Genomic DNA, 72,089 nt, shown 5'->3' on the forward strand with positions numbered 1-72,089 from the left:
TCAATGTCTGTACCTGAGTTTTTCCTTCCCACTGTCACCAAGGGCTTGCTTGTAGGAGGTCGTCTGATTGCTGGGGTTTCCTCTGTATTATTGTAGGGTCATATAAAGCACCTTGAGACTAATTATGTTGTGATTAGGTGTTATATTAGAAAAACTATTTGAAATAAGGTCTGGGAAGAGTTCGTTGAGTTCACTGACAAAGAATTTTGGTCAGGTTTAAAGCAATTCTGGCAAACAATCTCAGGAGGAAACAGTACCCACACTGTATAGTGGGATGGAGTGCTGGTGATTTAGCTACGCTGTGGAAAGAATAGTTTGAGGATCTCCTCAAGCCTCGAAGAAGAAGCAGAGTCTGGGGATGATGGGGAACAGCTCCTCAGCAGTGTCTACTCTGGATTAGCAGACTGGGTTGGTGGGTTTCCTCTTTAAGAAAGGGGAGCAATTAAAACTATTAAAAACACAGACGTGTTGTTTAATTGTCTGTCTGTGGGAATAAACTTGAAAGCAATGATTCTCAGGAAGGTGAATAAAAATATGAGTTTTGGATTCTGTAAATGGATTATGGACTAGAATGATAACAGCATATTATGTGGGGGTTAAACTCTAAAGAAAGATTCAAAAACAACATTTTGGTGCATCATTTTATTTTGAAAGGAAAAAATATACATATATATTTATAAATGGCCTTTAGAAAGCAGAGAGGAATGTCATGATAGGAAACAAAAAGAAAACCTTAAAGTACATTTACATTTGTACGCTTTAAAAATTCTTTAAAATATGAAGTTTCAATAAATACTTCAATACATTTAGGCATGCGGATATATTTTTCATGATTTACATTTCATTACAGTATCATTCTTAAAAGCCCCCCCCCCCCAATCTTCGTTATTGCACTTACGTTGTAACTGGTTTGTCATCAAACCAATCACATGCATAAGGTCGTAAAGGTCAAACTGACAAAGAGTTATGGGTGGAATTTGAAATCTAACAGTTAAAATGGTTACAAAAAAAACCCAAAAAAACAAACCCTGTAAAAGTTTAAAAAAAAAAAAAAAGAAAAGAAAAGGAGAAAGTCAGATCATCTGCTGCCAAAGGTTTACACTCATACAGATATATTTAAAAATCTAACTGGGTGAAGAGGAACTGCGTGCAAATTATTCATGATGACTTTAACACTTAGCAGCAGTCTTTTACTCTGACAGTCAACTAATTGTCTTCCTGTTATACAGTATGCAGAAAACATAATGCTACAGTTAGCTTATCTTAGCATGAAGACTAGAACACAACCCCACAGGAATTTTAGGAGCAATACTGTTGAGTCTGTGTTTCCACTTCTGCTAGTTTAGAGACGAAAAAGATTTTTCATTTTAAAAAAATCCAGTATTCAGACACATGAAACATAAACACACTTCCCTAACATTTGCTATGTGTAGTTATTTATTACTTTAAACAAGGCCAAATTCAGGTTTGTCAGAATTTGATGGTCTGTGTTTAAAATCAGCCAAGTAACAGTCCTGCTTTGACATAATTACATCATAAAAAAACAAAACAAAACTAGCGTCTAAAACTCATTAAGTATCGCTTTTAAACAGAGAAGCTAGCTCTGTTTTTAGTCTTTATGCTAAGCTAAGCTGGTAATCATTCAAACACAGCAGCACTGATGTTATCAGTGCAATGTCAGCATATGTGAGAAGAAAAAAGAAGATATATATATATGACATGTTGCTCACTCAGTGCATGGCTTATCAAACAGGAAAATGTGGGATTAGTTTTTCAGTTAACAAGTTTTCTCAACAGATATTAAAAACCAAACCAAACCCCCCCCCCACACACACACACACACACATCAACAACTCCAGTAAATAAGGTAAGGAAGCAAGCTCGGAAAACATCTTTCATAAAAGAAGGCAGTGGAAAGACAGCATCTCTCAGGTGAGGAAACTGACAGTAAAAACAACAAATGAGAACAGCACAATAAATAGAAATGTCACACATACTCCTAAAGCTCATCTATGAATCCCTGCCACACCGTGTAAAGCATCTGAATTATTACAAAATAATATGCTGGTTATTTTCATTGTGTGGAGATAATAGTAAAAAATAAAGACAAGAAGGAAGAACACCCATCACCGTTTCCTAAAGCCAAAAGCAATGTCTTCAAATGTGTCAAATATCTAGGTTACGGTTAGCTAATGTGCAGCTAACTATCACATGCTAAATGAAACAGAAAAAAAGAAACAAAACAAAAAACAAAAACAAATAAAATTCTAAAATTTCAACATATCAGCCAAATATCATTACACTACCAGCTGATATCGGCCCCTCTTGACTGACGCTACACCCCAAAAAAACAATTTTACCGATATTAGTCAATATTTTCTTTTTGCCAGATCAATTTTGCACTGTTGAATTCTTTAAAAAAAAAAAAAAAACACGATAAAGAGATTAAAAGGCAGTTATATTTTAAAATTAAGATGAATTTGTTTCTAGCACAAAAGCAGAAATAAACAAGAAAGAAATGTCAAATTCTTATTTTAGAGGATGTGAAATTCTAGACCGATAACAATCTGTGGATCTGTATCTAAAGAGCCGAGCTCCATTATAGTGATTCATATCTACTTTTTTTTGCTTTTTGGTTCTGCTATTTGTCAATGATGAATCAAGATCAAAGTAATAAATGAAAGGGAATCTGGTCCCAACAATATTTCCATCTGTAAGGTGGACAGTAAACTCTGCCAAACACAGAAAACATCCAAAGCTACATTCAAGAAATCATTTATACTTCAAATGGAGCTAAAATAGAAATGTCATACAGGTATACATCTGTCAAAATACTGACCTGGTGTTAACGGCATCCTTATAAAAGAAGTGGAGGATGCACAACAACAGATAAAGCTTGTTATGTAAAACCACAGCTCTTTGTGTGCTGATGATTACAGTGTTACAGTGTGACTATGACGGGAACACCAGGGGCCAGATGTGCTACTGGTCTACATCGGCACCAAGCTAAAAGACGCCGGCAGGTTTTCTTTGTGGCTGGCTTTATGTTTATGTATTAGACAGATTTTTCAGTTCAGAGTGCAAAGAAGAAAAAAAGCGACAGATTTAAGAGAAAAACTAAAAAAATTGTGGCTTTTGTTTCAGTCAAAAAGCATCGCTTTACTTTTCAAGGTTCAGCTGATCTTCTGGGATCAATAACTCATTAGAACAACAACAACATCTTTTTTCCAGCATGTTCATGTTTTTCCAGTCATGCTCTGACCTGGACTAACAACACAGGGACCGTCTGCAAAGTGTAATGCCGAAACGTATAATACATAGATATCCCGTTAATCAAACCATATGTAAAAACGAGCTTCTATTGTTATCAATAATTGGCAATTTTTACAAGGGAAATTACTAAATGACTTTCAGTTAAGAGAACATTTAATATCATTTCCTTATAAGCTTTTTTATTTTTATTTTTTAACTATTTGCAGCAATGGAGCACCCAGAATCTACATGTTGGTGACATAAATGAGAACAAAGTTATTGCTGATATGAACGTCTTTTTTCAGTGTTGAACTTTATGATCCCAGTGCTGTCTGTACAGGTCAGAGGATGACTTTTAAATGCATGGAGTTGGTTTGGTATGCTTGAAAAAAGGCATACCGAACATATTTGTATGGCTTATTAGTCCCAGGAGTTCACATATCTGAATTTCTTCTAACTTAACCTGGAAACGTGTAACGACAGATTCCCTTTTCCGAGTTTTATTCTCGTAAATTTGTACTTTTTTTTCTCCTCGTACATTTGACACTTTTTTCTAAAAAAAAAGTACAACGTTTGTGTACATATATGAACCACCGTGACCCTAATACGCCTTTTAAGTTCAGGCATTTTTGAGTTGAATTTGTCATTTTATTGAACCTATTTGAGTCTTGTCTTTGTCCTGAATATGAGCAGCCTCACGCAGCATGCAGGAGTGAAACAGAGTCATGAGCACATTTACAGTTACAGTAAATTCGACAGACAGATGGTTTGGGGTTGGCCTTACTCTGGTCCTGCCTGAGACCATTATCCCAAGAACAGCTGTCCCAAACTCCAAGATCCCACGCAGACTTCATCGAGTTCTAACAGAAGAGTTCGTCTTTGTCTCAAAACATATAGATTCTCCTTCAGCTGTTTTAGAGTGAAAACCTACACTTGCTGGATTACTTGCTTCCTCGTCCGCTCTGCATGTTTTTGACCCACTCGTTTACACTGCCCTCAGGAGACTGCAATGGTTGAACTGGTGGTTAGATTTGCACATTATGAGCATTATCAGCACATTCTTGCATTAGTAGCATCACATCGAGTAAATCTGGCCCCAGGTCTGTTATTCTCACACATATTTAGAGCTGAAAAGCAGCAAATCTACAAGTTTGCGTTTGTCTTTGATGACCGGCCGAGTTGTCTCATCCTGTGTGAGGTGCAGGTAAACAGGGATTTTACACATTTGTAAGTTAACTGGATTATTTTCTAACAGCCCTCAGAGTATTTGGGGGCACTTTGTACTGCAATCAGGTGCTTTCACAGTTCTAAAGCCCTAAAACAGATGCTGGACGTTCAAATTGATTCCGACAAACTGCGTGGGTGATTACACAAAACCTCATCTCAAAGTCAAAGTTTGGCGATTTTGTAAATATGAATGTTAATACCACTCTCGTATGCACTCAGTCCAACTATTCCTTTAAAAAGATGTACAGTACAAATGCTTGTTGTGTAGTAAAATGTAAACGCTCAGACTGAAGGTTTACCATCACTGTGAGCAAAATTCGTGTCCTCAAACAAACCCGTCACAGCAAGCTACAGTACGACTCGGACGTGATGAGAGGTCAGAGGTTGTATCCTCGCCCAGAGAGCCACAGCAATGACATAAAAAAAAAAAAAAGATTAGTGGTCCATCTTTACAAACAGCGTACATGAGTAAGAAAAAAATCCTCTAATATATATTAAAAAAAGAAAAATCGAGGGTTTTTGTTCAAATTGCACCAAGAAATCTCCAGGTGACTTAACCCTGGCTTGCCTGCTTAACTTGGTTTCACTTTGTTTAAACTCTTTGTGTTAAAAAAACAAAACAAAAAGGTGGGGGGGTTTAAAAGATTCCTTCGATGAACCGCATTAGTTTTCCCAGTCAGTGCAGGGAAGACCTTCATCCTCTGACTCTGACTCAGGAGAGGCCTCCTTGATTCTCCTCAGAGCCTCGTGAATGCTGCGGGTCAGAGCGTCGGCCGAGTGGGGGAAGCTTTTGGGATGACGCTGCTGCTCCGGTCTGGTCCGTACCTTCCTAAGCCGGACGCCCTGTCGGATTTGAGCCAGGATATTGTTGCTGTCGTCATCCGGATCCGGGCCCAAGACCCGCAGCTCAGCCTTCCTCAGGTGGAAACTGCCCCGCTTGAGTGATGCCAGCACCTCATCCATGGGAGAGCTCGCTGAGAACACAGGGCAGAGACAATTAGCCTCACAGTGTTTAGAGGCTTGGTTCGCCGTTTAGCACACAGCCAAACAACCTACTGCTGACACACAATTTAGCTCCAACCTCTGTTTAAATACACCATTTCCTGTGACTGATAAAATGCTTAAATTACCTCATTTAAAAGTAGGTACCGAATGAGTGTTATGTGCCTTACATTAAACATTTGTAGTATTAACCAACCATGAAGGTCTCTACTGCAATGAAAAGTTCCCTGCCCACCTCTCCTCCACTGCGACGAGTCCAGAGAAGCCGTCTTCCGCAGCTTTTTCCTCGCCGTTAACAGCTGGCTGCTGTCAAAGAATCGAGGGGAAAATGGAGCCAGCGGGAGCGAGGTGGAGTCAGACTCGCCTTTCTGGTGTTGAAGCGTGACGGCTGTGAGGTTCTTCTGCTGGTCGTCCTCTGAGGTGGGAAGTGGTGGAGGAGGCGGAGGAGGAGGCGGTGGAGGCGGGGGAGGGGGACCCAGTGAAAAGTTTGACGGCGTGGCTGAGAGTGGGGGCAGCGATAGGAAGGGAGGCGAGGGATCGAGGCCTTGGAGGTCGACCGCAGGTAAAGAGACGCTGTCGCAGCCGTACGCGTCCGGCGGGAGAGGAGCAGAGAGTTCTGGGAGATCTGAGATGCAGTCGGTCTGAACGCCGGCAGCCTGGGTGCTGGGCTGCTGCCCAGCACGCCTCCGACTGTGAGTCTGACTCAGGCGCAGGCGGCCTGACTTTAGAGTCACCTGGCCTGGATACCTCTGTGTGGGGAAGCAGCAAGAAAGAAAGTAAAGCTGAAGGACTGAGTGCAGTTTACGCAACATTACACACATGATTTTGCTTTAACCTCCTAGGACCTGGCGTACACATATGTGGACATCACAATTTGGGTTATTTAGACCAAAATACTACATTTTGCTCTACAAGTGCCTGATATCCACTTACGAGGACATTATACTGCCACTGTTTTATTGAAATTTTAAACAAATATCCTCATATGTGGCTCTCACTTTTCTTAGAAACAAAAATCAGGTTCTTTGTTTTTACATCCATCGGGTCCCAATCAGCCCAAATATCAAAGAGAAATTAAAAATGCATGCTGTGGAAGAGTTCGGGTCTTAGGAGGTTAATGTATCAAGACTATGTAGATGTCACTACAAGAACATAAAACACTGTGGACAAACACAAAATCATCTTTTAACTAAAAAAACGAAAAGTTACTAATCATTGGTGTTTGAGGAGGATTCAGTGAAGGTTCCTCCTCAGATGACGTGTGTGTTTATGTTAAGTCCTCACCTGCTTGAGGCTGCGAAGCCTGTCAAGTGTCCTCTGCCTCTCCTGACTCACTCTGGCGTTTCGCTTAGCTTCATCATCTTCATCTCCCTTTTCACAGAAACAGCAAATGAGATGAATGTGTTGTAGCAGGGTGAGGAACAATTGCTGCTTTCACTGCTTTGGTATCGATATTTGAAATTTGTCTCGCAGCAAGCTCTAAATCAAAAAAGTTCGATCATTGCCACAGAATATTTGCCATGTCTGTGAGCATCAAAGTGGACTCCCTGTTTTCTTTCTGGTGCTATAAAAATAAAACTGCATTGAATTAACTGGTAATATCATCTCTTCATTTACTGACAGAGTAGAACAGTGAATATATAAATCCTATCCCTTGCAGCCACAGATAGAAGTTTCTTACCTGCTGCAGCTCCTGCAGGGATTTGCTGTCAGTATGGCTACCTTGGCGCTGTTGTATCTTCTGCTTGTGATTGATGATACAGATTTCCTATTTGAGGAAGAACAGAACACAAACATAATGTTATTATAGACAGACCTGTCAAACTGATCCTTAACCCACAGGAGATAAAGCACACGACCGTATCTTTATCCATCGGTAATTCACCTTCTTATTTTTGAGGTAGACTTTCTTGGCAGTGATGCGGCCCCTGCGGGCCTCGAGCTGCCGGGTCCTCTGCTGCAGGGTGCAGAGTTCTTCTTCTCTGAGGGGTGACGGTGGGGTCGTGGGGTCTTCTACACCCTTCATGGCATCAGGACTCTCAAAGGTATCGTAGTACACCACCTCATCCTGTCGCTCTGGCAGAAAATCAGAAGACATTGAAGATTCAAATGCTGCTTGTGCAGCTTATACAGCTCGTAACAATGGCTCGAGGATTTGATCTCTGACTGACTATGAGTAGAAGAAAAAGTGGTACTGGTGATAAAGTCAAAGCAGGACAGCTGTGGTGCCACGGGATAAGCAAAGGACTTAACTGGAGGATGAGGTTGGAAACCAATGAGAAGCCAAAACATTTTGTTTTATACTTGAAAACCACATTTTTCAGCACATGTAAGCATCAGTCATGAGTCTGACACACTGAGCTATAACAGAAAAAGAGAAAGAAAAATAACAACCTGAACCAACCCATCTAAAGAGATGCTCACCTGTCATCTGCCTGCGCAGACTCTGCAGCTGGGCAGTGAGCAGCAGCTCCTCGCAGCGCAGCACCTCGGCCTGAATGTCATACAGCTGCAGCTGTAACTCATAGTACAGCGCCTCCAGCTGGTCCAGGCGAAGCATGGCATCCTCCCCACCCTGTAGACTCTGCATCTACAACAACAACCACAGAGACTATTTCAAAGGCCAAAGGGCACCGTCCACAGGATTTTCCAAAAGCTCTACCTGAGTGACTGTGCATTTATATTTCACATTAACAGATCCGGTGGAAGCTGAGCCAGTGTTTGTGTCTTCTCTAAGTGCTATGCTACAACACACTGACCAGGTACATTTTTAGTTTTAGTGTATTTTCAAATGCACAGCAAACATTTGACCTGACAGTCATTCCCAGTGAGTCATTTCCACTCCTGCAGACCAGGAAGTTGTTCCCTCCATTACAGGATGCCACAGCCATGAGCTCATTTTTCCAACACGGCTATTATCTCGAGTTCTTCTCTTCTGTTAACTTCACTATATCCATGTCCTCTTATTGTGGCTTCTTAAAAACAAACCTGACTGGACTGAGCACCACCTTTTCAGAACATACCCAGATACACTTCAGAATTTTGACACCGATCTTGGTCCACATGTGTGATTTGTTTTTGGGGGGTTTTTCAGCAGCATCAGCATGTTATGTTTTACCTCCTCCTTCAAGCCATGTTTCCTCTGTTCCAGGCAGATCTCTTTGGCCCTCATGAGCTGCAGAGTTTCTTTGGAAACGGCAAACTGCAGCCGCTCCATGCGTTCAACCGCCGCTGTCCACGCTGACTTCCCAAACTTTCTCTGGTCAGCTCGCATCCTCTCGTATAGAGCTATAACGCATACAGTAAAGAAGTAAGTGAAAAGGGCTAGAGCTGCAGAGATTAGTCAGCTAGTTATCTGGCAAATGATTAGACATTTAAACAGCAGTTTAATGACCATAATTGTGGTTAATAGTTTTGAATCATTTGGAGCAAAAAGAACATGTGAGAGAATGGTTTGGCCTAAACGCTATAGTTTATTTCTGGAGCGTTAAATGCCTAAAATGGACAAACCAGCAGTGCTTTGACTTGAAATCCGAAGTAAATAAAGCCCATTTGAGGAAAAACACATTTTTATTCCAATTCATAGCAGAGAAGGTTTGAGGATTAAAATGTGTCACGAGTCAGGGTGGAGTGTATGTTAATGACTTTGGTATGCCAGAGGTTGGAGATGAGAACAGAGCCAGAATGTTTTATTCTCACATGATCTCTAAGCGCTCTCTTATGAAGTAAACATACTTTTATAAAGGTTCAAAGGTCACCACAAAAACAACGCCACACATTGTTTTCTGAAGAGAGAAACTAGCCTCCTGTGTGTGTTTACCTTTCTGAGACCGAGTTGTGGTTTCAAAGAACTTGACAGTCAGGTCTTGAATGGAAAGCACTGCGGCGTGAGCCTTCTTCTGCCACTCCTCGTCCTCTTTTCTCAGGCTCTCCACACGACGAGGGCCGAGTCGCTCAGTCTCCAGAGAAATCTGGCAGGAGTTAAGCTTGTTAGAACAGCTTAAATGTACAGTACTTAGATCAGGTATCATCAGTGAGGTAACAAGAGTTTGTATAGGAAGATTTTGCAACACATGTTGGTATTTATGTCTTGGTCTTACTGTTCTTTAATAATGTTTTTTTTAGTCTATCTTTGTTTACATTTTGGCAAACAGGCTCCAATTAAATGATGCCAAACTAGCAGCTGTCGGTTCCTGTTTATGTATGTTTATGTATACTGGATTACTTTGAAACTGTAGAAAACTAAAAATATGTGTAAAGCACATTTCAGAGTTAGATGGAGATTCCCAGGCAGTTTTATGACCATCGTAGACTGTATATAAAAGATGGACGCAGCTTCCTGGTCTGAAACTTAAAGCAGACGAGGAAGCTCCTATTAGGCCACAGTTTTTTTTCCTGATGAGTTTATGGACTTGATAATTGAATTTCAAGCAAGAAGCAACATTCTTGTGCCAAAAACTTCAGCTCTAACCGCGATTTGAGCCAATCCCTCTAGACTCACACGTCACAAAACCCAACTTCAGAGCATCAGAGCATTAGAAGGCATGCACGCACGCACGCACGCACACACACACACACACACACACACACACACACACACACACACACACACACACACACACACACGTTTGTGTATATATAAATATAAAAGAGATCAATTTTTCAATCCCAGCTGGGCTAACTTGGCCCAAAGAGAAATCCATTGCCTTAACTGCTCTTTGAGCTCCCTTTTGTTTGAAGAACACTGGCATGCACCTGTTCTGATCATTGTATGCCCCGCCTTCCTTTCTCCAAATGCCACTTCACCTCTGCCAGTTTGAAAACCACCACCAAAGACCATCTATAGCATTCTGAAATACCAGGAAGTCACAGCAGATGGTGATAACAAAAAGGAAATGGCTTAGGCGCGTCTGTGCACGCTTATACAGTGACACTGACCCAGTATACTTGTGAACAATAAATAAAACGATACATGCACAGAGGTCCTTTTTTTTTTCCTCCTGCCATGTGAAAAAAAGAGTAAGAAAAAGAAAAGCGGTGTCACGTGGAGTTGTGTTCTGGGTGTTGAGGGAGAAATACAAGCCCCTCTAAGAGAGGGCAGGGAACAAAATGTACACACAATATAAGCTAAACTCCTTGCGAGGGCCTCCTGTGCATGCAGTCGTATTTCAATATCTTGATGCAAAACAGATGTGCGTAGGTGCTCAAAAATAAACAAGACTATAATAATCCCAATCAAAGCCCAAAGGCTTTGATTTATGTTAACCAGCATACTCTGTGCTTTTATTCTTGTACAAGTGAGGCACAAGAACAGGGAGTGGTTCGGGGGTGAAACCGGGAGCAAGCGGGGGAGGAGAGTCTACATCAAAAGAAAAGAAAAAGTCTGGCAGGAACAAATCTTAGAAAGTATATTATTTATTCACCTAAAAATTACAACAACATGAGGAAACAAGAGCAAGGTTGCCTTTTAGCAGGTCGATCCCACCTGGTGAGGATGGACAGACATTCACCAGCCTCCTTTCCTTTACCTCTTTGCATGCCATCACTGACTTTGTCCCTGCTGACCTCGGCAGCAAATCAAACTGAAGAAAACATCTCTGCATAAAGTTGGCTCTTGATCATCAGTCTGTTAGACTGGTTTTATGCAAAGCTGAAACGCATCCAGACAACTGACAAAATGCATCACCTGCTCTACAAGTAAAGCAGGCCAAAGCCCGTTGAAATGTAACACAAACACTAGCATTTGGGGAATTTCCTGAAATGTGCATTGTTTGAATATACTTTGTGTCTGATCAAAGTCTCAGTAAGTTATGGAAATAAAAGAAGTGCGGTGCAAACAAGTGATGATTCACACCTGTAAAGTTGCTCGGAAAAGGTGACACATTCCTATGACTAATATACATTTGGACTGTGAGCCAAACGTAGTAAAGGAGTTTTACATTTTAGTTACATGTCAGCTTTGAAATGCTTTCTGCATGTTTGGCTGTCTGAAAAACAGGCCAAGTAGCCACACAAATAAAATTAGCATCCTTTTTCCCCCAGCCTGCTCCCTTCTAGCATGCCATCACTCACTTCCTGCATACAGTTTAAAAATACAAAAAACAATGGTGGTGGGGGTTGGGGGGGGAGTTACGTCTGTTAACACCTCTGGTCATGGTGTCATACAGTGATATGTCAGCCCTACTTAAAACAGAGGTGTGACGCCATTTCCCACGCTAAAGTGCTGGGATTACAGGACGGATGCTGTCATGGTCGCCCTTATCTCATTTGATTAAAATAGCATGACTGTGGTAGATACGAGGCAGTCTTCATCAAACAATTATTTATAATTATTTGAAAAACCTGCAGTTCCTTCAAAGAACCAATTTTAAACCGTATCGTGAGGCATTTTGTTACTAGCATCCTGTCGCAAAAACACAGGAGTGTGTGTATTAAAAAAAAAAAAAGACAACACAGTTAACCAGGGATAAAATATAATTTTTTGGACCAGGAAGGTGATTCTCAATCAGATATTAGCTGAAAACTTGACATGTGCAGCATGTCTTTCACATCTACAGGAAATGAACAGTATCTGAAAGTCACGTCCTGCAAAGAACTGACACAGGCCTGGGACGTGCATCTGGCCTAACAGTTGATCAAGCAACTGTTTCCCGAAGCCTTATCAGAGATACTCTCAGTGGGAGGGTGGCCGCCAGGAATCAATCTTAAGGATGGGAAACAGGCCAAACTGCACAAGAACTGGATTGAAAATCAGTGCCAACATGTTTTATGAATTACTGGATCAAAATTTTACATCTTTAGTCATCAGTATGTATTGAGGAGGTAAAAACAGAAGTACAACAGTGAGTGTCTACAGTCATCTGTAAAACATGGTGGTGTCTTGGTCATGGTTTGGAGCTGCTGAGAAAGAAGTCCTTCAATATATGATTTATTTAATTAACTTTGAACTTAAACATTTAGACCACAAAGAAAAAATGAGGACTTCTATAACTAGTAAAAAAAACAATTAGATTAATTGCCTAATCAGCTAATTTATGTGCATAGAAATGTTTTCTCTTAGCCCCTTTCCACTATTACCTACTCGGCTTGGCTCGGCTCAGTGTATAGGGTTTTCCATTAGATGGTATCAACAGACAGGCTTCCACACATTGGCCAGTCACTGACTTCACTCCATGAGTCATGAGAGCGACTACGTCACAAAACCCGCCATTTTTGAAAATGGCTACACAAAAAAAAAAAAAAACAACAACACCGCGGTCCCCAAGTTTGACGAAAAGCTGTACACCGAGCAGCAGGTATACCATCGCGTCGACGTCCTCCATTGTAGGGTTGTGTGTGTCGCATGCAAATGGCATCACAGGACTTTCAAGAGCATTGGTGTAATGACCCCAGGCACATTAGGTGACATTCATATGTAATGAAAGCCACCAAAACCGAGCCAAGTCGAGTCCCTTCGAGTCGAGTTGAGTAGGTACTAGTGGAAAATGGCTTTTTGAGTCACAGGAAATTAAAACAAAGCTGCCTCGGTGACACACTGAAGTAATGACAAAAGAAGTCGAGGAAATAAATGTTTTTCAGTGATGCAGGGCGGTGGAGAGGTGGAGCATAGATAAAAGAGCAGAAGAACTTAGCAGAGGTGAATCTAGTGTAGCATGTTGACAACTGTTGCCATGTTAGAATGAATACAATGTGAAACTGTAACTGGAGCTCACCATGGCACAAAACCATCTCTGCCATGCCACAGTGAAACCACATTTTTAATTCATGGCTGCCCTCTGACCTCCTGAGCAACAGGACACCCACGCTGGACTGCTCCGACATGCTACGGACAATGCACCGTTCACCAAAATGCCTGATGAGAGAACATTCATTCAATTTTCCATCAGCTTTTCGCTGTTTCTGGTAAGCTCAGATGTCTCCAGTTGAGAGCGTGAAACCCTTTAGCTGAAAATTCACAGCTGAGCAGTAACAATGGTCAAATTAATGATTAAACACATATATTCATACATCTCAGCTCCTAGTTTGTCAGCAATATTCACTGCTTTCTGACATTTTACAGGCTAAACCATTTTAAAGTTAATTTAGGAAAAATAATGATCTCCAAGAAGATTAACCTAACTTTTAAGTACCAAAAAATATATCATGCGAGTATTAAATAATTTTTTTCCAATTCTCTCTAATGTGTAATACCTCTACCTGACAAGATTACACCTTACTTAGATTACTTTCAGACAGTCATTTCCGCTTATGTGATTCCATCTGATTATGTTAGCTTCATATATGAATGGCAGTCTGGTCACTTTTCAGTAAAGGTCAAACATGCATCACTTTAAACTTTCAATACATCCTGAGTCTGAATGCACGTAGTCACATTAACAGCATGCACAGAGCTCTCCTCTATCTTCAGTTGATTAGCTCACAAGGGGACAATTTTTTTTTAGAGAAATCATCATCATGTCAGGGGCAAAAAAGAAAGGAAAATAAACTGTTAGACTGTTTATTAAATATCCGGCTACTTCAACATTTGCAAACATATAAACAGAGTGAAAAAGATGGTTTGCTTGCTTTTAGTTGCCACATCCACTCACAGGCCTCTATTCTAACTATCACAGATTTAAGACGTTATCAAATAAAGCTTTACAATTTCAATAAGGAGAACAGAGTCTGGCTAATGAAACTCTTTCTGTTCTTTGGAATCTCATGTACAGAACATTATATACTGCAAGTACTATGCATGGTTACATTACTGTTGCAGGAACGCTTACATGAAGCCATAAAAGTGACATGTCTGAATAACAGGACGTCACCATTTAACAGACTGATGAAACCAGCATTGTTGTTTATTTAAAAGGGCTCCGCTGTAACATTGCAGCATGTAGGTCCTTGAAGCACTTTGGTCTTTTCACAATAACCTCATACATGCCATGTGTATTACTGCATTCACACTTGCAGATGAGGTCAGAACAGGTTATAATACTAGCACCCGTCTGCCTTTTTCCTCCTCATCTTTACGACAACAAGCAGGATGCAAACTGCATGTAAGTGACAATCTCCTATGTGCTGATTCCCTCTTACACCTCTTCCCCTTTCTTCACAAAGGAGAGAATCTCCACAAACCCCTGACTCATCAGTTTGAAAAAAGCCCGCTCCCTTTAGTCTGTGTCAAGGTATCATTTGCATACAGCTTTGTTTTCAGCCGTTGGATCGCCCTGAAGGGAGCAGGTGGTACAGCTGGAAAAACTTGGGCACATGAAGCACATGGAGAAAATAAAAAAGGTTTGAGGTAAAAGTTGAAATAGTTGCATTCATTAGACACTACATTAAAGTTCAGGTTTAACATCATACCACACACAGACTACCAAACAAATGCTGAAGGATTTGTTTTCAGCAATGTAGCAGATCTATAAAACCTGAGGAATTAAAAGAAAGTAACAGAAAGTCCGACTCTCAGACTCTCGCTGATTGTAAAACACCTGAAAAATCTTGGGGTAAAAAAAAAAAAAAAAAAGGAAGAAGAAGAACAAGAACAAGAAGAAGAACAAGAAGAACAAGAAGAGAGAAATGTAATCTTAGGAAAACATTTTGATGTTTACCTGTTTTTATTTATCTATTTTATTCACAATCACAAATTCTCTATTTCATATTTCAACAGTTAAAGCAATATTATAAACATTACTATGTAGTATATAAAAATGCTGTCATGGGCTAAGCTTGCCACATGCTGGACTACATTTCCCATAATGCAATTCATAAGCTCTTTAATTCAACAAAACGCCATGCTTTTACAGCCCCACCTACCCACCCACAGCACAACAGTTTGTATTGCAGCATTGTAGTAATCTACACAAAAATGTACAAAATGTCAGTGAAGGCTTCACACTTTGCACAGTTCATCAGAAACACATTGCTTATTTCTACTGATTTTTTTTTCCACAGCATAAACAAGACTGCTAATCTTAAAACATAAGACTGCCAACACAGCTTAAAGGATTAGTTAATCTGCATTAATGGGTTACACAACTTATAAGCAAAAAATATTCACTGGTCATGGCCGGTTGTGTCAAATGTAAAATATTCACAATTTTTACTATTTTCTACCTTTTTTTCCTTGGTGCTTTGCACTCTCTTGCTCAAAAGCAAGATACAAAAAATATAAATAACTAATTGGCTATAGCAAAATACCAGAAGCTTTGAAAGATAAAATACTTCTCTTAAATTTGAAAAAAGAAATCTGTAGATTTACTGATTCAGAAATATTTTTCTTATTGTCAATAAATAAAAAAGACCAACAATCAATGACGTGTTAGCCCTCCTCTAAAAACAGGTTGCGAAAAGAAAGATTTTTAGTAACACTAACTTTACACTTTATTTACAGGAAACTATTTTAGGTTATAGATAAATCCATAAAGCCTTTGGTAGCTGGACATTTATAACAACAAACTACAGTTTATATTTGACTCAGTTCCACTAAGTGCAACACTGATGTGTTTTTAATATATCTGACAACAGTGGAGCTTTGCGTACAGCGAGTAGAAAAATGTACTAACACTTAAAATTTAGATTTCTTTTTTCCTTTTTTCCTAACTATTGCAAATATTTAGACTTCTCCTTAAAAAAAAGTGCAAAGGGGAAAACAGTGAAATATCTCACTTAACATCAGCATCTGCCCAAGAACCATCATAACACACACACAGAAATCCCACCCAAGACACACACACACACACACACACACACAGGCACTTGTGTTGTTAGTGACAAGATGCCGAATAAGCATGCTGTGAAAGGCATGTTGACAATGTAAAATACTCACAGCCCAACTGTGGGTGAAAGACTGAGACAGTCTATGAAAGAGAACAAAAGACAGGTAGAGAGATAGTAATAGGGACTGTATGGGACATTATTTCTATTGTCCATTAAATTAATGTCCATGAAACGAAATGTGCTTATCAGTGTAGACTGACTCTGTTTAGAAATTAATGGCAATTATTTACAAACATTCACCAATCTGTCTGACAGTGTTTGCAATCAGTCTGAGCTAGACCACAACTATTTGGATACAGGATGACTCCCAAGAGACAACCCAGGCAGTCGCCTTGTGATCAAAAGTCAGGGATGCTGCATGACCAGTCTGTGGGCAATCAGGTGATCACCCTGACCACTTGCAATTTGTGGCTGAATGTAAAGAAATTCAATTACAGCAACCTGACCTAGTTGCAAGACAGTTGTTGTCCTATTTTTACTCTAGCTAACTTCTAGTCTGATTGTCTTGGTTGAAAATATGAACTATCATATTAGTGAGAAATCAGCTGACTTATCCAATTTTCTATTGAATTTCAATGTTATGTATATCACTTCTTATCCGCTGAGCTTTTGGACAAGTGTACGAGAAGCAGCTAGAACTCTGACCTACTGACTGAGCAGGCATGTGCCTCCTCCTCTCCATGAAGTCTGTGAGACAGTAGGGATTAGTCTGTGGATTTACTTCCCTTTCCAAGCCTAATGAAGAAAAGCAACAAAGACAGAGCAGAGAAAGAGAGTGGGAAACAGAAGGCTGTGCTGAGGCTGCAGAATTACTGAGTGGTTTAGTGACTGCTGCAATAATACTTATGCTGGTTAAGCTGCTCTGCGCTGGGGGAAAGCCTCTCTGCTGATCCTCTGACCTCCACAGCCCCCAGTAGCAAATGCATAGCGCAGAGCGGCTACTACCCAACCATCAATACCACTGCACCCAGCCTAAACACCTAACACTGCTGGTCAATGCACTTGGCTTAGAAGTGTAGGCTCATCATGCAGCGGTTCAGGGATCGTTTTCCAGCACTAATCAAACCATAGCAACAGCACTTTAACTGCTAACATGCACCACTGTAGAGCACGCCGACCAGTTAGTCGGCAATAGCTAGTGCTAAACCTACTTAAATCAAGCCCCTCAAACAGATGGTATTTGTATCAGTGTGCCTGTGTGTATTACCTTAATCTGCTGTCGGCGCAACATTGCCAGTTCCCTCATGTCCCTGAAGGGCTGAAGCAGGTAGTGATAGAGCTGAGTTGTGGCTTCCAGCAGCTCTCCATACGCTTCGTCCTCCTCCGGGTACACCTGCAGCAGCTCCACCATGCTGTCCATCGCTTTGTGTTTATCCAGCACCTGGAGGTAAAATGTGCATTGAACAGTATAGTCAGACAAACAGTCCACACAGTGAAAAATACTGCACTGGAGTAAAAGGTTGCTGATGCGAGAAATCTCTTTAATAAATTCCACAATAATAACCCAAAAGACTAAACATTTCAGGCTTTACAAAGCCCTAGTGGTTGCCAGTAAAGACCAAAATCTAGACTAAAAGTGCCACAAATAATAGTTTTATAGTTTTTACAGGCTTGTTAACCACTAATTACTGTACTCTGTAGCTTTTAGCTGGGTGTAAATACAGGGAGTGCAGAATTATTAGGCAAATGAGTATTTTGTCCACATCATCCTCTTCATGCATGTTGTCCTACTCCAAGCTGTATAGGCTCGAAAGCCTACTACCAATTAAGCATATTAGGTGATGTACATCTCTGTAATGAGAAGGGGTGTGGTCTAATGACATCAACACCCTATATCAGGTGTGCATAATTATTAGGCAACGTCCTTTCCTTTGGCAAAATGGGTCAAAAGAAGGACTTGACAGGCTCAGAAAAGTCAAAAATAGTGAGATATCTTGCAGAGGGATGCAGCAGTCTCAAAATTGCAAAGCTTCTGAAGCGTGATCATCGAACAATCAAGCGTTTCATTCAAAATAGTCAACAGGGTCGCAAGAAGCGTGTGGAAAAACCAAGGCGCAAAATAACTGCCCATGAACTGAGAAAAGTCAAGCGTGCAGCTGCCAAGATGCCACTTGCCACCAGTTTGGCCATATTTCAGAGCTGCAACATCACTGGAGTGCCCAAAAGCACAAGGTGTGCAATACTCAGAGACATGGCCAAGGTAAGAAAGGCTGAAAGACGACCACCACTGAACAAGACACACAAGCTGAAACGTCAAGACTGGGCCAAGAAATATCTCAAGACTGGTTTTTCTAAGGTTTTATGGACTGATGAAATGAGAGTGAATCTTGATGGGCCAGATGGATGGGCCCGTGGCTGGATTGGTAAAGGGCAGAGAGCTCCAGTCCGACTCAGATGCCAGCAAGGTGGAGGTGGAGTACTGGTTTGGGCTGGTATCATCAAAGATGAGCTTGTGGGGCCTTTTCGGGTTGAGGATGGAGTCAAGCTCAACTCCCAGTCCTACTGCCAGTTTCTGGAAGACACCTTCTTCAAGCAGTGGTACAGGAAGAAGTCTGCATCCTTCAAGAAAAACATGATTTTCATGCAGGACAATGCTCCATCACACGCGTCCAAGTACTCCACAGCGTGGCTGGCAAGAAAGGGTATAAAAGAAGAAAAACTAATGACATGGCCACCTTGTTCACCTGATCTGAACCCCATTGAGAACCTGTGGTTCATCATCAAATGTGAGATTTACAAGGAGGGAAAACAGTACACCTCTCTGAACAGTGTCTGGGAGGCTGTGGTTGCTGCTGCACGCAATGTTGATGGTGAACAGATCAAAACACTGACAGAATCCATGGATGGCAGGCTTTTGAGTGTCCTTGCAAAGAAAGGTGGCTATATTGGTCGCTGATTTGTTTTTGTTTTGTTTTTGAATGTCAGAAATGTATATTTGTGAATGTGGAGATGTTATATTGGTGTCACTGGTAAAAATAAATAATTGAAATGGGTATATATTTGTTTTTTGTTAAGTTGCCTAATAATTATGCACAGTAATAGTCACCTGCACACACAGATATCCCCCTAAAATAGCTAAAACTAAAAACAAACTAAAAACTACTTCCAAAAACATTCAGCTTTGATATTAATGAGTTTTTTGGGTTCATTGAGAACATGGTTGTTGTTCATTAATAATATTATTCCTCAAAAATACAACTTGCCTAATAATTCTGCACTCCCTGTATAGTTAAATCAATAGTTAGTCAATCAGCAACAGATTTAATGATTAAATAGTGACTTAAATCTTTTTTTTTCCTTTTTTTTTTTAAGTAAAATTCTCTAAGTTGACTGGTTTCAGTTAAGGTGAATATTTGCTGGTTTCCTGATAGTAAAGTGAGTCTTTGGGGCCTTTAGCTCTATTACAGATCACCCAAAATACCTGAGAAAGTATCGGGCAGATATATTAGTAATGACACTGTTAGTCGTCCCTAATTTTCAGCAAGCATCACTCAAACCTGAGTGCATGGTGTATTTGTATTTGTTAAAGCTCTTAAGCTGTTTATCAGGTGCATGTTAGTGGGTGAAAAGAGCACCAGGACAGTGTATGAAAAATATCACCAGTGGGTTTTTTTTTTTTAATGACTGGATATGTGACCTATAAAATCAGCATGTGTATTAAATGGAGCAGGAGAAACCTGGTTATTCACATATCTATTTACATAGTAGATTTCTGATATTCTGTGTGCACCCATGTGTTGACTTCTCACCATCACAACCACTATCTTATTCACCCACAGAGACAGATCGGAACCAAGGATAAGAAGTTAATTATCCACTGTGTCCTGGTCCCGATTAGTACTACAAGTAACACAGGCACGTTTCTGAAAAGCAGAATGTGTACGTGTCTGCATGTTAGTCTGCTCAATAAAATACACAAAGATACCATGATTTCATATAACTAACATACTTGGAAAATATACCAACACACCTATTTGTCAGTCTACTTGTCCTGCAACTGGTGCATTGAGGACATTGGAAAGTTGTGTGAGCTCAGAAATATGTGCATGTTAGAAAAATTTGAACATTATCATTAAAAGCTTTAAATTGATTGTAATTTAATGCCAATGACATGCATCTTTTCATAATTAGGCATGTCATTTTGACTCTTTATAGATATTTTGGTCTAAGTAGTTTGAGTACTGAATTATTACTCAACTACAGTCCTGTGACAAAGTCTCAAATGACCCTAATTTCTGTATATTTTGCTAGGAGAATGGGAAATTGTTGCAAACATACATGGAAATACACTACAGAAGCAAATCGGAAAATCAAGATTGTATGACCATCTTTATTCAACATAGACTGAACTCGCTTATGCAAGCCTTCAGGTAATGTCTTCAAGAAATAGTTCTCTAGGCTTCTTGAAGGACATCCAAATCTCTTCTTTGGACCTTGACTGCCTTTTGTTGTGTTCAGAGCTGTGCAGCCAGTCAGACACTTTCCAGATAGTACTGCATGGTTTGATCAAAATATGGCACTTTACAATACTGATAAAAACCTGCTGCCACTGATTTTCAGTTCTTATGCAATTTCGCTTATCTCAGCCTTTCCTTCTAATTTACCTTAAGAAGGGCTTCTTGACAGTCACAACTGAGACCATTTCTGATATTCCGTTTCTGATATTCCGTTCACCAAGTTTCCAGCTAATAGCTCTTTGGGAATCATTGTTTTCTATATTCTATACTGGGAACAAATTCTGTGTTTTTGTGATAGTGTACTTGTAACAACAGTTTAAAATTGGCTCTTTGCTAGGTTATCTGTCATTTGTAGATAGGCTTTTTTGTCTGAAGGACAAGGATAAAATGTAAAGTGGCTTAATAAACCAACACAAAAGAAAAACACTTCTCTGAAGTGGTCAAGTGCAAGGGCTGGACTGGAAAGAAGTGACAAAGCAGACAATGTCCAAGGAAAAACTTTGAAAGACCTTCAAAAAACTGGTAAAACTTTGTTCCAAAATACTTAACCTTCCTCTTGCATTAGGGTCGGCAGTGGCCCGTTTTTAGGTTTTAAATGCATAAAAGTGGATATTAAATTTGTTTATTTCAACAAGACATTAGACTTTGTCAGGAATCTCCATTTAAACAAAACAAAACAAAAAACTGAATTTAACTAAATTATAAAAAGTTCTGGTGAAAATGATGACCTTTGTGTGTTGGGGTTGGTTTCGACACAGTTATAATATAAGACTATAAAACTAAAAAGTTTTATGATTTCGGTTTTAGTGCTAAAACTGAAATCATAAACACACTCTGAGCTCTCCCACACTATCAGAGAGAGAGAGAGAGAGTACACATCTCCAGTTTGTAGCATACAAAAATAAGAAGATTTACAATAAGCCAAACTCTTGATCGTATCTTTGCTAAAGATGAGAGGACACAAAAAGCATAGCAATATAATTGACCATCTTTCTGAGGACAATAGATTATCAACCAGAGGACAAAGATACATCCATCCATCCATCTTCATCCGCTTTATCGGGGGCCGGGTCGCAGGGGCAGCAGCCTAAGCAGAGAAGCCCAGAACTCCCTCTCCCCAGCCACCTCCTCCAGCTTATCCGGGGGAACACCAAGGCGTTCCCAGGCCAGCCGAGAGATATAATCTCTCCAGCGTGTCCTGGGTCTGCCCCGGGGCCTCCTCCCGGTGGGACATGCCCGGAACACCAACCCCAGGAGGCATCCTTGTCAGATGCCCAAACCACCTCAGCTGGCTCCTTTCGATGTGGAGCAGCAGCGGCTCTACTCTGAGCCCCTCCCGGATGGCCAAACTTCTAACCCTATCTCTAAGGGAGAGGCCAGCCACCCTTCGGAGGAAGCTCATTTCCGCCTCTTGTATCCGCGAGTTCGTTCTTTCGGTCACTACCCACAGCTCGTGGCCATAGGTGAGGGTAGGGACGTAGATCGACCGGTAAATTGAGAGCTTTGCTTTTACACTCAGCTCCCTCTTCACCACGATGGACCGGTGTAGCGTCCGCATCACTGCAGCCGCCGCACCAATCCGTCTGTCGATCTCCGGCTCCCTTCTCCCATCACTCGCGAACAAGACCCCGAGATACTTGAACTCCTCCACTTGGGGCAGGAACTTGTCCTGACCTGGAGTGGGCACTCCACCCTTTTCCGGCTGAGAACCATGGCCTCAGATTTGGAGGTGCTGATCCTCATTCCCGCTGCTTCACACTCGGCTGTGAACCGTTCCAGTGCGAGCTGGAGGCCATCACCCGATGAAGCCAACAGAACCACATCATCCGCGAAAAGCAGTTGTTGTTGACAAAAGCAGTTGTTGACATATCTTTTTAGTCCAATAACTCCTGGCTTACATGGTAGGGTAATTGCTACACATGTCATCAAAGTGACGCCTGGGATTACCTGGTTTGCTGTGACAAGAATAAGTGACATCAAGACACGTTTTGATCCGTTTATGCCATTGTCATTTTTTGAAGGAAAAAAAAGTCCATGGCAACATTTGGAATGGCATTGATGAGAATACCTGGATGCCTATAATGGTGTTCTTCTTGCTGGTGTGTACAGATCCAGTAATGAGAACACTGATAGTCTTAGGGACACATCAACAGGCAGAACTATTTTCCAGACTACAATGTCACTTCAGACCTTCGGAATAATATCAAGAGTCCTCAGACTTTACAACACCGATACTAGAGCAACATCTGACAAGCTTGTTCCCATTAGGAACGGATGCAGGTCTTTCCACTGACTGATGTTCAACCCTGAGGTGACAGTAGATGAACATTTTGCCCCTTCCCATGACAAATGCACCTTCTGGCAATACATGCCCAGTAAGTCAGGTAATATGACATTTTGTGATGTGATGCAAAAACTAGCTATGCATAGAACTGTGGAAGATGCGGAAAAGGAAAACCAGTGAGTGGCATCCCTGAGAAAATTCAGGGAAAACATCTAATCTTTGATACGATAACTGGACTGCAGGGGTCACAATGTGACAAATTCTTTACCATCTATGATACTGGACAAGAACTATCTGCCACAGATAAAAACAATACAGGTATAAAAGCTACTTTTGGCTGCTCCTTTATTCACCAGGGGTTGCCATAGTAGGTAGCTCCCATGTTTGATTTGGCAGATGTTTATACCAAATGCCCTTTCTGACACAACCCCCAAGAGGTTTGTGTTTCCCTTTGAAACAAAAAAATGGTATAGGTATGATTACAACTAAGAGAGCCATTGAAAAGAAAAAAGAAATCCCTCTATAACATGTAATGTCAGTCATAAATTACACTACTTCATCACTGTAGTCACTAAAATAGTGTTCTCAGTTAAGGTTTATTGATTCTGGAGCTGCACAATTACACTGCAAGTTAGAAGAAAACAAAAAGAAACAAAAAAAACAAAAAACAAAACAAAACAAAAAAAAAAACATTGTTGGTTTTAATTTGTTGACTTAAAATTTAAACACATCCTAAGAAGCTTTTGCACAGCTGACATTCAGACTTCAAAACACATGGCGGGGGATCCTATTACTATGCGTGCTGGTTCACCGTCAGGGCATACTGGGACACTCGGTGGAACTGGGTCATTATTAACATTAGTCACTCCACCCTTGTTTCCCTTCTGTCCGGCATATGTGATGTGAAAAAGGTCTATACTGTGGCTTATTCCATGACAACGTTAACCTTTGATTTTTTTTTTTTTTTTTACTAGAAACTATTGCCAAGTTAATTCTGTTATCTGTAGAAAAGGGCTAATGTTGTGACACTGGAGTCACTTGCTGCACCAAATGTGGGTCTAATTCTGATTCATGATTACAGTCAGGTCCAAACAAAAGCCCTTTCAAAGCGCAAAGAAAAAAAATCCTAGTAATCATGTGTAAGTGCAGGCACACTAGTCTGCGTGGTCAGGAATGATGCCATAAAATACATTGTTTAAGTGTAGTACAAGATAAATTGGCCTCTACTGTTGCTGATTCATACCATATGTCCAAGCGTCCACAGACACTTCATTGTTCCAGAGAAAATAACCATTAAAGCAACTATTGTTCACAGGAAATACAATTCACCTCCCAGCTCTCAGAAGCCAGCAGCTTCAGTTCACACAGCATAATACTTCTCCTTCACGTCTGCCTCAGATAATATTGAAATGTACCACCACACCAATCGTCATCCAAAGTAGTGAATAAAGTGATCTCGCTCTGCAGAAACAGATAGATATGAATAGAGACTCCTATATTAACTGTGGGCTGAGTTTCCACAGCCCTCCACAGTGGGTACTGGGGTAGACACTACACGATTCAGCTCCAACACTGCTCCTACTGTTTACTTTAGCTCTGCGTAGCCCTGGAAACCAGTGCCCAGCCGTACACCCCCTGCAGCCACTGCTAGCCAGGAAAGCCCCTGAGCTAAATGAGCCGACTCTAATTCAGACTGGAGAATTTTAGAATAAATCGCTAAAGCTGGACTTGCACATTTTTCTTTTACAATTCCCATTTTTATAATGCAACAATTTCACTTCCTGCAGTGATGTCATTTTAATGGTCTGATATATTTGTTGGGAACAGTATAAGGCAAAGAGCTGCTGCTCTTGCCCTCCAAAGCCAACTGTATTACTTGTCTTAATTAGTTTTTGGGCAATTACCAATTAATCAATAAGTTAATGAACAGAAAAATACATGGGCTGCTGTTTTAATAACTGATTTTTCATCATTCATCATCACATTACAATCCTAGAATTAGGATTACAATACATTACAATCCTAGTATTGTAATGCTTATTTTTACCACAAGTGACATTATATTGATGATGAACTGAATGTTGTCAGGTGTGGGGTGTATAGGTGTGTTAAGCTTTTCTTTTTTTTTTCTTTTTTAAACTGGGACCAGTAAAACAGTATACTGTGCAAGCTTTTTGGCCTGCTGCTGGCCTGTTTGGTGACTGACAGAAAAAAAGAAAAAGCAGGTGAACTGACAGATCTTAAGATTACTTGAGCTAACAGCTGCAACCCCGTTGCTTTCTAGTAGACATGCCTGTAGCATGCAGGGGTAAGTCTAAAGCTTATTTTATTGTACGGCACATGTGTCCTTAATTGTCTATAGTGAGCCTACCAAGAGGTGTTGTCAACCTACACAATCATGCTCCTGTGCAGTCCTCCAAAAACCCAACAGCATGTAGCTCAGGTGTCCTTACTGAGATATATCTATTTCACTTCAGCTCTTTGTGTGTTATAACTTTACTCGTCTCCACAGCTGACTGAAGGGTCAAAAACATCAAAAGCTGAAGCAGCCCACAGACTGATTGTACCACATATTTTGGGGACTGCTTCCATCTGGCAACAGCCACTCTCTGCAGGTAGATGGGCTGTTCGTAGCTTCCTACAGCCTGCCAACACACCACCAATGGAAAGCCATGTTCACCCCATAAAAAAGGGGAACAACATTTACCCTACTGCATTTACTTTTAAGTTACTGTTACCATGTTTTTTGCAGATACAGTTTTATAATATGAAATATAAATCTACTAATAAATTATGCTACATTCTTGTAGATTATGCTACCAGTATAACGTAATTACACATTTATAATGTAATTAAATGGGACTTTTTTGTGGGGGAAATAAATGGACTGGTATTCATATAACTACTACTCAAGTTGACCACTCAAAGCACTTTCTACTACAAGTCTCACTCACCCTATCACACACATTGATACAACGCTATTATCTATGCCGCTAAGTGCTTTGTCTAACACACGCACGCCACAATAAAAGCATGAACTACTGCTCCTGTGGGGAAAATAAATTATACTGAAAACTGCACAAATGAACTGGACTATTTGTTTGAACATCAGTCTGATATTGCCTAGTGTGATGTTGAGCATTTAGAATCCCCACGCACCGCATCCAAAAGCTCATCATTTAAGAACAATCCTATTAACTTTAATTTAAACTGTACTCAACTGCTGCGATCATAGTTTTTTGTTTTTTGACAAATTTAAAAGCTAACAATTATTATTTCACATTGTAAGACAAAATTACTGTAACCCCTGCTTGGTCCATTTTATTGTGTACCCAGACATCAAACACACAGCTGAAGGCACCATCCAGGATTTCAGGCATTGCTCTCTTTTAAGTGCCCTTAAGTTACTCTGACTAGTTTACATATCATTTGCTTATGCCTTATTAGTGTTCTGCTCTTACTCTTGTTATTCTATATCAGCCTGACAATAAGAGTATATTGTGTGTATGTTTGCTTGTCTGCTATGGATAAATATGCATGTTTTAAAGCAGTTTGCAAATGAATAAACATAAAACCTATGTTAAGCCTTGCTGTTAAACAGAAGGCCTTCCAATGTGAAATGAGTACATAATAATTACAGGGACATTCCTGGTAATATGCACTAGAGTATAGCTGCAGTATACCAGCTCTGTCATCAGGACTTACTCTTGCTGCTGCTACATCTGCTCAGTCTTGCTGAAGCAGTTTCCCTTCTGCCTTTTAATTGAGATGTGAGGCAGGAAGAGAACGCCCTGACTGAGCAGAGACTGGATTTTAAAGCTCATTTGAAACTGAATGCTGTTCAGGAGTCGTCAATCAACAGACCTCAGGCCTAAATCTTTCAGGCAACTTGATTGGTTCTGGCTTTCTCAGCACAAAAGTTTCATGTAGTGATAGATGAAAATAGTAATGCCACCTGTAATCAACAGAGGTAATGTCAACTGGTTAAACACAACGTTTAAGATGCATTTTTAATATCAATAATTTGCATATTGTAACTATTATTTTACTTATTTTTGAGGAGTTGCTCTGACAAAAAATTGTCAGAAAAGTACAGCTTCAGCTCTATGTGTTCCCATTTTTAGCTCCAACAAGACAATACCAGCAGGCAAAACAGCAATTGTTGTGAACGTATCAGTTTATGTACAACTAAAAAGATGTGAGTGACACAAAATATAAAATACCCCTATACATAAGTGTGAATGAAGTAAACTGCTCCGTTCAGTAACTGTACAGCAGACTAACAACACAGCTGTGCCTGAGGCAAACATGCAGACACACCATAACAAAAACTGTGGGCGTACACAAAACATGCAGAAGCCATGTTAACCTTCAACATACAAAGGTCAAGAGGTCGCCCAGCAAAGAAGAGAAACTTGATTATTGTACACATTTAGGCCTGAATTTCAAACCACCCAGAGGAGTAGTTTAACTGTCAAAAAAATTTACAATGGTTGTACAGATTTAAACGTCACAGAGAGAACGATTACAAAAGATGCTGCTTTTTCATATATATCACAACAATAATATATGTGATACATATATTTGCATTTATTCAAATGACAAGCATGTTGATTGCTGGATTCCTTCTTGACTGTTTTCTCAGACTACCAATCGCTACATAGACATTGGCAACTTGGGCATACAGGACTACACACATGAAACAAGCAACTAATCCCTTTTTCATTACTCTTTATTGTTTTGCTATATTTATTTGTACAAATGAAAAACTTTACATCAGTACTTTTGTCTTTGCCTCACAATATATTATAATCTAAACCTGACTTATAAAACTCTACTATTTTCACTGTTATAATTAGAGTATCATCTATAAACAACAGTCTAATTTCGATTGCACAATCTACTGATATTTTTGCTTTAATGGAAGAAATTGTCATATTTTTGTCATTTTGGTGACTACATATGGCTACATGGTTTATTTTGTCAAATATAACAGTTTACAATTCAGGAAATACTAAATTTTTAAGTATCTGAGAGGCCAGAGAAAATTTAAAGGTTTCATCTAGTCATGTTCAAATTGATCAAAACATACTGGAAGTGGGTCAATACACCTTTTTCCAAAAATAAACAAGTAAAACCTTTGAAATTATTTGATATATGGAGCTATAATTTCACAGCCTTATATATGTGCAAATTTTAAACCATAACATTTCCAGGCAAATCAGAGGTGCTTGAGCATAAAATGTTCTGAGCTGAGATAGAATGACTCTTATATGATACCTGTGGCTTAGATTTTATAGTAAACACTATAGCGTGATTTTTTACGTCTACTTTCACTTTAATCTCTCTGTGCTACAATTGTAGTTAACCTCCCATCACCTTTTGTCCCCTTCACATCCTTGTCATCGCAGAACAAGAAAAAAAATGTTACATTTTAACTATTAACTTGCAATATGTCAGGTCCCCTGGCAATAAGCTGGATTTCGTATGGCATCAGACCACAGATAAGGAAAAACTGGGAAAGTGTCAAAGTACAATTATTAAGAGCAGTGATTTTCAGTCTGAAGCTTTTCCAGACAAACCAAACAATCAGGACAGGCTATTCAGTGTTTATGCCAAATCAGAAAAAATGACATAAACTGGCATTTTAAAGGGCTCTACGTAATGCAGTCAAGTCATTTATTTACTATACAGGTAAAAAACCTAAAAATATTGTTTTATGTGATGAAAATTATCATTCTTGGCAAGGATTAAAAAGTAAAATTTTCTCTGTTTCTGTTGCTTGGATAGAGCAACGTAATTAGTGGAGTACGGAAGCACATTACTATAAGATTACCATATCTTTATGGTAAAAAAACTGTAAATTTTACTTGAGGTAAAATGACATGCCCTCCTTTTCTCCCAATATCATCATGCAATTAAACCAACTACAGCCCTGAAAGTGTTGGAACCAGGTCAGCATACTTAAAGTCAAAGTTCATCATGACTGAACCTGGAAACTTGGGAACAAGTACAATCCAATAAAACAGAGTAAATATTACATCTGTTGTTGACACTATAGTGTTCCAACGTGAGGCTGCAGCTTATGATTTGAGCTAGATTATATTTTATTGTTATGTATTAGTAACTGAGCTCTTCCACATGAGTGTGTTGGATAAAATAACAAATAACACTAATTACACATCAAAGGAAGAGTCATCTTTGCTGCTACTAAGAGCTGCCCCATCTTTCACTTAGTTCCATTATCGATTAATCTAACAACTGTTTCCCCGACTAGATTTTAAACACCTGATGAGAGCTGTATGTAATGACTGCTGCTCTTTTTATAAAAACAAGTTCAAACAAAACTCATTCCTGTTTCCTCTGAAGATGTGCCCTGTCACATATGAATCACTAAAGTAATTAAGTATTCCTTGCTCCTTGATAACCAGCTGTTTACTGGTTTGGTGCATCAGTCAGTTAAAACACTCTGGAGGTTAACATTTTTTTCCTGAGGCTACAATTATGATCATAACTTACACCTTTAGAGTATCTGGCACTTCACCTTGCTTTGCCACTCACATCAGGCTACAGACATGAAATATAGCAACATAGCTGGGCTAAATATACACCTTCATCTGTGTAGGATTACACTGAAGCAATCTCGACAGCTGTGGTGACACATCATTCCTGTAACTCCACCTCTTTTTGTTCTCCTGTTTTTCTATGTAACTCCCTTCCAATGGTTCAGCCAACTGGAGTGTAATGTCTGGCCAGACCAGATCATATTACTGGCTTGTGAATGTGCAGCAACAGATGGTAGATCACAGGAGGGGAGGGGGACAAAGGAAGAGGAGGGAAGAGAACCAGCAGCCTTAAAATTATAAATGGACTTAAAATTAAACCAAAATTGCCCCGTTTATCAAAAAACAAAAAAAACAAAACTACCTTTCCATGTAATGTCAGGCTGCCATTAAGAGTGTACTTATCAGATCTCACATCATCAAGTACTAAAAAGCTTGATTCCCTGCTTTTATTTAAAAGCAAGTCAGACTTCATGACAACTGAATAAGTTACTTCACCTCTTGCATGCGTCTTTTGGCCCTCTCCAGAGCATCTTCATAGCCTTTCTGCCTCAGCTCACTCAGACTCTCGTAGTACTCCTCGGTGTCGTCGCTCTCTGAGAAAAGCACCTGTGAGAGGATCTTCCAGCCGCAGGTGTCCAGGGCATGACCCAGGTACACCTGCAACTGATAGCACAGGGCGTCCGTCTCCCGCTGTGACATCCCGGGCGGACCGAAAAGGACAGTCCACACGCCAGACTGCTCCTCCGGGAAAGAGGGCAAACAAGGCTCTAGGTCCGAGTTGACGGCGCATAGTTGGAGGTGGGCTGCTCTCAGTTCCTGGAAGGAGAACAGTCCAGCCCAGCTGAAGTCTTCGCGGTTACTGGCCTCGATGTCGCCTGGGTCTGCATCATCCGGAGACAGCGTGACATCCACTGGCTCCAGGATCTCCATATCCGTTATCTTGGGTGTCACAACGTCCCATGTCCCTAAAGTGTGACTTACGCACTCATATGACTTTGAACTACCGGCTTTTAAAGTCTTCCTGTCTGCGTTAGCATTTGTTGTGGGTTTCCCTTTGGGGACAGAGTGCGGTCTAACTTTACCCACTTGGCAGACTCCATCTTTCTTCGCCGTGACGGGACTTTTTGTGTGTTTTTCAGCCACGCAGGCACCGGTGGGAGGAAGCCCAGCGATTGGGCCACAGTCGACGTCCAGTAAAGTGCTCCGTCTCTGCACGGTTCTGTTGTGGCAGGTTATGGCGAACTTTCCCTCGACGTCGTTCCAGGCCACAATGAAAACAAATTTATGTCTCTCTTTTTCGTCGAAGACTTTGGGCCGGACGGACACCCATCCGGACTCTAAGTTATCCTCCATGATGAATGACATCTCATCCAGCCAGTAAAAAAAGACACTTAGATATGCGTTAGCCAGAGGAAAAAAATCTTCCCTGATGTCGAGGCTAAATGCTACTCGTAGCCACCGACAGCAGACCCCACGTTTAAAAAAAACACAAAGTAAGATTTGGCAGAGCTACAGCGAACAAACCGACGAGCTAGATTAAGAGATGACACAAAGGCTTTCTTGCTTTGTTAACCCGCTGTCTGTTGCGTGTAAGCGGCCGAAAGCGCAGCCAACGTCGTTGTCCCTCCTCCAAATGGTCGGATTTGGGATTCCGACATGAAGAAGTTCAAGCAGCCAAACGCACTCGGACACCGCGGTCTAATCGAAGGAGAGAAGTCGGCTTCATATTGCGGCAGCTAATGTCCGTTGCCATGACACCTGGGCGCTCACCTGCCCGATGCTCGCGCTGTCTTGAATGTGCAGCTCTTTGTCCGCTCTCAGACAATGCCGTCGCGCGACGCACATCGGCTCTCGATGTCACGTGTGAGCTTCTGTTTACAAGCAGAAGGTGCGTGCGTGTTTGTCCGGGGAGGGATTTAACTGGTGACCCCCCCCCCCCCCCTCCCTCCGGTGTTGCATTCCATCTCCACGATGAAAATGGTAAATATGATGCTCCTAGAAAATGTCGATACCGTACTGACATGGAAAACGATCTTTGAGCAAATTGTTAGTTAGTTGACTAATATTTCTTTATCTCTATAAAACTACAAAAATATCTCTTTATCTCCCAATAATATGCATTTTAAAAGACGTTTAATGATGCATATAATGTACAATATGCTAATGCTGGTTAACTATATCCGCTAGTCTCTCTTTATACCATGTGAACGTGAAATATATCAATTTATCATTAAAAAGCAATGCAAAGTCTAATATTTTATCAGATGCATTAAGCGTGACATGTCTTTCTATCACAAACTTTTATTCTTTTCACAATTCTTTTTATTTTTTGGATATTTTTAAACACAGTCCAGTTGTACATACTACATCCTTAAAATGTTTTGTTCATTACATTACAGTGTTTAACGTTTTTATTACGCGTACACTTTTTCCACATGAACCCTTGAAGGCAACATAACAGTCCGTTTCTTTTAACAGCTTAATAAACCAAACGGCACACAAAGACAGAAAACTGTTCCACGCAAACTACTTTTTAATTCAGTAACTTTACGTGTTTAATTTTTAAAAAGTGTTCATTACGAGTTGTACTCTTTTGTTTTTTTTTAATCTCTATTCCTCTGTCTCTTTTCCTCACTTGCATACGTGCACGAGGAGCATAAACATCTGCACGTGGGCAAATCCATGACGCAAATACGTACAGAACGTGTTTAGTGCCAGACTGCGTACGGTAAGCGAACTGGGTCAAAACAGGTTTATGCACCATTTATTCTCTAAGAAAGTTAATTTTCGCATGCAACTTTAAAATCAATCTAGCGACTAGAAAAAAAAATGTAGAGTGGGGCAAAGATTACCTTTATGGTGCTTTTAAAGCTACTAGAAAAAAACACACAAAACTGTATGTAGAACCAAGTGGTTAGTTTACTAAGGGCCTTTTCCAAAATCTTGCTGGTGCTTGACTTATATTTAGAATCTTTTCAACTTTTGATTTCCTCTGAGTGCAAACTTCAGTTCTGTTAGTCACTGCAGAGTATTTGTAGAAATATGCCAGCCTTTGTTGACAGTAAGCTTGAGATGGAAGATGTGCGAGGATTCAAAGTACGATGAGGCAAATCTCAAACGTGAATATGAATGTAAAATACAATCAACGGCAGAAATATTGGCATTGATTGTATTTTTTATATGTTTTGTTTTATTATTTTTTTTATTATATTTGAGGGGGGAAAGTAATCTGAAAATAAATGCATTTCCTGCTTTTTAATTCTCTGCCTCTTCTGGTAAATCTTGTGAAAACACATTGAAAAGACATTTCAATGTAGTTCACCAGGTGAAGGTCATGCATTATTGCCATTAAAATTTGGATCAGTTGAGTCAGAGTGCGGAAAGAATACTTCAGCCTAATAAACACAGGAAACCAGAACTCCCTTTGGATTTCCATGGTTTAAAAACAGATAAGCTCTACAGAGCTTCGTAGATTGTTCCCTTATATGGAAATAGGCACATTGATGTCTGAGTAATAATCTGTTAAATTGACTCGATGTTTCACATTTGGTCTCACCCACTAAGGCATGTTCTCTTTCCAATAAAATAGCACCTCTCGTACACTGCCACATTCCCTGTTTTGACCTCACTTTATTTACTGCTCATTAATTTCCATAGTTAAGGTGTAAACAAAAAGAAAAACTTGTAATATTCCACTTTGAGACCGGTTTCATCATTTATCCTCTTGGAAAAGTAAGATGATTGAGATATATATATATATATAGATATATATATATATAGATATATATAACAAATAAATAGCCCTGCACCAACTTTGCACTTTGTCCTTGTTTTGCTGGTTTGTACTGAAGTTATTAACTGTTAAACCAAACTGATAAAACTTCTTAATTTTACTTCAAAGTCTGATTCCAAATATTTATGTGCACATCAAAAAGGGTGAAAAAGCACTTTAATTGCAACATAGCAACTTCAGACATTAAATTTGCACTATGGGAAGAAGGCAAACCAGCAGTGGCAGTGTGATGCTTTGGGTAATGTTCTGCTGGGAAACCTTGGGTCCTGCCATCCACGTGGATGTTACTTGCAGACCATGTACATGCAGACCATGTACACCCTTTTTTTTTTTTTTTTTTTTTGGCCTGTCCCGTTTGGCTCTTTTGCCATCAGAATTGTTGTCTAAAGGCAAAGAAAGATGCCCAACGGATTTACTTTACCAAACTGACCATCCCAGCCTTGCCGTAATGGTCCATTTGATTCACCTTTTATTGTTTATTTTATTTTCACTTACTGAATACGGGACAGACTTGACTGGGGGAAAGAAGGGGAGAAAGAAAGAGGGAAAGAGAAACAGCTGAGAAGAGGGACGGGGGAGAAGGGCAAAAGACAAAAACCAACAGAACGGGCAGAGAGAAAAAAAATGCATATATCAATCACCTGGATCACCTGCTGAGAAAGAAAAAAGAAAGCAAGCAGAAGAGAACAAGAGTAATAGAATAAACAACATCACAATGATATATGGGAATATGACAGTAAATACTAAATGTTAAACATTATTGTGCAGCACATAAGATCAACAGAACACAGTGTGCTTTGAGGTAGGAGCCAAAAAGGGTGTAGTTTGTGGGTGTGATCACCCGTGTGTACACCTGTGAGCATGGACGCGCTTGTTTTTTGTTTTTTTAAAAGGTTCCTTCATGTAATAATCTGCTAGAGGGTGTGGGGGGGCCACAGCCCCGTCCTCCAGGGCTTGAAGCAGGTATGGAGGAGATCAAAACTCCAGACATCCAGAGGCCCCCAGAACACAAGAGACCAAGGAAGACTAACAGAGGGGCAGCCGCGCCACTGTCCCAGAAAGAGCTGAGGAGAGTCCCAGATGAGGGCTCACTCAGCAGCCGCGGAGCAGAAGCCAGGGGGGATTGCAGTGACGCGTCCGTGAGTTCTGCCAGCAGCCAGCTGTGCCTGAGTGACCGAGCCCCAGGCCGAGAGGCCGGGGGCACCCCACCTCCGAAGTGGCCCGAGCGAGCCCCAGGCTCCAGGCCCCGATAAGCGGCCGCCAAGGAGTGAGCCGGTGTGTGCCTGGACGCCCATCCCCGGACACAAAGAACCACCAACGCACCGATGTCTGAGGGGGTCCGCCACTGGCAGGGGAAGTGGTGGTGGGTGGAGATAGGCCTCCAAACCTTGGAGGGCCTGAGATGTCCCCAGAGAGGTGGCGCCTGACACCCAACCTGACATATAGACACAGACATACAGGCACACACAGATACAAACATCCATTCCCACCCTCATGCTCTCATATGCACTTACTCCACACTCAACCAACGTGGAGACAGACATAAAGAGACGCTGTACACACAATCACACTCCCCAAGCGTACTCTACAAACCGGGTCTAGGTGCCCCCGCCCCTGGAGGGGGGAACTGCACCCAGACCCAGGTGGTGTTTCCCTTTTCCCTGCGGTGGGGGGAGGCAGACCGCCCCGACTCCGCAGCAGCAGGAAGGCTCCACACTCCAGACCGCAGTCGGACGGCCAACTCCTCCTCCTAGCCCCCCTGCTCCAGCAGGTCGCAGAGAACGGGGGTGAGAGAAGACTCCAAACCTCCCTCCACCCGCTCATTGTAATGTTGATGCATGTGTGTTCTAAGGTGCATTTAAAACCCATGTACACCCTTTTTAATGGAAATTGTACTCCCTGATGGCTGTGGAATCTTTCAGCAGGCTATATGCCCTGCCCCAAAAACAAACAAACAAACAAACAAAAAAAAAAACCCCCCAAAAAAAAAAAAACCCAAAGGTTTAGGAATGGATGAACAACAATTAATTTAAGGATTGACTGGGCCTCCGAACTCTTCAGACCTCAATCCAGTTGAGCATCTGTGCGACAAAAACAAAACCTATTTTAGGTGATAAGCAACACACCATTTCCTGAAGTTTGACTTTTATAGGTAAGGCTATGTCCATATTAATGCATTTTCGTTTGAAAACTCATTGTTTTCTCTCCGTTTTGGCCTCCCATCCACCCTGAGATGGCGTTTTCCCCTATCCGGGCTAGTGTGGACGTAGTCTAAATGACCCTTCCAAGGAACAAAACCACCAGTGCTGATTTCTTTGTTGCAGTTTGTCGTTTATTGCTGCCCACATCATTGTGACATTACTTGGGTGCTTTCACAAACAACTGTACATTTGTAATACAGTAATTTCACTTTTTTTCTTTAAACAGTTGTGATGGTCATAATAACACTGAAGGCTCAGTCTGGAAAGCCAGTTTCAAAGGTTAAGCATATGATGCCAGTCTTTCACATAGTAAAAATGGTCCTAAAAAAGAAAGAACTTCAGCATTTCAATCTTTTTTGGTACATAAACTTTGGGGAATGTGTGAGTATGCCTTCTCACGCCACCCCTTTGCTTCTCCTTGTCAGAGGCCTCAGACAGGAGCTCAGTGGCCTTGGCTGGCCTTGTCAAACAGAGCCTCCAGCTGCTCCTTGGAGGTAGCCTCCTTTTGCTGCATCAGGTCAGCGTGGCCTTTGGTGACTCCCCAGCTATCAGGTGTGGACATGGAGGGGCAGAAGGGGCGGCCAGAGGCGGGCTTCAGCTTCTCCCAGTAGTCACGGCGGGCCCTAAAAAGAGAAATGGCAAGCTGTCCTGAAAACAAAACAGTGGCAATAATCTTGAGGTGCTTTGAGAAAACTGAAATAACATCTACCTAGCTCTAACCCAAGGCTTGGTGTGCAATGACAGGCCACTACCCCAGCTGCCATGCTTCTCAGATCCAGCAGGAAGACAACCTCGCTCAGCTTCCAGCTCCTCAGCCAAGGAACGGATGTGATACGGTTCAAATCCGCAGCAGCCTCCAATGTAGCGAATCCCAGCATTATATGCTTCCCGGGCATATTTATGCATGTCCATTCTGGTCAGGATCCTTGGCTCCAGACCTGTTGGAAGAGGAGTTTATTTTTGAGGATTTCTTAAAAAAAATGTTTTTATGTGGATTGAGAATTTTTAATTTTTTAAAACATTTTTTTTTAAAAAGTAGGGTAATGACCAAACGGGAATTCCGGCAGGTCGATGAATCCCTGGCAGCCGCAGTCCGGAGTATGAAAGGCCAGTGGCTGGGACATGTAGTGAGCCTTCAGCCCAGCCTTCTCCACACCCTCCTTCATCAGTTTCACAGTCTTCACACAAGTCTCTGGGTCAAAGTGGCAGTTAATGCCAACAATATCAGCACCTACAGAGAAGATGTGCAGAACAGATCAGAACTGAGGCAATAAATTGTTGAGATTGTGGAAAATTCTTGTAAGAAATGGTAGCAATCCATGTTGGTTTCAGCTCAATGCTGGATGTATCAGTGCACATGGCTGATTACCTCAGCATCTGTTCATACCACCACTGGATGGCAGCAAAAATCTGATCTACACAGTGGCTTTAACAAGAAATCTAATGACTGAACATTAACACAGACTAAGACTTCAAATGAATACAAACTGCATGCATCGAGTTTAAGATGTCAGGTCCATACCACTAACATGCTAAAAATGCTTTCTTGGTGTATTTGGAGATTGTGACAAATGAAGTTTTGGACCACAAAAACACCAGAAGTCAAGATATTTTGAAACGTAGACACTTTGCAGACCTTGCAAGTCTTGATTTTTTTTTTCCCCACATAACAAAACGAGATGTCCAAACACCCACATTTAGTTTTGCAGTGCTGTTGCGTAATAATATGCGCATTTGTATGACATACCCATGGTAGGCCTGATTGCATTGCTAGACTATATGCCATATGACATAGGACCCGAGCACTTCCCAAACCAACTAAAATTAGTCTTCTGGAAATGTGTAGATCAGCTAAATGTGAGCAAAAGATTGTCAGCATCTGATGTAGGAAACAAGAAAGATTGGCGCAAAGCTTCCACATGTGCCAATGGGAAAATTATACTGAATCCCACATGTCAGCTGAAGATAGCAGGTCCAAAAACAAGCTTGAGCGTAATGTAGCACTAAAACAGGGTGAACAGTTTCCCAGGAGGGTAAACAAGTGCAATGGATAATATTAATTACAGACCCACTGTGTCCCTCCAGTGTGCAGCATGCACTACACCCTGACTGGTCCAGCTACACAGAACAAGACCAGTTCATTTTAAACTGCTTGACCTGAATTTACCATAGTGTGACAAAAAAAGCAGCTGTGAGGAGAGGTGCACTTAGCTCTGAATACGACATTGAAGCCCCATTAAGATACTGAATACACTGTATGTTGTCCACATGGTTCACCGTACCAGGAGGTGTGCGGACCACAAATGTGGGTTCTTACCAGACAGGGAGAGGGGAATGAAAGATGCTATAGAGTTTCATTACAGGAAACAACTTTAAGCACACAGGCTTTCTTTACAGAAGACGAATCGTAATACTCTAGGCCGAGTTAGCAGGAGAAGTCTGGAGTACGAACAAACCAGCCTTAAGTTCATAAGAGACATTTCAACATAGTTCATAGTTATTCATAGGCAGAACTGTGTGCAGCTGTTTGAGCTGATAATGAATTTGAAGTCTGCTTTTATCAGACCTGATCCAAGAGCTTCAATGACATGCAACAGGGTTCGCATCCTTTAGACAACAAGACATTCTGCAATTGTGACCACTGATGTGTGCATCCATTGCTCTGTAGTTACATTACCAAAACATTAGTTCTCAGGTAGTTTCTCTAAACTCTGCTGAGTTTCTTCATATACGTCAAACAATGGCGCCAAAATTAAATAATATTGTTGATTAAACATTTTTTTAAAGTCAACTTTTCTTAAATTCCTGTTACTCAACGTGCGGGAAATTGTCGTACCAGCTTTAACAAGTCTGACTGCACAGTCTCCAGGGCTGACGCCGTTCAGGTCCCCTTCAGGTCCAATGCACAGAGTCGCAGCGACTGGCTTACCGGAAGCCTTCAAAACCTGGACTGCCCACTCAGCCTCTTCCACGTGCTCAAAGTACTGCAAGGAAGCACAAAACGTAAAGACTGCTGAATAACTAAAACAGTTTAAAGCTGCTGTGGGAGCTCTTTGGGACCCCTCAACCTGAATTCAACATACCGGTCCATAAAGGCGTACAGTCATGAGTACAGTACAGAGTCATGAGAAACACATTCAAATACATTTTTTTGCAGGATACACTTATCTCAGTTACTTGTGCTATTTAAGCAAACAGAAGGGCCGTGTCTGCAACCAAGGGAGGTGACTTTGCTACTCACTGAGACGACTTTCTTTCTCAAGTCTAAGTGGAAAAAATATATAAAGTGGTCATTAGTAAACCTGGGCTCCAGCATTTAGATACTGAAATGTGAGCAGTTATACAATGACATGGTGTAACACCCCCTCCAGACTTCTTCAGAGTTCAGCACCTTACGAGAGGGGAATTACATGAATATATAGACATAAAATATATAAATGCATGAATAAATGCATTTCTAATTGCAAAAATGCCCAAGCTGAAAATGATTCATTATTAATAAAGTCATTCAGAGACAGGAGAAGAGATGATATTCTAACCTGCTGCAATGGTTTTGTTAACTTTGCTTTACTCCCAAATCTGCACTGAGACAGTTCTAGTTCAGGGACATCTCTTTAAATGTTGACCTAAGTGATCTCTTATCAAAAGTTGCTTTAAGTTTCCAGAAGGAAATGTTTAAGTTCACGGCATACCTCTGCAATCAAGAAGTCGACATTTTTCTGGACAAAGACATCGATCTGTTTCATGAAGATGGCCTTGACCTCCTCCTCGGTCTTGCCGCTGAGGTATGCCGGGGTCTGAGAGACTCCACCTGCCACCAGAGCGTCACCCTCATTGGCCACCTCTCTGGCCAGGTCACAAGCTGCTTCGTTTATTTGGCGTCCCTGTGGATGAAAGGAAATATTTTTTAAAACCACTTATAAATCAGTTCAACTTTCATGTTTTGAGTCCGTTTAAACCCCTCTGCATGCTTGATGAGAGCTCAGAGCAGCTGCACATGAAAACAAACTCACGGTGAAGCTCAGAGTCTGGCCCCTGTTCTCTAGTTTGTCATCGCTTGCGTAGAAAGTGAACGTCTGCATGACATTGGAACCAGCTCTCAGGAACTCTCTGTGCAGCTGCCGCACTGCAAACACAACACCCCCCATTCAGCACTCACAAAACTGGAACTTCAACATTTAAGCTTTAAATGGAGAGCAAGCAGAGTCCTACCCGCTTCGGGGTGCTCGGCAGCAGCTTCAGGTGTCCACGGCCCGGCTTTTACATAACCTCTCTTCTCGAGCGCGAAGACAAAGCCTCCGTCCCCAATAACGACCTCTCCTGCATCCAGGCGCTTCAAAATGTTCTGCCGTGAAGTTAACACGCAAATCAAATCAAAACAACACACAGAGCTGCACAACACCCATTTCATTGCATGAAGCGCGGACAAGCTGACTCAAGTTCAGAGCGCCCTTTACATTTTTTAATCATGCAACATGACGAGAAACATAATAAACAAAAACAAAATACAACGTGTGCATTATCCAGGACTGATCGGAGTGCACGCCTACCTTCTTTTCTCCCGCTGGTGCCATGATTACTGTAGCAGTGACCGCCTCACACTTCTCAGCAGCAGAGTCTTGAGTTTGGAAAAGGCTCGCTTACGGCACCCACGCTGCATTTATAATCCAAGATGGGTGTGTCGCTCCTGATGTCATCCGAATACCACCTCCCTCTTCCACTTCTGATCTTGTTGTTGTTGGTGACGGCGCAGAATCCGTAAAATCTCGGCTCTGTGGAGAGGCGTTGTTTGATCACTTTTGCGGAATAAAAGTACAGCATCTAACCTTTATAGGAAGTTTGAAACCATTACCTATAAAAAACAAAAAAACAAAAACCGTTTTCTAAAATGATTTTTCGCAGTGTTTGTGTAAGGACAGGTCAGGTAAGTGAACACACAGGGTCAGACAGCACTGCCTAATTTTTGTGTTTGTAGGTCAGTTATGCCTAAGAAAGAGCTGAATGAATTGTGTGTGTATGCTCACTGATGATGTTATGTCAATGGCAACTGGGAAAACAATTATGTGGTCACAAGGGAGTCACCAAGGGGGGCCAGGGGTGGCACTGCCCATCCCCCAAAATTTGCTGGCCCCTCCAGTGGCCTCCCCTGGCAAGGCTGTCCTATTTTGGTAATGATTCTAATAAACATGAGCACAAGAGAGAGGAAGACACCCCACAACGAGTTGAATGACATTAATTTGTTATTTATTCCTGCTTAAAACAGATTGTTATGGATTTCAAAATCTTATTAGATTTGTAATATGTACATGTTTTCAGTGATATCATCTTTGATAGCAGAAAATTAACTAGGCATATAATTCTTTTCTTTCTCCCTTTTTTTTGCCATATTTTTCAAGTAGCCTATATTTGACAACATCATAATAAGACTGGAAATTCTGTTTTTGGTTTGCCACCCTAATATTTTTAGTGGCCCCCATACGGCCACCCCTATGTAAAAATTCTGGAGGCACCCCTGGTGATTACACCTTACAAACCAGTAAGGTGTAGGTTGTTTGGGTGTGACAGGGCTGAATATAGACAACAGTGATGTAAACTGGGGTCAGATCCTCAGGTTCAGGTCTTTGGCTCAAGTCTTCATTCGCCACACAACTGCCATGGTAACTGAGACCCTGTTCACCCAGCATGCCATGTTTTTAGGGTCCTAAACAGTTTTCTGTACTTGAATATGCAGTATTATATGAAAAGTCTAACTGTTTAGCAAAGTAATGAAAGAAGTATTTAAATCATTTACCTATGTAAAATAAGCAATACTCACATATTCACAGCAACCATCACCTCAAGGTGTTTATACTGCAAAGCACAGACCCTACATTATTTGTGAGAAAAATGCCAACAGCCAGATTCCCCATGAGCAAGTGCTTGGAGATGGTGGGAGAGAAAAACTCAATTTTAACAAGAAGAGACATACAGAAGAAATGCTCAGGGCATCACAGTGGAAGTAAAGTAGCAGTCTTGAGCATGTGGCAGCATGATTAAGGGATAGTTCAGGGTCACATGACCCAGCCCTAATGAGAAACGATAAAACAATAAAGTTTCATTCCAGTAAAATAAACTTGTGGACAAATGATGGAAAAATAGATCCACATATATCTGGGAATTTTTGAAATTGGAAAATATTGTTCTGTAAAGACAGAGTTAACTGATATTAGGCCGTAAATGACCAAAGAGATGATACCATATGTGGGGGGTGTAAGCTGGGTGGGGCTACTGCTCAGCTGCAGGAGGAGAGGTGGAGCAGTTGATTAAGGGACCAGAGAGGTTCAAGAACAATAGAGCAAATGTCTGTAAAAGCAAGAAATTACTGTTCCATCAATATAAAGAAAAACAGTAAATTGAGGATATGGATCAGTTACCAAAGTTTCGGTACAGGTCTGCTATTTCATGGTGATTTCTAGCCCTGGTTGCTATGGGTCTGATGTTGCCTGAGGAGTTTTATCTGTGTATGTTTGCATGTAGTAGAGTGGAGCCATCATTCCAGATCCAAAAAAACAAAACAAAAAAAACAATGGGAGGCAGCAACTCAAAGGCTTTGTCACATTGACAACACTAAAATCTATATGAATCTCTTCAGTCATTCAGCAGAATGACGTGTAATTGCTGTGCAGTGTGTGTTGTTTGGCAATTAGTTGCTAAATTTAAGAGCACCCTCACTGAAAAGTTGACAAAACCTCAAATCACAGGAAGAAAAAGAAAATGTCAGGCGCTACCACTGCCTTGGGCTTTCCATTATTGCCTTTACAAAAGAATCTGACCATAAAATAAACCCACCAGACATGGAGTTGGAGACTGAGACGGTATTCTCCTGGAGACAATTCTCTGGGTTTCTCAAGCCTTTAATTAACTGCCCTGTGCTCTTCAAATACCTGGTCTTCTATCTTGTCTCACTTTCCCATGCTACATTTATGCCACTGATCCCACATGCCTAGCTTATCTGATTGGCTTGTCGAGAGGAGTTGCCTGAGACTGAGACTCAACAGTGTGGGAGGCACAACCAGAGGCCTGCTTCTCTCTTACCTTAACTCAGGAGATGCAGAAAGTATTTGGCTAACCTTTCTATGAAAAACATGTGACTAAACTCCATCTCACTCTCTGCCAGGGCAAAATTAGTGGCTGAAATGACAAAGTCTTCAAAGCCAACTATATGATTGACTGCTGCTTGTTTCCTTGCCTTACCCATACTCCCCTCAGTGAATCAGAATCTTGGTCAATCACATCTTCATCTTTCATGGGATTCCATCATATTCTGTCTCTATAAAATGCATCTTTCATCTCATAAGTCTGGAAGACGTTGCATTTAGCCCTATGAGCCTCATACTGTACGTTCTCTGTTCTGGTTACCATCCTCATTCCTAAAGCTAACCAGGAGATGAGGACTGCCCTCTGACAATCCTTCCACCTGGAGTTCTCAGCTGCCCTGCCAATCTAATGTCTCCTTAAGTATTTCTCCTTTTTTGTCCTTTCTTGGCTATCAATCTCCCTCTACAGGGGTAAGAATTAGCTGTTGCATCAGCTAAACCTGCAGACATACACGAGCACAGGAAATGAGCCTGCACTGCCCCCCTCATCTCCTCAAGATCCAGAATCAAGCTAACTGCTGTTATATGCCTGTCCCCAGTTACAGACCAAAAGGTGCACATTCAAAAAGGACCAAAAGAGACAATCAGTGCTCTCTTAGTTGTCCTTGTATTTTTTTTTTATGTTCTTTAGGTCCTGTGATATGAAATCTGAGTTGTCCCTTGGAATTCACCCCAACAATTCCCACATCCGTGTAGTTTGTGTGTCCTTGTGAAGCAGAGCCACAGGAGGTGGACAGGAGGTGGCGGAGGCCATCAGCTTCTGCTGGGCTGCAACTTCTGCAGCCACAGCCATAAGTCTCTACCTCAGCAGACTGCCAGATTGTGTTTTACCACACTAATATCTTTTTTATTTATTCCTACTCATCAGCTCTTCTCTCTGAGCTCTGTTGCCCAGCCTTTCCTGCCTGATTATACTCTCTCCCCTGCCTGCAAAGTTTAAAAGAAAGAGATGAAATTATTACTTTTTTATATGTAAACAAAAGGCAACACATTTATTTAGTCACAAGCAAAACCAAAACTGCACAAATATTTTAGGTTAGTCTAGATCTCCATGGCACTCCTCTGGCAAACCAGCCCAGACTAACACAAGAGTCAACTAGGCCAAACAACCAGTGGAATGTTAATTCTGAGGGCGGCAGAGCAGACTTGTCATTATGAACTGAAGACAAAGCACACACAGGGAGAAATATATTTATATAATTTTCTCTGTGTACAGATTACCATATAACATTTATTAAACACAAAAATTGCATGGATATGAAATCTGACTACATATTTACTCAATATATACAACTCAGGCACAGTCGGGGCCACAAGCCAGGTACTCCTAATGCCGATCCCTAGATCGGATAAATGGAGAGGGTTGCATCAGGAAGTGCATCCATCGTAACTAAAACATGTGGATCGCCATTAATGAGATTTCCATACTGGAAAATGTGTTAGAGGGCACCAAGAGAGAAGGACAGACAGGAGTATGATGGTGAGAGCAAAGATTTTAAATCTAGGGACTTTGACTGGTAAAGCGACAGAGCTGGCTGATATGGAGAATTTTGGTAAAGATGTATCACAGATATATCGTGTGTGCAGGAGACCAGATGAAAGAGAAGCAAGGCTGTGAAGCAAGGCTGTGAGCACTGGAGGTGGATTCAACCTGTTATGTTGATGGGAAGGCAAGTGGAGTAGGGGTAGTCTTGAAGGAAGATATGTGAAGATTGTTGTAAAGGTGAAGAGAGCCTGGAAGTCAAAGGTGTGAGGTTGAACACTGTCTGCCTTGGTGTATGCCCCAAAGTTGGATGTTAGTTAGAAGTGAAAGAATTATGAAGTAAGTTGAATTAAGTGGTAGAGAGTGTCGCCATTAAGGAAGAGATTGGCAAAGCAGACTTAAATGGATATGTAGGTGAAGGGAACAGAAGTGATGAGGAGGTAGTGTTAAGGAGAAGATAAGAAATGTAGATGGTGGTGGGTTTTGCAAAAAGAATGTGCAGCACATTATAGTCCAAACAGAAGCTGGCAGCCTATACACTGCTACAGTTTTATCTTCAGCACCATGTGTGGTGATGCCCAAAACCTGTCTTTATCAGACACAACGCAGTAAATTTTTAACTAATCAAGTCCTGTTTCTAGTCCATGTTTGAGTTAATAATTAGTCCAGCAACAGCGGTGCTGTTCCTTTGTTGTTGTTATTTTGCAAGTGTTTGTGTAAAGTTATATATTTTTCCACTGCATGCGTTTGCGTAGACTCTGGCTTTTCTTTTTTGTGAGCTTAGCTATTACATGCACAACATGAATCAGTACTGTAGTGAATATCCTTTCTTCATTTCTGTGTTCATATAAAGCAGTTATCAGCACCCAGTTCAAACCTGCTGCAGCTGTCCCGCTTGGGTTACAGGCTCAAGGGCTACTCAGAGATAAATGCTTCTGAATGGATTGTTCAAACTGGATCTGACAGACATTTGTGAGTCGATTCTATTGACACAAAAAACCTGGTGATACAAACAACTGGTGCAAGGCTTTCTGTGAAAAACAGTGTTACTGTACTGCACTATGAATCAACAAGTTATGCACATTTTGGTATGTTTTATATCTCCCTAGAATCAGCAGCATTATAAGCATAATTTCTGCATGTTATGTTTTTGTGGCTTAAAGCGCTGCTGTCATTATGGCAGACCACAGGACTCTGTCACATTAATCACCTTTTCTGCAGAGCTTATGTAACCTCTGCAAACCTAAAGTGATTCCTGTTGTCTTCCTGTTCATAAAATAAACACATGGCACTGCTACATTTTTTTTAGATGTTGCTGAAAAAAACTGATCAAATGCTCACAATTTTTTTTTAAGTGCCATTAGTTTTTGTGCTAAAACGACATCCCTGTATAGATATAAAAACAGTCCTGCAACGGTTTTAACACCTACAAAAAAAACTCAGTGTGTGTTCAGAAACCAGTTACTGCAAAAACAAATACAGACTCTTACAGAATGTTAATGAGGGTTTTCTCTGACAGCACATTAGTTTAACCCTTAACAAAGTTTTTCTTCTTTCTTTCTTTCTTTCTTTCTTTCTTTCTTTCTTTTTTTTAAACCAGCCTAACTGACCTACATTTGAAGTCTCAGCACACAAAGCGTTAACTGCGTTAAACCTTCGTCCTGACTTGGTTCGCGAACTGTGGGCGTGCCAAAGCGGCTGTCAGTGCAAAAGTGGGATATTTGTAACTGCACTCGACAGTACAGGGACTCCGAGAGAGGGGGGCTGGTCATGCTTCGTGGTGCATTGGTAGTTTTTTTAAACATCAGTACTGTTTCTCAGTCATGGCTTGGATACTAAACCTCATCAGAGTTCAGTTGCGCAGAGATTTAGCCTCGTGTCGAGGCGTCGCTGGGCAGCCTCTGAGAACCATCAGCTGCACCTCAAGAAAACAAGAGGAGAGGTGAGACAGTTTAGTTTGATTCATTTTTAAGGATTCGTCTCATGCAGCCAGTTTTGGTCAGGGTAACGATCACAAATGAGGCTTTAAAAATGCCATGAAAGTGATCGATTTGTGCAGCAAAACTTAACGTGATATGCAAGCTTCACACAAAACTGTTGGACTTAACACACTTTAGTCTTATCTGACCTTAAAGTCTCAACTTGCTGACCTCAGTACATCATTATCAAGCTACTTTTGTAACTTGTGCATGTTGCATGGCGCTGTAGCTATTTTACCTGCAGTTAAATTGCTTCCTGTCCTGGCAGTGATGCATCTTCAGTTTTGGGAAAGCGGTGGAAGGACACTGCAGAGACTGTCATCATTGGTGGAGGGTGTGTGGGCGTCAGCTTGGCCTATCACCTGGCCAAAGCTGGGATGAAGGATGTGGTTCTGCTTGAGAAGACTGAGCTGACAGCTGGATCTACCTGGCATGCTGTAAGTTTACAAAAGTGCTGAGACCAAAGACCCTACAGGGGTCCGCAGGGTCCTGAATGTGAAGCCAGAGAAAGGCCAGGGTCACGCATTTCACTTTCATGTTGGTGGGCGACCATTATTACCTTCATTAACGTTGAAAGGACCACAGCCCAAAGTCAATAAACCACTGCTCCCATTAAACTTGAATTTTACATCAGTTATTGAAAGAAATCTTTACATTTGGCTTCTTTCCTTCAGTTGAATTGTAATCTGACAGTTGGAGTTTTGCATAACAGAGAAGAATAAGCAAATGCTCAAAATTAAGAGACTGGAAAGAGGGTATATTTGGCATTTGTGCTTGGAAAATGAGAAACAATTATTATTATTTTTTTCAAATTGCCTTTATTTTTATATTCTCTGAATGAGCTTTCTTAGCTTAATACTTAAGAAAAATATAATAAAATGACTCAATTTTGGGTCTTGGGTCAGTGATGTGGTGTAATGATAAGCATAACATGTCTCCAGAATAATTTGAAGGTACTGAGCCTTTAACCTCCTAAGACCTGAACTCTTTCACAGCATGCATTTTTAATTTCTCTTTGATATTTGGGCTGATTGAGGCCCGATGAATGTAAAAACAAAGAATTACCAGATTTTTTTTTACCTTATTTTTGTTTTTAAGAAAAATCAGAGCCACATATGAGGATATTTGTTTAAAATTTTGATAGAACAGTAGCAGTATAGTGTCCTCGTAAGAGGATATCAGGCCCATGTAGAGCAAAATTTAGTATTTTGGTCTAAATAACCCAAAATGTGATGTCCACATATGTGGACGCAGGGTCCTAGGAGGTTAATACTGCTAGAAAACTGAAGTCTGGCTCTTCCTTGACAGTGAAAGTGTTTAGATCGAGTACTGGCAAGTGGCTGTCATCCAGTTGTTACTCCCTTTCCAGTGAGAGCAACTGTTAAGTTTTCAAGGTACTTGTGGTCCTGATCCTCTTGCTCCTTACACTCCATGTTATTCATTTACAAAAACGCAACACTCCTATACTATTAATAGACATTTCACATGTCAGAGGGGAAACTTGCTCTTCACTTACTTGCCTCATTGGATGGGCAGGGACCCAGTGGACACTGGGTGAGGAATTAGGGTAGCTGCAGACTTATAATTGCCAACCAATATATGTAATTCGAATCAGAATCTGAATACTTTATTGATCCCTAGGGGAAATTATGTTGGTTACAGTGCTCCAGTACAAACAATAACAAAAATGGACAATACAAGAAGTAAGAAATAGCACAATATATAAAAAGGGTGTAGCTATAGCACTATACTGTGTATTAGGTGGATGAGTTGTACAGGGAGATGGCCACAGGCAGGAATGATTTCCTGTGTCGTTCAGTGGTTCAGTCTCTCACTGAACGTGCGCCTGTGGCTAGCCAGCACGTCATGGAGTGGGTGGGAGAAATTATCCAACACTGACTTTATCCTGGATAACATTCGCTTTTCCATCACCACCCCAAGAGAGTCCAGCTCCATCCCCACAACATTGCTGGCAGAAGTTGTGATTTCTTTTTTTAATGTTTAATGAAGAGCGATATTAGCGGTTCAGATTATGTATATTGCTATAATGCTCCTTAGAGCTCCCACAGCTTTAAGGAATATTTTAGTGTTTTGGCTCATTGATTTTTTTTTTTTTTGCTGCCCCCAAGTGGCCAAAAAGCAGTTCTTGCAGCTTTAAGTTGGAATATGTGAAAGCAGTATCTTGCTGGGTGTATTTTCCAATTATCTTAATGGTGTGTTTGTATTTTAGGCTGGCTTGACAACATACTACCATCCAGGGATCAACCTCAAGAAAATCCATCATGACAGCATAAAATTATATGAGACCCTGGAGGCTGAAACTGGACAGGTGAGGTACTTTCCTTAGCTTTTACAAGCATAACTGTATTTGTATATTTGTATATCTTTTATATTGACTTTCTCTGCAGGCAGTGGGCTTGCACCAGCCTGGCAGCATTCGTATTGCTTCAACGCCGATTCGAGTGGATGAAATGAAGTACCAGATGACCCGCACACACTGGCATGTGACAGAACAGTACCTCATCGGACCAGAAAAAATCCAAGAACTCTTCCCTCTGCTTAATATGGATAAGGTCTGTATGCCTTTGTGGATTAGTCACATTAATGACTTCTGATAGCAAGAAGTCATAAATTCGATTGTTCTCAAACTTGTTCCTGCTCAATCTTTTTATTGTCTTGAAACAGACATTAGAAACTGTGAAGAAGCACAGTGTTTATCTGAACCTTGACAGATGTGGTTTTTTGGTATTCAATTACCCAAAACTTTTAAAGCCAAATACTTGACTTCTTGACAAGAGTTAGAGAAGATAAATATCACTCTGCTAACTGTTCACTAATTATTACCTCTGCTATGGAGGATATGTTTTTTGCACACGTGCTTGCCATGCTTACTGTCTATAAGCGCAACAGCTCGAAAAGTTTTTGATTAATTTTGATAAAACTTTATAGGTGTGGAGAGTAAGTGCCTTAAAATTTTTCTTACATCCACCAAGGTCATTAAGGTCAGCGTAATAACCTGTTGGTCAAGAAATAACCGTTTAACTTAGATGAGTCTTACAAGTGTGCTGTGTATTGTCAACATATAGAAAGTACTGTATAAAGATTTTAAGTATCACGTCACATTTGACCTCTGACCTTTTATAAAAGTCAGTAGATTAATCTGAAAGTCAGAGAGATGCTGTGCAGAGCTATTTAAAACCCTTTTTCCTTACTGCAGTTGTTTGTATTGACAGCATATAGAGAATGATATATGGGCATTCTAAATATCACATTACTTTTGGACTTCTGACTTCTTCTTCAACATCAAATATGGTCAAACTTTCATAAAATTATAAATAATAATGATATTATACAATAAGCTCTATATTGTATAAGTAATAATATTCATTCCCTGTTGATTACAAATCAATACCTATTATCCATTACCTTCTCCTGTTTGTGTAATTAAAGTAAACATTGGTCATGGTTTTTAGTGCGCTACAAACCTCTGAAAGCACGTTAAAAAAGATTAAAGAAAACAAAATAAATATAAATAAAATATAATGCTATTCCCTTAAAAGGAAACACTGCCCAGACAGTGAACTGCCTTGGCGGACATTTGCGTTCTTGGAGTGCTTCCTTTTCCATTATGAAACTACAGCAAGGAGATGTTTAACTTAGACTCCGACCAATACTGGATTTTTGCAGGCAATTCCAATACCAGCTTTTAGACAGTAAAAGGTTCTCATAACCCTCTATCAGCTGTTATATTGAAAATACAAGATAAAGTGATGAGCTCATTGTTTAACAGATTTCAAGCAATGTATTTCAAGAACTGGTTAGATACTTGCCATAAACATTCCCCCACTTAAGACCATGTATGCGTCTGCTTAGTTGTAATGCTGCTCTGGTACATACTTTAAAAAGTGCTGAGAGTATTGTAACACTGGAGTGCTAGACTCTCAAATGGCACAAACTATGTGACATTTCTAAATGACTCTCTGCATCTTTTATTTGTAGCATGGTTTTGTAAACAAACTAGTTCCATCTAGTTCAGACATTTCAGATAATCATGTCAGTATAAATGTATTCCTGATCTATATCTGTATATCTATATCTATATTTAATGATTAAATTAGGTTTGTAGACTCTACAATAGAGAGAAAACCCCTACAGTAAGATGAACCCCATGTGAGCAAACACCTGGTGACAGTGGGAAGGAAAAACTCCCTTTTAACAGGAAGCAACCTCTGGCTTGGGGAAGGCCAGCCATCTGTCATGACCGGTTGGGAGTGATCCAAATCAAGAAATATGTAAAAATTATTACTTTATCTGAGCTTTAAACACGAGTAGAAATCTTGCTGAAAAATGGATGAGCTATTAAAGTTTAAAATAAATTTAGAAATGTTTTTATTATTATTTTATTGCTGAAACATGTCATTGTATGTTCCTGGTTTTGTGCTCTTGGCTCTGTCCAAAGTTCACAGTTTAGCATTAGATCCAAAGCTAAACATCTCGACGAGTGTTGTAAAGTTGGGCTTTAAAGTTGACCTGATCCAGCGCTCCTGAAATTTACCAAACACAGTTATGATAAGGGAATAATTAGTTGATCTAATATTAGGTTTTTGGTATGACATCAGCTTAGAAAGGTAAAACCTACAAACCTCTTAAGTTAAATGACCCAAAGAATGAGACATCTGTTGATATGTTGTTGACCTGCGTCTGCTTAAGTGCTTAGAGTCGATAGTTGAGTCGATAGAGTTGATATATTTCACTGTTAGCAATATATCTTCATGGAGCTGCTTGATCAGCTAATTATTAAGTTTATTATTATTATTATTATTATTATTGAATCACCATTTTGAATTTGTTGTGTGAAGGTTTCTGTTTAATCTTAGGTGTTGGCAGGTCTTTACACCCCAGGAGACGGCCACATCGACCCTTACTCTCTGACTATGGCTCTGGCTGCTGGAGCTCGTATGTATGGTGCCCAGATTTATAATAATGCCCCCGTGACGAGCCTCGAGCCAACGTCTGATGGCAAGTGGGACGTGCAGACCTCTCATGGAACAATTCGGGCAAACCGCATTGTCAACACAGCAGGTGAATATTCATAATCTCTATACGCATTTATTCAAAGGATAATAGGAGCGGTGATCCTGATATTTTAGATGGTAAACACTATATCCATGCAGAAAATGTAAGGAAAAGTACAAGGGAATAAGTGCAGTCTGCAACTCACATGTGAATATGTTCAAGTCCAGATTTTTCTTCTTTGTCTCAAGTTTCTTCGTGTGTATGTTGGTAAAAGAAGAATAGTTTTTGTTTTATTTGTTTCTTTTTTTGTGGGAAAAGGATAGATATCGGATTTCAGACCACAGTAAAACACCTTATCTATCTATAGATACTCTGGTAGGAGACCTTTGCCCACCCAGACCACTGGCTGAAAAGTTTAGAAAACAGAGTTTTTGGTCTGAACCGGGTCATACCAGTTCTTGGGGGATTTTGTTGGCCGCTGCTCTTTGCTGCTGTTGCCTGTTTTTCTGGCAGAAGTTCAAGAATGTGCTTCACTCTCTTTCTCCTGTCTGTGCTCCCCTGTGGAGTCATGCATTTCATTAGTCACCCTTTTTTTAATGTAATGCACAAACTTAGAAACAAATGGCAAATGAAATAGCGACTGTAGTCAAACAACCACCGCCAAAAAATAAATACAAGAATTTGAAAGATGTGCACAGTTTAAAAATAACAAACTAGAAACAAAACTATGTCTGTTCATGTGTTTTGGAGCACACACAAAGGTGTAAAGAAGCTGAAAATAGCAAATGTTTAGCAGCAGAGCATATTTACTACTTCATTCACATTTTCTTCCTTTCATATTTTCTTTACTCTGGTTGAATCCAGTTATGTTGAGGCCTTGCTGGCATTTCGCCATCACTGTAACAGCCAATCGACTTAGGGCAACAGGTCAGATTTCATCCAATCTTGAAGCAGCAGCACATGTAATCCTCCTCCTCCTGACATGCAGTTCTAAGCCTTTCACTACTGCTGTGCAGCTGCTCCTTCTTGCATGCAGGGACCTTGGGTTTGTGGTTTAGCTTTAACAAAAGGCAAAGTTTTACAAAATAAGTTTAAATTTATTCGATTAATATAATTTTTTGTGGTTCTTGAGTTTCTTCTGCTTCATGGGCAGTCTCACATAGCGTGGCAAAAAACTCCTTTACATTCTCAAACTCTATGCTTCTACAGCAAACATCTCTTTGTTGAAAACATCTCACAGTTGAAAGTGTGATCTGCAGTACAGCCTGTAAGTCCTCTTCCTATCAAAGCATCCTCCTTACCAAAGAGGGCTCAGTTGAAGCCAAAGCTCATGGTTGCCATGTGAACCTAATATACGAGGCGATCGTTTGATTATCTTCAGTGTTTTCTCAATGTTTCTGTCTGTAGTACTAGAGTCTGTTCATCATGTAAAATATGTGTGTACAGGCTGGTTTGGTTCTATTTACTTGGAATTTCATTTGTTGTTTCAGTGATTTTTGCATGTATTCATCTTCTTCACCATTGCATAACTTTCGATCTGTTATTAATAAAAACTGTTTCTAATACTTCACTAGTTATCATTTTTAGCTCTTACTTAATCGTTAGTCTTAAAAACTATTAATTAGCATTAGATCAGTAACTTGTAGCTCACCCTTTCATTTCCTTATCCATCTTTATTATAGCAGATCACATGATGAAATAGTGTAAATGTATGGCCAGACTAGCAAAGTTAAAACCTTGCTTTAGTTCATTGAGGTTTATGAGCGTTTGTTTTTGCACCACTCACTTAAGGCCCCGCCCACAGCCTTTCAGTCAGGAGTCTTGACTTTGATTGGGCCATTGCAGCAACTTGATTATTTTCTTTTTCGGTCATTCAGTTGCAGATTTTCTTATGTGCTTGGGATCACTGTCTTGTTGTATGACATAAATTTCAGCCATGAGGCAATCTGTTGAACAGATTGCCTCATGTTTGACTGTAGAAACTGCAATATGCAGAGGAATTCATGGTCGACTCAGGGACTGCAAGGTGCCCATGTCCTTTGGCTGCAAAACAAGCCCAGATTATTATCACCCCTCCACCTCCACAGTTGTTATGAGGTGTTTATGCTGTGACTACACTTTTTCTGTCCAAAGGACATTGTTGCAGAGGTCTTGTGGTTTGTTCATATGAGAAGAGAAGAGGCTTTCTTCTGGCAACCCTTCCAAACAAGTGATACCTGCTCAGTGGGGTTTTTTTTTTTGGTTTTTTTTGTACTGTACTGTCATTAATTTTAAAATTTAGCATGCTAACCAAGCCCTGTACAGTCTGAAATGTAGCTTTTGCTGGGGGGGTTCTTTTGCAGTCTATGCGAACATTGTAAATGGGCTGGTTCTTATATCTACTCTGAGCACTCAGAGCACTTCTGTTTAGCTCGCCTTAATCAATCATTCACACAAGCACTTTTTCTGTGCTTTTCTTATGTAAGTACTTTCTATCTAAAATTCATACACACTCATACTGCGATGGATACGTCGGAGAGCACCTTAGTATCTTAACCAAGTATATTTTGCATGCGGACTGGAACAGAGCGGCATCAAACCACCAAACTTCTAATTAGTAAGGGACCTGCTCTGCTTCCCGAGCCACAGCCACCCCAAAATGTACAATCTGACTTTGCAGCAATTGTGGCTTTGTGTTGACACAGCCCTGAATCTTCCAGACCAGCAAAATGCCAAAACTATATACAGGTGTTCACACTTTCTAATGATCCATAAAGGAAGTGCATTTTTAGCAGCACCTGCTGCTACCTGCCCTCTGAATTCCTGTGGAAGCAGTAAGTGTGATTTGGCAGTTTTGCATTATGTTATCCTTTACATTTAGCTAAGTATATAAACTACAGTCCATCACTTCTGGATATCTCTTCTGACCATTCAGTGCCTCACATTGTAACATATAAACTGGGTTAACCATTTTTTGTTTTGAATCGTTTAAGTATTACTTCTTGCTAACTTGAATCGCTCTCCCTCCAGTAGCTGATAATAAACTGAGTCTCTTCAAAGTTGTTTTACTCATACCACAGTTGACTAGCAGCACCCACTGAACTAGACATATTCTGAGCATGTGGCAAACAGCTGTTTAGCCTCTGATTTTACAGTAAATTGGTCTGACTATTATAATTCTCAGAGAAACAAACTTTACTCCATTAACCAATGTTTACTAGGTAACTCAGTAACTCTTAAAGTGTTGTGTATATGAAGCTCCAACCTGTAACCAACTGTAAATAGAATCTGCAATGTTATTATGCTGCAGACTTACATACGAGTGCATAGATTGAATACAAATTCTTGTGAAGAGTTGCTGACAAGAGTATGTTGCAACACTTGGCTAAAGATAGCAGGGATCAACAGGTTTTTCTCTGGCTTCACACTCTGGGCCCCAGCAAAGGCATTAGTACACATCTGTGTTGCTTTCACGTGTCCCATCATATTTGTTTTGTGGCTATTAATTTATAAAACGGGTTATGCTGTACTTCAGGTGTATGCAAATTTATTTTTTTAAGAGAAAGAGTTGGGGGAAACTCTAAGTGAACACATTCAAGTAAGCAACTTAACCAAAATGTTGTGATGTTGTAAATTAAGCTTAGTATTCCTTCTACACACTGAAGTGCCCTCTATGTGAAAAAACTGCTCTGGTGAATAATGTAGAGCTTTGAACCCTGAGGGTAACTTCTGATTCATGTCTGGTGTCATCTCATAACATGTGATTTTTATAGTTGTGACTTGTATTTTCTTTTTTCTTTTTTGCTTCTAATGCTGTAATGCTTATACATTAGATTAGCGATAGGGCTCTTAAACTAGTTCCTCGTGGTTTATATTGAATCTATTTAATCTGTGCTGTCCTATTTATTCTTGCCTTCATTTTCGGGTCTTATGTGTGTCTGTCTTGCATATATCTATGTGTACACCTGTGTGTTTGCCCCTGTGATGTGACATTTTTATGAAATCTAATCCCTTAACCCTCCTTGCAAGTGATGAAATACTCCAGCAGTCAGTGTTATTAGAAATCCAGCTTGCACCAGTACTAGCACACCTTGCCAGTATTGGATTGGAGCACCTGCTGGTGGCATATTTTCAAAAACTGACCTCAGAGGTCAGTACTCACATTATAGCATCACATACAGTGGGGCAAAAAAGTATTTAGTCAGCCACCGATTGTGCAAGTTCCCCCACTTAAAATGATGACAGAGGTCAGTAATTTGCACCAGAGGTACACTTCAACTGTGAGAGACAGAATGTGAAAAAAAAATCCATGAATCCACATGGTAGGATTTGTAAAGAATTTATTCGTAAACTAAGGTGGAAAATAAGTATTTGGTCACCTCAAACAAGGAAAATCTCTGGCTCTCACAGACCTGTAACGTCTTCTGTAAGAAGCTTTTCTGTCCCCCACTCGTTACCTGTATGAATGGCACCTGTTTGAACTCATCATCTGTATAAAAGACACCTGTCCACAGCCTCAAACAGTCAGACTCCAAACTCCGCCATGGCCAAGACCAAAGAGCTTTGGAAGGACACCAGGAAAAGTATTGTAGACCTGCACCAGACTGGGAAGAGTGAATCTACAATAGGCAAGCAGCTTGGTGTGAAAAAATCAACTGTGGGAGCAATCATCAGAAAATGGAAGACATACAAGACCACTGATGATCTCCCTCGATCTGGGGCTCCACGCAAGATCTCATCCCGTGGGGTCAAAATGATCATGAGAACGGTGAGCAAAGATCCCAGAACCACACGGGGGGACCTGGTGAATGACCTGCAGAGAGCTGGGACCAAAGTAACAAAGGTCACCATCAGTAACACACTACAACGGCAGGGAATCAAATCCCGCAGTGCCAGACGTGTTCCGCTGCTGAAGCCAGTGCATGTCCAGGCCCGTCTGAAGTTTGCCAGAGAGCACATGGATGATACAGCAGAGGATTGGGAGAATGTCATGTGGTCAGATGAAACCAAAGTAGAACTTTTTGGTATAAACTCAACTCGTCGTGTTCGGAGGAAGAAGAATACTGAGTTGCATCCCAAGAACACCATACCTACTGTGAAGCATGGGGGTGGAAACATCATGCTATGGGGCTGTTTTTCTGCCAAGGGGACAGGACGACTGATCCGTGTTAAGGACAGAATGAATGGGGCCATGTATCGTGAGATTTCGAGCCCAAACCTTCCATCAGTGAGAACTTTGAAGATGAAACGAGGCTGGGTCTTCCAACATGACAATGATCCAAAACACACCGCCCGGGCAACAAAGGAGTGGCTCCGTAAGAAGCATTTGAAAGTCCTGGAGTGGCCTAGCCAGTCTCCAGACCTCAACCCCATAGAAAATCTGTGGCGGGAGTTGAAAGTAGTTGGTGTAGATTTGTCAGCTGCACATCCTTTATATGAATTTCCCATTCTACCACATCCCAATGTTCTACTAGATTGAGATGTGGTGACTGTGGAGTACAATGAAATCATTGTCATGTTCAAGAAACCAGTTAGAGATGGACTTTCAACCTTGTGACCTGGTGTGTTATCCTGCTGAAAGCAGCCATCAGAAGATGGGTACAAATGTGATCATGACGGGATAGACGTGATCAGCGGCAATACTCAGGTAGACTGCCATTAAAACAATGCTTATTTGGTGTCAAAGTGCCAAATGTGTGCCAAGGAAATATTCCAGGAACCATTACACCACCGCTAGCATCAACCATTGTTTGATATAAAGCAGGATACATCCTTGTTTTCATGTTGTTTATGCAAAATTTGGATCTTACCCTCCAAATGTTGCAGCACTTCTATTGTCCAGTTTTGATTGTAGTTTCCTGGTCTTGGCTGACAGGAGTGGCAGCCAGACTCCCCTGCTGCTGTAGCTCATGTGCTTCAAGTTTAGACACAATGAGCATTCAGGGATGCTCTTCTGCATATCTTGGTTGTAACAAATCGTTATTTGACTTGCTGTTACCTTCTTATCAGCTTGAAGCACTCTGGCCATTTTTCTTTCATCTTTCGCATGAACATTTTCACCCAAAGAACTGTTGCTCACTAGATATTCTTTTTCTGGATTATTGTCTGTAAACCCTAAAGATGGTTGTGTTGGAAAATCCCAGATAAGATACTCAGACCAGCCCATCTGGCAGTAACAACCATGCCCCATTCAAAGTCACTTAAATCACATTTCTTCCACAATCTGATCATGCCATGATAATGATAATAAATTGCTGTTTCAATTTAAAAACACAGAGACAACAGACCTTTTAAACATTCTGTAATCTGTTTGGTAGTTTTATAAAGAATCGAACAATAAAAGAAAAACATCCTTTAAAAAATGTTTCTTTAAATAGGAAGCCCAGTTTCATGCTGTGAGTAAGATGATTGTTACCACTCTGCTTCTGTAAATTTTTATGAGAAGCTACATTTTGGAAATGGCTGTTGTTTGCTAGCATCATGATTCCCCTTTATGCAAAGATAAGCTAGAAATCTTGAGCCTTCACCTTTAACTGACTGACATTTATGTTTTCATGAGACGACAATTCTGAACAAATATTTGTCAAAGATGCATTTAGAGATTGAGAGCGAGCCAACTCTATCTGTTGGCTGACTTCACCTCTTCAGCTGAACTGACTGCATCTAATTTGTTTTCAGGTTTCTGGGCCCGGGAGGTTGGCAAGATGATTGGGTTTGAACACCCTACTATTCCAGTGCATCACCAGTACATTGTGACAGCAACGATACCGGAGGTGAAGGCTCTGAAGGAGGAGCTGGCGGTCATCAGGGACCTGGAGGGGTCTTATTACCTGCGTCAGGAAAGAGATGGCCTGCTGTTTGGCCCCTATGAGAAGATGGAAAAGATGGTTTTACAGGACTCCTGGGTGAGAGATGGAGTACCACCAGGTCTGTCTGCCACATCAGATTTTCCAATCTAAATATTTCTACAAAGTTTTCATCTTCCTGTGCATGACTGTTTCTATCTGCCTGCAGGTTTTGGAAAGGAGCTGTTTGAGTCTGACTTGGACAGGATAATGGAGCATGTGGAAAAGGCCATGGAGATGGTCCCTGTACTAAAGAAAGCTGACATCATTAACATTGTTTCTGGACCAATCACATACACTCCTGACCTCCTGCCTATGGTTGGACCACACTGTGGAGTTCGCAACTACTGGACAGCGATTGGCTTTGGGTGTGTGTTTAGTCAGGTGTTGCTGAACCGTATCTATCTAAAATACTGCTAAGAGGTGAAAGACAGAAAAAATAGCTGATGTAGTATGAGTCATTGATTTGGCTAGCATTACAACATGCAGTTGGAGTTGCATCCCAACTATATGTAACTTACAAATGTGATGTGCATATTTTTAGATGCAGTGTGACTTAAACCTCTAGAAGACTTTGATTTTCTTTGAAAAGCTTTATTTTTTTTCTTAAAATCCATCAAAGCCAATCGATAGTACCTAAAGCTCTGATTTAATATTTGTTTAGGTATGGTATTATTCATGCTGGTGGCATAGGCAAGTTCCTGAGTGAATGGATCACGAACGGAGAACCTCCATACGACCTGATCGAATGTGACCCCAACCGCTATGGCAAGTGGACTGATGTACCCTTCATATGTGCCAAAGCTCGAGAATCCTATGGCTTCAACAATGTGGGTAAGAAGAACATGGGACAGCTGCACAGCATTTGTGGAACAGAGCCTTCTATTATATTGTTACTAAAAGCCTGCTGTGTCCTCCTCATGCTGTTGGTCACTGCAGTTGGTTACCCCAAGGAGGAGCGTTTTGCTGGCCGACCAACCTGCCGAACTAGCGGTGTTTATGAGCTGCTGAAAGACAAAGGATCTATGGGCTTTCATGCTGGCTGGGAGCAACCTCACTGGTTCTACAAACCTGGAGATGACATTGGATACAAGTAAGGTTTCTCTGTAAATTTCTAACAGTGTCTTTTTGATATGGAAAATCTGAATGCTAATTTTTTTCCACTTGAATCCACTGTGCATTACAACACCACATCCACCACCCTTCAAGCTCTTTCAGGTAGTACAGGTACAAGTTCGCCCGAGATCATCTAACAGGCTTTCTGACGATATTAGCACAAGAGGACCATTTAAATTCCCCACTGAAACTAAACAGCTGCTACTGTTCAAGAACACATGCAGCAGATGCACAAGTCTCTTTTACAAACCCACATGTCGATGAGCCTTTGGGTTGTCCAAACCTCAAACATATCCAGTTGGCCTTCTTGGCAGTTGCATATTTGGCTCTTTCTGGGACATAGTTATTTTAGTTTGTATGGAAGCTAAAAGCTGCGGTTATAATCTTGCAAAACCTTTATTGTGTCTTGCAATGCAACTTTCCGCTAGCCAGTTTTGCACAATAAAATTTATATTTTTAGCCAGACCGAATATCTCAAATAGTTGGACACACATTTTTTTTTTTTTTTTTAGGCACTCTGGGTAATCTCATGATATCTCATGTAGAGCTTGACCGATCAGCCAGTTGATCCGAGCAGTCAGATCAGCTATAACATGGGAGTCTTTTAAAACATTATCTCTTTATCTGAATTGAGTGTAAATGAGTACTGGATAACTACACATGAGAAATGTTATGGAAAAAATATCAGCCTGTATATTGGAATACTCCGTTAAAAGACAGAATATTGGTAGTGGTATGAGTTTGTTTTGCTCAGGCTTTGTTCTCTAGTGTCAGCATGAGGTTATCATCAGCTGTGGGGGGTGGGGTTCTGCTTTGGACAACTTCTCTGATTTCATCCATGCTTCCATCCATCCATTTTCTTTAACACTTATCCAGTGGAGTGTAGTAGGGAGGTCAAAGATGTCACATGTCAAGAACATCTCACCTTTCCCTACTTGCTGAGCTTTCCTGCTGATATATTCATTTCTAATGCTGTCGATCATGGTCCCTCCCAATGAAAATCTGAGCACCTTCAACTCCACCTGTGTCCACCTGTGTGCCCCTGTCCTCCGCTCTTATATTTCACCCTCCTCTTCTTGAAACATATTCACCGCAGCTATTTCCATCCTTTTTGCAAAATCCACCACCATCCATATTCAACCACTACCCTTCCACATTTCTTTCCTGACGCCATACCTACCCAGGACCTCATGCTCTCTGTTCCTGGCACCTACATGTCCAGTGAATCTCTTGTCAGTCTCTCCTCCGTGGGAACACTCTACCACTAAATCCAACTTACTCCAGAATTCCTCTTTCTCTTCCAACTATCCAACCTTTGGGGCATAAACACATTCAACAATTACCCCTTTGATTTCTAGTTTCAAACGCATGATCCTGTCTTGCACTCTCTTCACCTTTACAACCCTATTCACATAATCTTCCTTCAAAATTACCTCCAATGCTTCTGGCCTTGCTTCCCTTCCCCATAGTCCTCAGTCTTCACTTTCTCCATCATATCAGTCAGCTCTCTCTTTACCAGTCATAGTCCCTCCATTTAAAGTACTTATTCTCTCTGCCACACTCCTTCTCTTTCGCTGCCTCCAAACATGCCTTCCCTGTTTCCTTCTCTTTTATCTTCAGTCAACAGTAGCGCAGTTTTCACCAGCACCCTGTTGGCCAACAGCACTGCATGTGATTGTTGTTAAACTGGGCCTCAATCCATCTACTATGGTTTGGTCTGCCAATGATTTACCACTGGATGCCCTTCTTGATGCATTTATCCAGTCTTGGGGCCAGCAATGTGTTGGCTTGTATCAATTCTAACTAGAACTGCTTAAAAAGATTGTTGAATTTGCTCCAACATAAGCTTTGAACATTTTTCATGCAATAGCAATGGATAGTGTTGCTTTTTTTGATGTTACAGAATGCAGTGCCTGCACAGATGTTTGTATGTCTGCAAAACTTTAAAACTTTTATCAGTGTTTTTTTTTTCTCTAGTCTTGTTTATATTTCATTCCCATTGGAACAATATTCACTCAGTGCACTGCCCTTTTACAGTGAAACGTATAACACTTTCAAATAGAAAAAGTAATAAAATAAGCAAATCACTAGTAAGTAAAATACATAGTTAACTGATTTTGTGTTGTGCTCAGACCCAGCTTCCAACGCACCAACTGGTTTGGACCAGTTGGAAGAGAGTGCAAGCTGGTGATGGAGAAGGTTGGAGTAATAGACCTGACACCTTTTGGCAAGTTCATAGTAAAGGGGAAGGACTCACACAAGCTTTTGGATCGCCTCTTTGCCAACACCATGCCCAAGGTAGAAGACCTAATGTAAACTGTTCAGCTCATAAAGTGATGATTGTGTTGGTCACATATCCAGTGCACTGTACTGTTGCACAAACGGTCCTGACCACACAGTTTTCTCAAACTCCATTTCAGGTGGGCATGACCAACATCAGCCACATGCTGACACCCTCTGGGAAAGTATACGCTGAGGTTACCATCACCCAGCTGGCACCAGGAAGGTTTCTGCTCGTCACAGGTTCCGGTTCGGAGCTGCACGACCTCAGGTGAAATGGATCAAACCCTTTAAACTTTAAACTCTCTGTCAAATTCAGCCGTAGATAATTTAGCAGCAATAATTGTCCTGAATAGTTTCTTTAAATAAAAAATAGAAATTTAATTAAAAAGAATATTTTAAAACATTATCTCTTCATGCAGTTTCAGTGAACCTGGGCTCAATAGATTTTCCAGACTGGGTTCCTTATTACAGTCTTACTCAGAGAAATAAGGAGTTTTGTTGCATAGCACAGAAAAACACAGAGCTCTGTCTTAAGGCTGATACTTCAGATTTTCTCCAAGTTTGTGTTTTCCTTTCAGTTTGCTTTGGGTCAAAATACACCAATACCCATGAATCTCAGTTACTGAAGTGAGTTGCCAAGATGTGATTTAATATTGAAAATGAGTAAACTAATTAGCTCATCAAAAAAAATAACTCTGAAACTCTTTAAATGAAGTACTGCATCATACTAAGAGTAGCAGAACTGAATCAGTGCCGCATGTCTAAAACTCCACGCACATATTGATTTAGACTACATTTCAATATTTCAGTACCTGCACAGTGCTCATACTGTTAGCAGTTAAGCAAACACTGTTTTGCTCTCTGTCCTGCGCCCAGTTCAAGCTGTGCTGGCTTGCTGTCAGTTTTGTACTGCAGAAACTTAAAACCTATCTGCAGCTGTTAACACAACGCCCCTCGAGCTCCTCCAATCACGAGGCAGAATCGTAAACCATTTATTTTCATTCCTTCACTGTAATCAACTTTCTACCACAGTTTCAAAAAAGGAAGTTTTTTTTATGCCATGTAGCGACATCTAGTGGTAATTCACATATTTGCAAAGCCCATAAAATTTGTCTAGTCTATAAATGTATTAACGGCTCTTTGCCTTGTGGATTTGCACTTGCCACAGGTGGATAGAAACTGAAGTTGCACAAGGTGGATATGACGTTGACATTACAAATGTGACAGAAGACATAGGTGTGCTGGGCATTGCCGGACCAAACTCTCGCAAAGTTCTCCAGAAACTGACAAATGAGGATATGAGTGAAGCTGGATTTAAGTTTCTCCACTGCAAGTCCATCCAGCTTGCCGGCAAGCCTGTCCGTGCCATCAGGATCTCCTACACCGGTAGTGCAAGGCAGTTCATTTATTGCGTCTTGCAATGCAACTCTCCCTAGCTAGCTTTGCACAATAATATATATTTTTAGCCATGCCTAACAGCAGTGTTGGCCAGTGCTTCCTCCATACTGGTCCAGACCGAATATTTCAAATAGTGAAAAGAGTGAAATTTTCTACAGGCACTCTAGGTGAACCCCTGACATCTCATCTTTTGTGTCTAAACACAAAAGAAAAGAAATTCAAAAACATCAGTTTAGTGAATATAAAAAAATACGGAGGCTCATTTATCCCAAGAAACGAAAACTCCACGTGGATTTCGAGATACTTAGAATTATGAGATACCGAGTGAACATTTTTCACTTACTTTGACAAAAATGCAAGATTCTAATAAAGTAATGACATACTAAGTCAAATAATAAGTCATTATTATCTAGGGGAAAAAGAACAATGTCAAGTATTAAATATAAAATCAATATTATGAATTACTCAGACAAACTTATACCAAAACAAAAATTCTGACTTAATAACTCAAACTTTAGCCTAATTTATAAAATAAAATGCAAACTATGACTTATTACGAACAAAGTTTAGACATCAATTAAATATTATGACTTGCTAATGCAAAATTCTGAAATATTCATTAAGAGATTTTAGATGCAAACTCAATACGGGGACTTGTTATTTTTATAATTATTATCATTATTATTATTATTCGTAGTAGTAGTAGTAAAATTATGATAAGTCAAAATGATGGTTATTGGGTTAAAAGTAGAATTATGAGTTACTGAGATGTTTTATTTAAGAAAAATGTGAGCTGTTAAATAAAATTTTGAATTTACTCATTCAAACTAAAATCTTTCTTCAACTATTTCAACTACTTTAATTTTCATTTCATTAATTTTCCTTTTATTTTTATAAAACATGTACACTCCATGGTCTCAGTTCACGGTTTATGGATATTTTCTTTTATTTTTATGAATCTTTTACAGTGTGCATAGTCTCATAGTTTAGAGTTTATGACTGCTCCCATTCTTTTGTCTTTTCCTTTCAGTCACATAGTTTTCAGTGCTGAGTATCGACATGCTCTTAAGTGTAAGTGTTTTTGTGTCTAGGTGAGCTTGGCTGGGAGCTGTACACTGACCAGAAGGACTTGGCAGCTGTGTACCTGGCCATGATGGAAGCAGGAAAAGACGAGGGCATTGACAATTTCGGCACCTATGCCATGGCCTCGCTCCGACTGGAGAAGGGCTTTAGAGGCTGGGGAGCTGAGGTACATACATATATACATGAAGAAGAAAAAACAACAACTCCTTGTTTAAATGTGAAGCAGCATATTACGCAGTAACAGGGAGACAGAGGAAATGAAAACGTCACCTCTTGATAGCTGCGTCTTCCACAAAATCAGCTTCAGCAGGAAACTTTGAGTGTCATATTGTAACTTTTTATAACAATTTTGAATAAGTTTCTTGAAAGTATTCAACTGGTATAAAATATGCCTCGCAAAAAAGCAAGTCCTTGCAGCCATTCTGCCTCCTGTAATTCTCCTGTGAATCAAAGAGGCTTCGGTGTGGTAAGGCAGGCCACGCATGATGCTTTCTTCAGTATGAAGGCTGTCAAACTGTCGGGAATTCAAATCTTTGGCTGGGATGAAAATTACAGTTCACAAAACCTCACTCATGAATTCATCCACTTTTAAGGACAACACGGCGACACAAACAAACTACTTGTTGTGACAAAATTCAAGAGAAAAATACAGGCTGCAAATGGAGGGATGCATTTTTTGGACTTTTCATAATGTTTTGGACGACAGCTGTCCTTTTTTGAAGTCAGGAGGGTGCTGCATCACCAGCCAGGCTGATTCAAAAAACACAAATCTTGTGGTTTTTCTCCATGATCTGTCTCATAGTGGTCCTTTAATATTATATTCCATCAGCGATGAAAACACCAAACGCACAGCTTCCCTTTTAGCCCAGTGAAAAACTATGATCTATGGTCCATTTTTTTCTCACCAAACCCCAAACTGTGTCAATTTCTTCCTTTTATGATAAAGATATTTTCAAAAGAGGCCTCAAATAAACAGCAGCGTATGCTTCACAGTCTAACTTGTAGTGTTTATATTAGAATATCAGCCTTTGGCCTTGATACTGTCATTAGGAGAGTGTGACACCCAGTGGACCAATCGTGAATAGCATTGCATTGGAAGGGTTAGGGTTTTCACACTTTGCAAAGCCATCATGAGGGCTGGATTTCACTGTTCACTGGGGCCTTGGGTCATAAGATTGAAACCCCTGGATTAGAGGAACATCTGCAAAACAATGGAGATGAAAGAAAGACGTCTTTGTGTGACTTTGGAAAAGAATCTGAATCTTACAGAGTTGAATTTTTGAGAGAGAAGATGTTTCTTCTCTTATCTTTTTCACCTAGTCTGTATATGGTATACACTCCAAACACCTTTTATTAGACCCGCCTTAATAAAGTGAAGTTGCATTTCACTGTTTTTAATTTACAACAAATGACACAATTATATTGGTGAAAATTTTACTTTATAAAGTACAGCTTATGATTTTTTTTTTTTTTAATCATTGATCTTTACAGATGAACTGTGACACTAACCCTCTGGAGGCAGGACTAGATTATTTTATTAAACTAAACAAGGTAACGTTGTTTCCTGCATGCATTCATATTCCAGTTTCAGTCATGCATTTCCTCTTTAACTGTTTGTGTCTGTGGTCCTGCAGCCTGCTGACTTCATCGGCAAAGCAGCTCTCCAGGAGATCAAAGCCAAGGGCCTGAACAGGAAGCTGTCCTACATTGCTGTGAACACAGATGATATCGACCCCGAAGGCAACGAGACTGTCTGGTACAATGGCAAGGTTAGCGACAACAGAAGATCAAAACTCAATTTCCAATTTAGTTTAGAGATTTGGTGATCATTCACACGACGCTGATGTCCCTTGACCTTCTCTTCAGGTGGTTGGCAACACAACCTCTGGTGCCTACAGCTACAGCAGCCAGCAGAGCCTGGCATTCGCTTATCTACCTCTGGAATTAAGCACTTTGGGCCAGAAGGTGGAGGTGGAACTGCTTGGGAACAAGTACCCCGCCAACGTCATCCAAGAGCCCTTAATCCACACTGAGCCCACGCGGACCCGGCTGCAGAAGAAAGCTCAGAGCAAAGCATAAACACAGGCCGTCCTCTCATCAGTTTCCCACCAGTGAATGAAGAACAATCTTACTGTGAACAAGAGTCAGGGTGGTTCACATCCTGAGTTGCTTGTGTTCACGTCTGTGGCCAGTTCAGGTCAACTTTATTCCGTTTTCTTACAAGGAACAAGTCTGAAACAGGCGTGCGAAAGCTCAGCACAGTCTTATAAACTGGGGTGTTCCTGCACCACAGTGTCTTGCATTGTTGACAGAGTAATTTCATTTTTGTAATTTCATGAATGGTTGTCAAATGTTTACGCATCAACTGTTGTCTCTCTTATGAAGAAAAACTCATTTTCAGATTGAATGGTGCCCAAATAAGTCTTGACTTTTGCGCTTAAAAAAAGATCAGTGTTTGCAAAGCTGTACAAAGATTTAACCAAATGTGTTTTCTGTAAGTATAATTAAATGGATGTACATTGATAATTAAAGCACTCACTGTGTTCCCACTCCTTCCCTCTAACATTTAGTAGTTTACACAGTCAGCCGCGTATACTAACATTGCTTTACTGCATACTTTTAAGTATATAAAAATAAAAGTGCATCATAGTGAAGCATGTAAAATAAAATCATGATAAGTAATAATAGATTTTTAAATAGTAGCTCCATAGCAAAGTGGTTTACGCATCTGAACAACAAGTGAAAGACCCCGGGTTTGATCTGAGGAAAAGACACTGATACCTTCTGGGTTGGGTCGGGAGAGGCATCCAGTGTAAAAACTGCCAACTCGAACATGTTGTGGTGACCCCTTGTGACAGATGAGCACCAAAAAGTAGCTTCTAATAGATAATTATAGTCCTATACCTGATATAAACTAATGCCAAATAATGGTTGATTTACTGCTAGTTAATAAACACAATGCAAATGCAGTACAAATTTTAAACTCAGCAGGAATTGAAAAAACAAAACAAAAAATGGGAATGTAGTTCTACAATCAAATAATCAATATTTAATATATTTCTACAGTGAAGTGGAACAGAGAAAATATATGAAATATATTTAGAAACCACTTAAAACACACAATTATTTTCAAGTCACAATTATCAGACAGGAACAACTAATATATACAAATAAATGACCATCCGTTCTCTTCTGCTTTTCCTTTTTCAGGGGGTCGCCAGTCTGTCGCAGGGCTAACACGTAGGAACAGACAACCATTCTCACTCACATTCACACCTGTGGGAAATTTAGAGTTACTAATTAACCTGACCCACTAACTGTGTTTCTAGTTTCGCTCCCCTGTCTCCTTAGGTCTCATTCCTCCCAGCTGTGTTCCCCTTCTGTCTCTAATTCCTTGATGACTTCCTCAGTGTATTTAAGCCCAGTGTTTCTTTGTGTCAGTGTTGTGTCGTACCCTCAGATTGTACCTGTGTGTTTCTGTTCTCAGTATTCATTGTTCAGGACACAAACACAAGACTCACACGGTAAATGTAACTGAAAGTGGCAGCTTTATTGTTGGAAATTACTGCTATAAATGCAAAACAACTCAAAACTAGAAATAGGAAAACTCAAAGTAAGCCAGGAACCAGGAATTACTTAGAACACGGAGGGAAGAAACAGCATAGTGAGGATACGATGAGACCACCAACAGAGAGAAACACAGGTCTTAAGCAATGTCAGAAATCTTTCTCTACACAAATTTGTGTGTTTGTATTTTTCCATGCACACGTTCAAACACAGTCGCTGTAATTCTTTTTGTCTGTTTAGCCCCACCACACTGTCTTTGCCCTAATTTTGCCCTAAAATTCAAGTTTCTGGGTGTGCACATAGACACAGACCTCCAATGGAGCTCTAACACCTCTGCGGTCTTAAAGAAGGCCCAACAGCGTCTCCACTTTCTGAGAATCCTCAGAAAAATGGACCTGAAGAAGGAGCTGCTGACCGTCTTCTACCGCTGCTCCACTGAAAGTGTGCTGACATATTGCATCGGTGTGTGGTTCTCCAGCTGCACCACAGCACACAGAAAGGCACTCCAGAGGGTCATCAATATGGCCCAAAAAATCACAAATCCAACAACACAAAGCAAAGATGGTTTGGAGTGCATTACACACAACATTGAATATGATAGAGTTTAATTTGAGGCTTCATACTAAGTGATGCTGTTGAGCTGACCACCTCTCCTTCTCTGTTGCTGCAGTGGGTAAGACGTGGACATGTCCCACATGCAATAAGAAATATCTGACAGAGTACATGCTGCAGAAGCACGTCCACCTGACCCATGAAAAGGTAGAGGCCCAGTCGTGTCACCTCTGCGGGACAAAGGTGTCCACTCGCGCTTCTATGAACCGACACCTGCGACGCAAACATCCCGAGGTGAGTGGGGTCAGACCTGAGAGGAAACAACCCATATTACAGCACCCTAAAGGCAGACTCGACCTGAAATGCTGTCCTTCTCCTATATGCCTACAGGTGGTGTCTGTGAGAATCGACGAGTTTGATGAACTCTAAAGTTAACCTGTAACGTTCATCTCATCGTCATTATATTTGAATAGTTGGTGGAGAAATATCAGTTACCAGTTGGCAGCGTTCCTCGCAGCATTCAGTGGCGATTAGTCTACATTTACTCCGCGTTTTTAAAGAGCTAAAAGATTTCACAGCATTTTAAGGACTGTGTCATAACTCTGGATAAGTTTGAGTCCGTAAAGTTTGAGAGCTGTACTGCTTTAGTTTCCTCCAGATTGTGTATCATCCCAGAAGAATGGACAGAGGAGACAGACTACCGATTCAAAGTAAGTGTGTGATAGTTTGGAAGACTACTGTTATTCCCCATAGGCAGTATCAAAAAGCTCAATACAGCTGTTATTCATAGGGTTTCACAACAAAGCAAAGGTGTATACAGTTAATACTAATTCATATTAGGTGCCATAAGCATAAAAACGATGTAAATACGATAAGAAAATTGTTATTATTTTTTTCATGTTGCATTAATGGTTGTCATTTTATTAGTCCATTACTAATCGCCTTTCTGGGATCAATTGTTAGTGACTCCATCCTCCACCAGGGGGCTTTCGCGCGCTCTCCTCTTTGCCGGTACCGGTCCGTGAGTCGTTTGGTACCGGGCCGCGAGAGTTGAGGCTGTGAAATTTATGGTTTTCAGGGTTTTTATCGGTTTTCCTGGGTCTTTTCCCCTGGTGTAGTTGTCTTATTTTAAAATAACTATTTACGCGTTACCATAGCGACCAGAGAGCATTAAGGCGCAGAGAGGATCGGACGTTACTCTCAATGTTGTTGGTGCATTTCAGGAGGACGCTGCTAATAAAGTTAGATATTATTATATATTATATTTACAAAATACCACAGTTTTTGTCTTGGTCGTATCATTTTATTTTGTTGTATTTATCCGCCACACCTTAAAGGTGACATTAAACTGGTTTTAGGATGGGGACCGCTGCTGTACAGTACAGAATGCGTTTAGCTTGTCGAATTTACACACATCTTCAATCGCTAGCAGTGTGACTCTGTGCTGTACTGTATGTTGTAAGTTTTCTCCCCATCAAACACAGCAATGCCGACGAAACGTTTTGCACCGTCAGAGGCTCCTGCGGGTGCCTTTGGTTTCATTCTATAATACTGGACTTATGTTTCTACGAAGGTTTGAACTTCGAGAGTTTAAACAAAAGAGAAAAGTGTGAAAATGTTCGTGCCTGTCTGAGAAAAGTGTATAAAGTGTGTAGTGAGAGGTTTTCCAGCCTTAAAACATCTTTTAATTGTAAAAAAAAAAAAAAAAAAAAAAAAAAAAAAAGTTGGCTACTTCTGATTTCACCTGTCGCGGGTTATTCTTAGAACATAACTCCCGCGATAAACGAGGGACCGCTGTAAACTACTGCATGAGAGAGACAACTAAATATCACGTTCGTGATTCTTTCCCCCGTGTTTTCAGGGTTGTGACAAGAGTGTGGTCTCTCTTTGCAGTTTTTCTCATGGATTATCTGACAGTTTGTTTCTACACATGAAAGTTTCTGAAGTTTTAAGGCCTCAGTCACACAAGCCCAGAGGCTGCTCTGAGCCCTGAAAACATCCGTGTGGTACTGTGTATTTCCTGGTGCACTGGGAATACACATGTCTCTTTATAAAAATGATTTAGACTTTGCACTTAACTCATTCACTGCCAGCCATTGGCAGTGAATGAGTTAAACCCATTGACTCATTCACTGCAATTGACGGCTATAGACGTCAATGGCAGTGAATGAGTTAATTATAACAAAATCCTAATAATTGAATTTAATAGTGCATTACAACAGTGAGTGAGGGCTGAGGAAAACTGACATGAGGACATTTACACGTTGCTGCTCATCGAATGAAGCCTTTTTTATTTGAAGGAGCAATCACACTGTAATAAGTGTAGTGGACGTATGTTTGTATGTTCCCTAAGTAGTTATTTTGCATAAATTGGAATTTGTGGACAGTTTTCTCATCATATGAATGATAACAATAATATATTTCTCTGTTTGTTGTTGTAGGGGTACCAGTCGATGAACTGGTTTTGGAACTGCAACAGCGTCCGGATTTTGAAGCGATTCGGCCGATGGTCCGCTGGCTTGAATACGGTGTGTTGAGCGGCCTCTTAACTGAGGAAAACCTCCGTGTTCTGAGCCAAGTTATTCATCAAGTGCAACAAAATGATGAGGAGGAGGACAGAGTTCAGGACAATGATCAAGAGGCTGATAACGAAGAGGAGGAACAGGCTGATGTTCCAGTAGCGGGGATAGAAATAAATCCACCTCAAGTTGAAGGACCCTGGGTCAATAACAGAGAAGAAATCCCAGCAGGAGAAATTGACAGAGGTGGGACCAAGTCATTGTTTTGCAAGTCTCAAGTAAGTCTCAAGTCTTTATCCTCAAGTCTCAAGTCAAGTCTCAAGTAATGTCAGGCAAGTCAGAGTCGAGTCTCAAGTCACTGGTGTAAAAGTCCAAGTAAAGTCACAAGTCTGAAATTTTGAATTTCAAGTCCTTTCGAGTCTTTAAAAAAAACAAAACGAAAAAATAATGTTGCAGTTATGCTAAATGTAAATATTAGACCATGTAATTTTTAAATCTGTGTTTTTCTCAACACATGACAAAATAGTGAACTTAGAAAATATACACAAATTGTGAAATTGCACCTCTTTAAAATGCAGCTCAATTAAACCTAGCTCCAAGAATAATTTTCACCGACAGTTCTGAGATAAGCTGCATGTTATTCTTGGATGCGCTTGTAGGACCAGCTTTAAAATCGCATGACAAAAATATCATACACATTAAAAAAAACTGTATCACCAACGTAGCCTGGACAACATTTGCTAGTTAGATGAAGTCAGCTATCTCATCGTAGCATATTTATATGCATATTTATAATTATACGCTTCTTGGAGTGAGTGCATACACTCATGAAGTTTAGTAACTTCCGGTCACTGCAACAAGCCCAGGTACAGTTTACCGACGGATGGGTGCAGGACCTTGAAATGCACCGTGTAGAAAGTAAAGACCATCGTACGTATCATAAGTTTACCAGTCTCACAAATCGTCGTCATAAATACACATTCGTTAACCGTTTATTAATAGGACCTTTGAGCTCAACGGTAATTAATTAGCAGTGGAAATAATTTCTGGTAGCATCACAGAAATGTAGCAGTGACAATAATATTGTATGCTGTAATCGCACTGGACAATTAGTGATACAAAACAACTGTTTTACCCTGTGAATAAAAGTATATGTTTTTGTCAATGTACCATAATAACAGAAGCGAAACACAATATTCTGTCAGGACAATTCACTATTTATGCACAATAAACAAAGGAGCATAGCGCGACAATTTCTGTTCAGCGCCAGACTTGCTTGTAACCTATATCACCAATTATGTTAAGAAAAATGACGCATTAACTACAACAGCAGACTGACCTTTGTGGAAATGCTTGGAGCAGACTAACCTGTGAGCTGGAGGGTTCTGGGACGTTATAATTGGTCTTTGAATGGCTGCAATCCAGTCGCATCTTTGTTACTTCGGAAACATGGCTCGAACAATTTCTCTTCAACGACGTAATCCGATAACAACCGATCTCTTTACCCGTCGGCTTCCCGTGGCTGTCATGCGACCAGCTATTGCAGTTAATAACACAACAGCTTCTTGACATTTTTGTGTTTCTTTTTAT

General features: G+C 40.6%; 3 protein-coding genes across 3 annotated transcripts; 1 reads left to right on the forward strand and 2 right to left on the reverse strand.

The window, feature by feature from the left end:
* Positions 1 to 3,478: 3,478 nt before the first annotated feature.
* jmy (junction mediating and regulatory protein, p53 cofactor) lies at positions 3,479 to 31,441 on the reverse strand. The gene is made up of 10 exons (XM_085359998.1): positions 30,045 to 31,441; positions 17,450 to 17,623; positions 9,302 to 9,452; positions 8,600 to 8,769; positions 7,906 to 8,071; positions 7,367 to 7,557; positions 7,163 to 7,249; positions 6,766 to 6,852; positions 5,717 to 6,230; positions 3,479 to 5,453 (listed from the first exon to the last, which is right to left on the reverse strand). The coding sequence occupies exons 1-10, from the start codon at positions 30,912 to 30,914 to the stop codon at positions 5,143 to 5,145; spliced, it is 2,721 nt and encodes a 906-aa protein (XP_085216124.1). The 5' UTR covers positions 30,915 to 31,441; the 3' UTR covers positions 3,479 to 5,142.
* A 4,217-nt stretch (positions 31,442 to 35,658) lies between these two features.
* bhmt (betaine-homocysteine methyltransferase) lies at positions 35,659 to 40,186 on the reverse strand. The gene is made up of 8 exons (XM_085359999.1): positions 40,094 to 40,186; positions 39,756 to 39,888; positions 39,557 to 39,669; positions 39,236 to 39,427; positions 38,380 to 38,527; positions 36,592 to 36,774; positions 36,253 to 36,481; positions 35,659 to 36,166 (listed from the first exon to the last, which is right to left on the reverse strand). The coding sequence occupies exons 1-8, from the start codon at positions 40,115 to 40,117 to the stop codon at positions 35,986 to 35,988; spliced, it is 1,203 nt and encodes a 400-aa protein (XP_085216125.1). The 5' UTR covers positions 40,118 to 40,186; the 3' UTR covers positions 35,659 to 35,985.
* A 5,701-nt stretch (positions 40,187 to 45,887) lies between these two features.
* On the forward strand, positions 45,888 to 66,373 carry dmgdh (dimethylglycine dehydrogenase). Its single transcript, XM_085360000.1, has 16 exons — positions 45,888 to 46,104; positions 46,410 to 46,578; positions 48,372 to 48,470; positions 48,550 to 48,714; positions 51,019 to 51,223; positions 57,815 to 58,063; positions 58,151 to 58,349; positions 58,646 to 58,815; positions 58,921 to 59,074; positions 61,230 to 61,395; positions 61,518 to 61,648; positions 62,549 to 62,766; positions 63,870 to 64,027; positions 65,353 to 65,412; positions 65,496 to 65,630; positions 65,728 to 66,373. The coding sequence occupies exons 1-16, from the start codon at positions 45,986 to 45,988 to the stop codon at positions 65,938 to 65,940; spliced, it is 2,610 nt and encodes an 869-aa protein (XP_085216126.1). The 5' UTR covers positions 45,888 to 45,985; the 3' UTR covers positions 65,941 to 66,373.
* Positions 66,374 to 72,089: the final 5,716 nt, after the last annotated feature.

Source organism: Diplotaxodon limnothrissa, linkage group LG7 (assembly GCF_057381915.1).
Source record: "Diplotaxodon limnothrissa isolate DT_005_m linkage group LG7, D_limnothrissa_male_GT1.1, whole genome shotgun sequence".
Lineage (NCBI taxonomy): Eukaryota > Metazoa > Chordata > Actinopteri > Cichliformes > Cichlidae > Diplotaxodon > Diplotaxodon limnothrissa.

What these genes read in the sequence shown, in the direction of transcription:
- jmy (XM_085359998.1), bottom strand. Translation starts at nt 30,914, where the DNA reads ATGTCATTCATCATGGAGGATAACTTAGAGTCCGGATGGGTGTCCGTC. An exon ending in TGCGCCGACAGCAGATTAAG is followed by an intron (nt 9,453 to 17,449) that starts GTAATACACACA and finishes AACTCCTGCCAG; the next exon opens with ATTTCTCTGGAGACTGAGCG. An exon ending in AACATGGCTTGAAGGAGGAG is followed by an intron (nt 8,072 to 8,599) that starts GTAAAACATAAC and finishes TTGTTGTTGTAG; the next exon opens with ATGCAGAGTCTACAGGGTGG.
- bhmt (XM_085359999.1), bottom strand. Translation starts at nt 40,117, where the DNA reads ATGGCACCAGCGGGAGAAAAGAAG. An exon ending in CCTGCCGGAATTCCCGTTTG is followed by an intron (nt 36,482 to 36,591) that starts GTCATTACCCTA and finishes CTCTTCCAACAG; the next exon opens with GTCTGGAGCCAAGGATCCTG. An exon ending in AAGCCTTGGGTTAGAGCTAG is followed by an intron (nt 36,167 to 36,252) that starts GTAGATGTTATT and finishes TTCTCTTTTTAG; the next exon opens with GGCCCGCCGTGACTACTGGG.
- dmgdh (XM_085360000.1), top strand. Translation starts at nt 45,986, where the DNA reads ATGGCTTGGATACTAAACCTCATCAGAGTTCAGTTGCGCAGAGATTTA. An exon ending in TGGAGGCTGAAACTGGACAG is followed by an intron (nt 48,471 to 48,549) that starts GTGAGGTACTTT and finishes CTTTCTCTGCAG; the next exon opens with GCAGTGGGCTTGCACCAGCC. An exon ending in CTATGGCTTCAACAATGTGG is followed by an intron (nt 58,816 to 58,920) that starts GTAAGAAGAACA and finishes TGGTCACTGCAG; the next exon opens with TTGGTTACCCCAAGGAGGAG.